We start from the raw sequence: 71,472 nt of genomic DNA, 5'->3' as shown, positions 1-71,472 counted from the left end.
GTGGGTGTGTGAGAGAGGAGGGAGATGTGTGTGTACGTGTGTGTGTTTGAAAGTGTGAGTTTTTGCATATATGTGAGGACAACTTTGAGAGTGCAGAAGGGGGAAAGAGCCATGGCAGTGTGAATGGTAGAACCCCCCCAGCTGCCTTCTCCACACCATTCACAGCCTGATCCATTTTCCTCAGTGAACAATAGCCAGCCCGGTTTCTTCATTTCACAGCTGGTCTACTGCTTCCACAGCAGGAACACCACAGCAGCCAACTCCCCTCACGGCCCCAAAGTCACTCTGCATCGCACACTGAGTAGAGACAGACAGAGAAACTCAAACCTTGCTACTCTGCATTTTCTCAAAAAAGCAATAATCCAATCATTCCTGGTTAGACCCAGAGCTCAGCAGACACCTTGATCAAATAATATCCCAAGGACCACATGGAAATGTTGCTATTAATATGTATGACAAATAAATGTGTGTATTTGTTAGTATAATGAGAGTTCCCTGTCAGTTTAGCTGGCAAAAGAGGATTTCAATATACAAAGGCTATCATTTTACATTAATTCGAATAGACTGTGTAGTAAATTAGTTAGGCTCGTACTGACTAGAGATATGCTAATAGCAGAATTTGAATGTACTTTTGAACGGTCTTAAAATCAAAGGGAGATGTGTCCCTGACCTCCCACACTGTCTGGCAGCAGTTCAACGATAGGTCCGCTTGAGTTTCTTAATTGGACACCAGTTGACGTCCTAATTGGATGTCTACATCGCCCTTGTAACAAAAAGGAGCGGAACTCTGACCAAGTCCCTTGCCGATGCCACCATGGCACGATTATCAACAATAGAGAATGGGGGGGGGGGGGGCAACAACTCATATGTGGTAATTCAACAACATAAAATCTCGTCACGCTTTAGCAAATGAAAATAAAGCAGTCTTGGCATATTCGAGCAACCACACACGCAAGTACTTAATGATCCACATTTAAACTGAGATTTATGAAAGAATCTGAAAAGGCCATTAGCTGTGGCTTTGATTTATTTATCATAGACGCAGCCGCACAATAAATATGGAAATAGCTTGTGCCCTTTATGGATGGGAGCGCTGGGTCTTGTAACTCGCCATCAGAGCAGAATCCGATTATTATGTGTGTAGAAATTATCGATACAGTTCTCCTCTACTGCTTGTCTAGGTCATATAATGATGATGGCGGTTTGACGAACATAAACATAATAAGGGAGGAGGAGGCATGCTGGCTGTCATTCACCTCTCAGCATCAGCGCATTATGTATGCCTTTGGAGCCGGTGAATTGATAATGATGTTTTCCTCTGTCCGATCACCCAGATAGGATTCATGAATCTTGCAGGACCTGAGTTGAAGGTAAAAGATAAAATATGTTCATACATTCATTGGATTATTTAATCGATAGTTAGAAGATAAATAGATAGATACATAGAAACATAGACCTTAGACCATTGAAACAAATTATTCTATTATTCTTTTGTCAAATATGCTCACTCACAGCAGATCCTAGTTTATTATAGCATTGATAATTCTTTAGAGAGAACTCCATTTTGGATAGCCATGGTTCTAAATTAAAACCTTAAGAACATTTTTAATTTTTGTTTGGATTGATTTTCCCTCCATTCCACAGCTTTGCTTCAGCACCATGGACAGCTCACTGACTCTGTTGTCAAGGTCTTGTTCTTGGTACTGAACTAGACGTCTGTGTAACGGGCTTCAAATCTAAAAAATACAATTTAAGTTAACCTACTCCCAATCAGTTCTGATTTAAAACCCTTTTTACAAGGATAGATCTATTTTCAAAATGAATTGTGCAGATCAACCCACAGCAGATGATGTAACTTCGGCGCGTCCATGAGGGACATTGTCATTCCAGGCAAATGTTGACATTCACTGTCACCAATCACTATGTTCACACACTAATGCTGGCTGTCAAGCTTAGCTCAGTTTCTTTTTTCCAAGTCTTTGATACCACAATAGTTTTAAAGTTTGAAAGGTAGGTTTTTTTTCATAATAGGATGGAAGTCAGCGAGATGATGATGAAAGTTTTCACACAGGTTGAGTGATGATTAAAACTTAAGGTTCAAAGCAGCAAACTTTCCAAGAAAGCTCATGTGACTTTGAGAAATGTCTTCTCTCTCTCTCTCTCTCTCTCTCTCTCTCTCTCTCTCTCTCTCTCTCTCTCTCTCTCTCTCTCTCTCTCTCTCTCTCTCTCTCTCTCTCTCTCTCTCTCTCTCTCTCTCTCTCTAACACACACACACACACGCACACACGCACACACGCACGCACGCACGCACACACACGCACACACACCAGTGGGATGTAAATCAATGCGAGAAAAGGTGCTGTGAAAAGCTGTGGCTAACAAGGAAATGTGAAAGATTCCATCTGCCAGAAACTCCCAGGTCCCTTCTAGGAGGTGGAACAGTATGGTGGCTCCCTGGTAGCTCACTGCTGGTAAGAGCTGTACTAATAAGGCTAACGCAGGGGCCTCGGTTTGACTGAGGCCCTTTCCTGCACATCTTCCCTCCTCTCTCTCTCCCTGTCAATACATTTTGCAGCTTTTTTTTAAAGCTGCAAAATATAGAAATAAAAGTATACAAAATATGGCTGAAGTTGTGTGTATCTTCGTGTCTGGTAGTTGTATATAAAACCAACTAAAGAGAGTTTCAATTCACGTAGTCCTTCAATAAATGTGTCTCGGGTTGAGATGGTAAATTCACGTCTCAGCAGGACAACACAGATGCAGATGGGGATCACATTGTATCCTCGGTGGCTTGGAGAGGTGTTTCAGTGAGTGAAACACAAGAACTGATTCAGATCCTGCAAGATATTCCAGACATTCAGCAGAAACACTCGCCGCTGAAGATCACAACACGATACAACCCAATAATTGTCACAAACTGCAATGGCATCACTGAGACCGGAGTCGACCAAACACGTGTGATGCAACCACGTGCAAGCAGACAGCTGGTATGGGTACGTATGGTATGTTACTGTCAGCCTCCTGGTACACTCTGCAGCACAGCAAGTCCCCCAGTGGGTAAGCAGACTTCAATCATTGGTCTCCATTAAGGCTGGGGGCTTTGATCAGGCACAGCTGACATCGCTCTCCACTGAGGTCATCTGCATGGTAAAGAATGTATGATGACTGAGTTCAATAATACAGAAGGCAACTTTTTTTTTTGCAATCTCATTAGTAGTAAACTTCAATGTCTTTAATTACCGAGGCATGCTACAGTATAATACACTAGAGGTACTACATGCTGTACTTTGGACACTTCAATACTTCCTTAGTGTATGGACACTCAATACGTAACTTTCAAGTTCTTGACTGTGTTACGGGTAAAGTGAAAAAACGATTGATTGACAAAGATTATAGCTACCTATAGGAGGAGGTTGTACGTTTTTATATGTGTGTCCTCAAGCCTAAATTACCATTTCAGGAATGCGTGATTGACTTTCCTAAATACTGTATACACATTTTGTATCCCATGGTGCTTTATGGCTGCCAGGGGGTGTACAACTGAAAGACTTGGTCCCTTTATGGGCTTTAAATAAACATATCTGTTTATACATACTGTAGGCGATGCAGATAGATGGGAATGGTATGACTTGCAGCGCAGCATGAACAAGACACTCATTTCCCCAACCTCTCTCTGTCTCTCACTAAATTACAGGTATTGTTTGCGTTTGCTTTTGGTTGGCTATTGCATTTCCCCCATAGGCAAAGCAACTTGAGCAGAAAGACAAACAGTGCTTTTTGCTGGTGATTTCTGCCTGTTGAATAACTGTGACTAATTTACAGCATATGAATGGTTTATGTTTGGCCTCAAGGGACTCTTTACTCAATATTCAAACATGAGAGTCCTTAAGATATTATGTAAGCCCAGTGGTTTCATGTTCCGCTCTCCATCATTCTGTTATTTGTGCCACGTTAACCCAACAACCCTTATAAGTACTACACTGGTCGTCCAGCATGCAGACTTAACACACACAGCACAACTGCTCACCAATACTTACCACAGACAGGCACGTGCCTAGCTGTGTGCGAACAGGGTGTCTAATGCAATCCAAGTACGTCCTGTACCTTCCAGCGTCTTCTCCAGATGACAACTCGTGATCAGATTCATCTGACTGAGTTCAACCCTGTTGGATGCACACATATAGCACCATCTGGGTTCACGTTATGTAACGTTCATATGTACAACGCTGGCTAGCTGGGCTTCTATGTCTGTCTTTAATGCTCCAGGAAGGCCGTTTGGTCCCTGTGGACCATGATGTTCGGGCTCCGCTGTGGATTGACACTACTGGCACAATTACACACAGAATTTATATCACCCTGCTGAGAGCCCCCGTGTGTGCGTGTGTGTGCGCTGGCATGAATGCTTCCAAGAATGTGTGTGTAAAGCACATTTTAACAGTAAAATCTGGAGATAATCCTCCCTCTGTTAACCACTCCTTTGTCGTTTGGGATGAAAAAGTCATTTACCCTCCCGGACAGACAGCCACACAGGGACGATGTGGATTGATTTTATACCGAGCAGACGGCCATTCAGACGGCCATTCAAACGGCCTTTTGTTACACACATCTACCAGCTCGGTTGTTTATGAGCTAGTCTCACAAGCCTCATATCTACTTTATAGTCACATAGATCTCACACACATGTGAGTGATGAGTCATTTACAAACTTTATCAGTGGCATCAGTGATGAAGCGCTCTGGTGAGAAAGTGTTAAAAGCGTTATCGTGTGTGTGTGTGTATGTGACTTATGTGCTGGTACATTTGTGTTCCAATGTGTAATAGCCTACATGACTGTAGTATTTTGGTCAAAGTACTGTACAGTGACTAGAAATATAGTTTGTATTATGGTGTGCCACTCTGCATACAATTCTTGAGAGGATTCATCAATGTAGTTGTTGTTTTCACAGTCCAGAGCCAAACTGCTTGTAATTCGTTAATTTGTTTAAGAAGCAGTGTACTGAAAAATAAAATAATCATCTGTCACTTTGCAGCTACAACAGTTACGATGCAAAGCCGGAACGCTCGAGAAGATTTACGGCCATTTATAGAGTAACAGCATGTAAAGTGCATAAAGAGCTGGAATATTGCCACTAATAACGAAAGGCGTAATCCTGTCCTTATTAGCCATCATGTGTTAGACGGAAACAGTGTGGAAAGAAGCGCGATAATCCTCTATTTTACTCCTTCTGAGTGATGTCGGCATAATTTGGCAGAGCTACATCATGAATCTGTGACGAGCTGCAGATTACACCGGCTCAGTGCGATCAAACTGAGGGCAAGCATAGCAACTGGAGAGAGTTGTGTTAATAACATTGTTATAAAAATGTTCATTAGGTTTTTTTAATCAGTTAATCAATCGACACGTGTAAGTTTGGGTGAAGTGCTTTCCGTATATATCCATCGGACAATATTTATCCTAAACTCTGAACTAGACACGGACCTGAGGCCATACTGCTGATCTGGGCGCCCAGATCAGCAGTATGGCCTCAGGTCCGTGTCCCTCAGGTCCCTTAGGTCCGTGGACTCTTCATCCATACACGTCATACATTGTATCCCACAACAAGTAATGAGAGTTTGTGAGACTAGTTGTGGAGGACTACACAACTCTCTGTCCTTTAAGTCTCCCCATCAACCACTACTGCCAGAGTACTGGAACCTGGCCCAGACTCCACAGGGAGCACTGCTGTGTGCGCGCACGTGCGTCTGTGCTGTGAAACAAGGAACGATAACGACGGTAATGATATCGCATAATGATGCTGATTTGTTTCCAACTCCCCATGGGACCTAACAGCCAAGGTAGCGGCCAACGGGAACAATGAGTGAAGCAAAACGTGTTAAAAATTACGCGGCAATGGACATCCTTAAATGACACTGCTACTTTAACTACCATTTGATTTCTCTCTTATATAACCGCTTCAATTAAGTGCTCGTCTCTGTTCCCTTAATATCGGGTTAGTTGGTCTATCTGATTGAGTGTTTAAACTAGGGAGCAGACGGGCAGGGAGAGAGTAGTATTTTGGAGCTCATTATCATGGAGTCCCAACTTCACCCCCCAGGCTACCATAAATCCTATTAAAACAGGTCGGGAGAGGAATTTGAGTTTTACATCCTCGTTCGAGATTTGACTCCTGAAAATATGTCTCCAACTGTGTATGTGTATCAGCTGCGACGCTACTGGCATATAAATGTATGTTCTGACCAGTCTTGGTCCTCAATATTTATTTGTCCCCCCCCTTTCTCTGAGACAGCATTGTTTTAGTTATGGCTTTGTGTCTGGGCCTAAAGGCTGTAGTAGATTCCATTACATAACTACAGTATATTACTATTATTACATGCCCATTGCATTATTATTAGAGCACATTACAAGCTTATCCTAACATCTGGGTTAATTGAATTCAGTAGTTAGACTGCAGTAAACTTTTTTGTTTTATCTTCCTCTCTTCCTCTCTGCACCTGAAGAAATGTATCTGTTTTGTCTTTCTATGAGTTACAACTTTAAATTGGATGTTAAAATATTCTGCAGAAGAGGAGGCAGACTGCATGTGTGAGATTGCTCTGTATTACCACGGCAACATTGTACAGCCTTTGGCATACATTTAATAAGTCGGCGCTCCAATGCCACACAGAGGAGTATTAGCCCCTACCCATTATAGTGCCCTTGAAATAATGTACTGGGGTGGTTATCTGCTTAAAGATAAATGTGCATGTGAGATACATTTGCGGTTTGTTTCCTGCCTGTAACTTAGAGAGGGGTAAACAGAGGAAAAAAGAGAAAGAGAGAGAGTGAGGGAACCTCACATTGTTGCACAGATGTCTAATATACAGCTTCAGGGTGATTGGTGATGTGTGTGTGCGCGCGCGTTTGCTCCTGCGTGTATGTGTGTGTAGATGCATGCGTTTCGAATTGTCTTCTCCATTAAGCGCTGAGTCTCAGTGGGATGACTCTTGATTATCTCTTTATCTCCCGGATGAGCCTCCGCTTTAGACACACACACACACACACACACATATGAACATGCACGCATGCACATATCGGTGTGTCGAAAAAGAGAAGGGGCTGTACATTTAGCCTATGGACCTATTAACCCTTGAGAAGTCACAGTTAAAGGAGTGGGCTGCCCTGAGTGTCTGATCCTGGGGGTTTAGGGGGAAGAGGGCCCCCTCTGTAGTCTGCCCTCCATCACATATCTACATCTCCCAGGGCTTAGTGGAGATAACAGGTCTTACCTGGCATTTAAATTTCCAAAGACTCACTCTGAATTTCAATTAAGATGAAGATCTAATTTCCTTGTGAACACAGCCTGATGTGGAGAGAGAGAGAGAGAGATAGTGAGAAAAAGTGAGTGAGAGAGATAGTGGGTGAGTGAGATGCTAAACAAATACAGCACCCAGGGGATTTTCTGAAAGTTTCCATCGAGTCCTAAGCTTTGTTCTTATGAGTACTTTTCCTCTGTCTCTTGAGCTAGGTGGGGTCTATTAAGTTATTGGATGGCACACCCTGGAGCTTAAATCCATCTCTACAGACATAACATACAATCTCTCTCTTTCTCTCATTTCCTGAAAAACACTTACACTTGGATGATATAGACTCAAAAGACACATAGACATGTCTATTCGAAGTGTCAAGTGTCAAGTTAAAGATCTTTGGCCTTAAACAAAACTTTCATTATAAATCTGGTGATTAAATTATTAATTACTGTATTGCCGGAAAGGAGCCCTTCAACAGAACCATTGGTTTGCTCCAACCACATTCAGAGGAAACGCTCAACTTAATTATTGCTTGGTTTAATCAATTACCACACTGTAAGGGTTCAAAATCTTTTGAAACAACTGAAATTATTTTAAGACCCATATCCATATAGCAGGTGTTACACGTAATCTGAAAGACGTCTAGAAGATTTGAAGATAAAAAATACACAGTACAACAGTACAGTTCATTAAACATTAGAGGACATTTTCTTCTCAGACATAATAAATGTATTACCAGACCTCATAACACTATAGTTGGGTGGGATAGATGTATTTTACCCAGTACAAGGAACCAATGGATCTGTCCTATAAGAGACATCTGTGAGACAAATCAAATATAACTTTGTCACTTTCAAATACTTTCAAGTAATTGGGTGTGCTCAAGCCTTCGGCGAGAGCACAACCTTTGTTCTCTCACATATATATTTATTATTATTATTTATTTTTGCCCCCCTAAATCTTTGTCAATATTTGGCCTACATAGACAACCTAGGTGTCAAAAGTTTCGTCTTGGTAGCGATTGAGTTGCTTGTATTTTTATTTACGTTCCGTTGCATGGTTTAGGCTGAAGTTAAGTTTTTGTGGCGAAAAGTGAAGCTAACGGTGGCTAATTTGCTAGCCACAGTCACTGACGTTACTAACGTCACTACGTCACTAACGTCACGAAAACACGCGTGACTACCTGTAGCAGAACATTCGTTTCGCATCTGTTAACTTGGGGGATAGCTAGGCTAACTATAGCTTTACTGCAAGGCAGCTGCAGAAACGCCACAAGCAAAGAGGCCAGGGTGATAACTATTTACTAATTGGGTGTGCTTTGCCTTCGGCAAGGGCACAACCTTTGTTCTCTCACATATATATTATTATTATTTCTTTTTGCCCCCCTAAAACTCAGTCAATATTTGGCCTACATAGACAACCTAGGTGTCAAAAGTTTCGTCTTGGTAGCGATTGAGTTGCTTCTATTGGGATTTACGTTCCGTTGCATGGTTTAAGTGGAAATTATGTTTTTGTGGCGAAAAGTGAAGCTAACGGTGGCTAGCCACAGTCAATGACGCTACTTACGTCACTAACGTCACGAAAACTCGCGTGACTACCTCTAGCAGAACATTAGTTTAGCAGCTCGTTAACTTCTGGGAGATAGCTAAGCTAACTGCTTTACTGCAAGGGAGCTGCAGAAACGCCACAAGCAAAGAGGCCAGGGTGATAACTATTTACTAATTTTACTTTGTGATATGACACACAATTGTGACGTGTAATGTACAATATAAGCTGATTTTATTAAGGAAATACATCTACTTTCGGAAACAGTAGTCTACTATTATATGTCACTGAAGTATTAGCATCATGACATTAGCCTCTGTTGGCCGGGCAACACATACTACAGTAGTCTATGATGCATCTGTTTTCAATCGTTAAAATAAACATTCCTCACAAATACATTTTCGTTGTAGGATTTATTATGACATTACATTACAAGTAAACGATTTGTGGGTGAAATTATCATTACCTGTGGTTTCAAACCAGTGTTGCTCACTGCAACGCTGTAGCCTACGCGAGACACTACAAAAACATCTACACAGCTGTAGGAAGTCAAACGGCGACAGAACATGTTCGGCACTCCCCTTACTTAAATCAAAAGTATATCTAACTACTAACCTTAACTTCATTGCCACAGCCTAAACTTTGTCAATCTGTTCATGAAAATAATTAATTTCAGGCTAAACCGTACAACGGAACGTTAAATCGAATTCAACCAACGCAATCGCTACCAAGACGAACACAGCAGTAGTGTACTGTACTGTACAATTTACCGGGGCAGCTTCTCCACACAGGGCTATATCGCACTTGGCGTTGTTACTGACAATGATCGCTACCAGTGAGCTTTTTATGAAAGCGATTTTCCACTAAATAAATGTCAAGCTTATTTACGTTTTTGGGGGCATATTTTCAGTTAGCAGATGGTACTGTTTGAATCGCGATTCCATCTTCTACTGCCGGTAACGTCGTAGAATAATCTTCAAAGGGGGTTCTTTATTCATGAATGAATGCAATATGAGTAGGCTAAATGCCTTAAAATATCACTAGAAGAGAAAAACTTAAAAGGACGTTTAAGTCATAGAGATTAGGTCAATTTTTACACCGGTCTGCCAAATGTATTTGTTTTGATTCAACGATGAGGCTGCCTCTTGCAGGGGAAATGAGAAGACATCTATTTCATTCTACACTTCACTCGTATTTTCAGTTGTAAATGAGCAGCAAAAAAAATCTTTTAAATCTATGTAATCTTTATGAATAATAAGTATGCATTTTTATATAAAATATACAGAAATATCAGTTGTAAAAATGTCATCCAAAAACGGACCCCTGTGCAACCGACGCAAGCAAGCACACCCTACAATTTCCCCAGAAATTGTACCCTCTCTAGTTTTACTTTGTGATGTGAAACACAATTGTGAAATGTACAATATTAGGTGATATTATTAACCTTTTAAGGAGTGAGTTCTAAATATTACCGACGCTTCCACCAGTTATTTTTCCAAAACGGAAGCTAGCTAGTTTTAGTTAGCTTCCGTTACCTAGCATAATACTCGTAGCAATGCTACTACCTGCTAGTGTTACTTGTTAGCCTCCTAATTGTAAATTTTGAAGCCATACTATAGCGTTTGTCATATAGTTTTTGTCTATCAGAAAATAGTCGGTTGGAATGTTCAGAATCACACGTGTGACGGTATTCTGTGGGGCCTGCTTTCGAACGATCACATATGTGTGACGCTACTCCTTAACGGGTTAAGGAAGTAGGTCCACATCTACTTTCGGAAACGGTAGTCTACTATTTCACTGAAGCATTAGCATGACATTAGCCTCTGTTGCCCGGGCAACACACACTACAGTGGTCTATGATGCATCTGTTTTCAATCGTTAAAATAAAAATTTCTCACAAATACATTTTTGTTGTAGTATTTATTATGACATTACAAGTAAACGATTTGTTGGTGAAATTATCATTACCTGTGGTTTCAAACCAGTGTTGCTCACTGCAACGCTGTAGCCTACGCGAGACACACTACAAAAACATCTACACAGCTGTAGGAAGTCAAACGGCGACAGAACATGTTCGGCACTCCCCTTACTTAAATCAAAAGTCTTTCAATAGGTGAAACTATCTGACTACTAACTTGAACTTCATTGCCACAGCCTAAACTTTGTCAATCTGTTCATGAAAATAATTAATTTCAGCCTAAACCGTACAACGGAACGTTAAATCGAATTCAACCAACGCAATCGCTACCAAGACGAACACAGCAGTAGTCTAGTACTGTACTGTACAGTAGTAGTAGAATTTACCGGGGAAGCTTCTCCACACAGGGCTATATCGCATTTTTCGTTGTTACTGACAATGATCGCTACCAGTGACCTTTTTATGAATGAGCGATTTTCCACTAAATAAATGTCAAGCTTATTTTGGGGGCATATTCAGTTAGCAGATGGTACTGTTTGAATAGCGATTCCATCTTCTACTGCCGGGTAACGTCGTAGAATAATCTTTAAAGGGGGTTCTTTATTCATGAATGAATGCAATGAGTAGGCTACATGCCTGAAAATATCACGAGAAGGGAAAAACTTAAAATGACGTTTAAGTCATAGAGATTAGGTCAATTTTTACACCGGTCTGCCAAATGTATTCGTTTTGATTCAACGATGAGGCTGCCTCTTGCAGGGGAAATTAGAAGACATCTATTTCATTCTACACTTCACTCGTATTTTCAGTTGTAAATGAGCAGCAAAAAAAAAAAAAAATCCTTTAAATCTATTTAACCCTTGTGTTATCTTCGGGTCATTCTGACCCATCAGTCATTGTGACCCACCGTCGTATTGCGACATCTTTACCGCATACAAAAACAAAGTGAAGCATTTTCTTTTAACCGTTGGGCTGTCTCAGACCCCCCACATTGCAAATGTTAAAATAAAATTATTTTTATTTGTTTTTGTATTGGGTAAAATTGGGTAAACACAACGATGGTTCATTATGAACCTTTGGGTCATGTGACCCGAAGGCAGCACGAGGGTTAATCTTTATAAATAATAAGTATGCATTTTCATATAAAATATACAGAAATCAGTTGTAAAAATGTCATTCAAAAACGGACCCCTGTGCAACCGACGCAAGCAAGCACACCCTACAATTTCCCCAGAAATTGTACCCTCTCTAGTTAATCTATACATTTGACTCAGATCTATGAGCTACACATTGGATATATTGCACAGTATTATAATCAGGCGAGAAAGTAAATATGTTTCCTCCTCCAAGAGAGAAATAGATTGTATTAAACCATCAGAGGACAGCTTCTGTTGAACAGAGCGAGGGTGTTCTGGCAGCTTCTGTGTCTGAGATATATGATTGCACCTGACTCAATAGAATCTGCTGAGTAACTTTGTTTGTGGGATTTACTGTATATCGTAAAACGACGCCCACGCAAAGAAGCATTGGATATAAACAACACTGACATGTGGGAAAAATGAAACACATTGCTGATAGCTCCATTACTACCACAAAATTGTTCGTCTCTCTCCCTCTATCCTCTCTCTCTCTCTCTCTCTCTCTCTCTCTCTCTCTCTCTCTCTCTCTCTCTCTTTTCTCACTCACACACTCTCTCTTTCTTTATCTCCGTTCCTTGTATATATTTCATTACTTCCTTTTTTGCTCTTTCTCTTTTGTATTTCTTTCGATCTTTCTCTGCCCCCCCCCCCTTACTACCTACAGTTGTTGCCTTGGAAACAATACAAGAGAAATCTTCGCAGGCGGCACAAGTTCTGTCACCTTGGCAACGGCTGCCTTTCATCCAGGCATTGTTGGGTCTTGCCTTCCTTCTGGCTTACAAACCCATAAGACTGACCACCAGTTCTACACCAGCTCTAACCCCACACACTGACCAACACTACACCAGATCTAACTTTACACTCTGACCAGCATTACCTTGAAACTAAGACGGACCTATGACTTTGTGTTCACATAATGACAACGGCCTTTTCAGAACTTAACTGTCTTAACACATCCTTTACTTTCGATCCTAAGTAGCTTGTTTGCCAGACTCCTGCATGTCTCCCTCCTGGAGAATGAAGAATGACATGAAGAATAATGTGCGTGGCAAGGGTGCGCAGTGTGGCCATGAGTGTCTCCTCATACGTGTCGAGTGCCGGGCGCTCCCTGACAGGGTTAGCCCAGCGGGCACCTGGGTAGCCTTGTCTGGAGAGCCTGAATAAATGCTTCTGTCACCGTAGTGTGTGTGTGTGTGTGTGTGTGTGTGAGAGAGAGAGAGAGAGAGAGAGAGAGAGAGAGAGAGAAAGAGAGAGAGAGAGAGAGAGAGAGAGAGAGAGAGAGAGAGAGAGAGAGAGAGAGAGAGAGAGAGAGAGAGAGAGAGAGAGAGAGAGAGAGAGAGAGAGAGTAAGTAAATGGTGCTGTCACTGTGTCACAGCAGAGACCATGCAGGGGCACAGCAGTGGCTGCCACCCAAGGACCTCTCTCCCAGCCAGCCCAGTAATATATTCAACATGTCCTCAGAGAGTTTCTGCAAGGCAGGAAAGGTTGGCAGCTTGGTGGTAAAGATTTGCTGTAATAAAAATAATGTGTCTCAGAAGTTTGCGCAAGACTAGAGAACAGAGTATGTTGTGTGTGTGTGTGTGTTTGTGGGTGTACAGTCTGTGTGTACAAGTAGGCAATGTGTGTGTTTGTGAGTGTGTGTAAATGTGTGTGTGTCTATGCGTTTGTGGTGCACCTGGACACCAGATGGTCCATCAGTGGGTCTCTCTCCTTGTCCACCCTCTCAGGAAATAGGTCGCTGAGGGCAGGGCTCAAATGTAATTACTCAAATTCCATCCTGCTGAACACACACACTCAGCCACACACACACACACACACACACACACACACACAGTGTTTTCATGTGTAGAAGGTTAGAAGGTGAAGAGATGAACGAAATATCATTTTCTTACTGTGATTGTCAAGATGAGGAGGTGTTTATGTAGGCAAATACGACAATCTCCAGCAGAGGAATCAATAAATACAAGGAATAGAGAAAGTGGAGAAATTCAAAGAGATGTATAACCATGTGTACAGTATAACACAAGATCATTCTGGACAATGACATTCTTGTGACATGGCAAAAAAAATGTAGTGGCATAAAAGAGAAAGAATAACAAAATAATTCTAAAAGATATATTATAGAATAGCAAAAAAGCAAAAAAGCACAAAAGCAGTAATGGCAGTAAACACCAGCCTATGGGGCTAGAATAGCAGAACAAACAGTGAGACATTAAATTGCAGTGAGACATTTATCATGACAGTACTACTGAATACTACAATGCCACTGTATAGTACCACTGTAGCTAATTCTAGTTTTAGATTACTGAGTGATTGTCAAATCAGCCCCAGATTGTTTACATTGTTACTGGTTTGCAGTTTGGCTCTGACAAACAGGATATGAGGTCAATAGAGTCTGAGCAGGTCTCCTTTGTTCCAGGTGAAATGCATCTCCCGGCCAATAGGGTTGGCGCAAAAGAATATAATTAGTGTGCGTTCAGCCTAGATATCCAGCCCTTCTAGAGGTGAGGACGCACCACCTTTGTTTTCACATGAGGCGCAGGTTCATTTGAAGGTAAAAACAATGTTTATAACCAAACAGAGCGTTTGATTGCATCTGGCAGAGATGAGCTGTTTTAATTCCAAGGACACATTAATTTACTGGTAATCGGGCTGGCAGGGGACAAGAGAAGAGTGGCGGAGAGAAGAGCAGAGCAATGGAGAGGGGAGAGGAGAGGTAAAGCAAGGAGAAGAGAAAATATAACATTTAAGATTAAGAAAAGGCATAAAACAGCAAGGAGAAGTAGGGAGATACATTACATCTTATGTGGCACACAAGGAAACATAATCAATGGGGCAGAGGAAGTTGTTTACAGAAGTTTGTATTAATCTTTTATTGCCACGTAAGAAAGTTCAATATAGAACAGAGATGATATACTGCAAGATGGAAAATCAATATTCTCCAACGACAAATAAATAAAACCAAGTCAATTCCCCCATAACAGTAAAGAAGACAAATTCATAGCAACACCATGGTAGTTTGTATATTATCCAACAAAAACATAGTTTATATGTCTTTCATATCTATATTTGAGTAGTACAAAAAATACAGCTATTTCATAACTGAATTTGACAAATAAATAGTCAAAATAGGACCATGGGGCATCACTGTGAATTTACAGTAAATTTACTTTGAAAATCATAGTGGGGAACAAGATCTACAGTAAAATATGCTGTTACACCTACTCACTCATATGCAGTGGGTCATATATGCATAAATATACACATATGTATATAAATACAAATAACTCGGTAGGACATTGAAAATTGAAAATGAGATGTTATCTTTGCATGAAGGATCTGATCAAAGAGGCCTGATAAATAACAGGACCTATAAAAGGATATGGTTTCTCAGGATTACATTTATAGTATCTAGCGCTGAGTATCAACTCTCTTGACGGTAACTATAGAGCCCCTTGGCGTTTGACTGTTCAAAACCCAGAATATCTCACAGAAAACTGGACAGATGTTCTGGTATCAGTACATCCTTTTCAGACATCTCTTGTCTCATAGTGTGTCCACAGAGACACAGACAAGGCTGTTGAAATGAGGTCATAACAGGAACGATAAATGACATACAATGGCTGATGAATAGAACAAAACTATACCGATTCAGGATCGTTTTTCAGGAACCCCAAAAAGCCAGATTAAGCCCCTTTTTTATACCATACAATGTACTGTACATGTACATGTATGTATCTCCTTTTCATCAAAACGTCATCCTTCCCATCCTTCTCATTATCCATAGTATAATGAATAGAAAAATTGTGTAGATTCTTGTTTATGTAATGACAGATAACTGAGCACTTTACATTCCTTTGGAATGGTTATTTACAGATAACTGTGGGATTTTGTATCTGGTCATCATAACTAAGTCTTCATTATACTGTCGAGCACAACATATCCAAGCCACCTTCTCCATAACAATTGAGACTTGGGACTGATCTAACATGTTGTTCCACAATGAAACTGATCCATTTCTGCAGGAAAACATATCAAACATCATTCAAATTGGTTAATGTAAGCAGTATGGGAATCAATATGTACATTGAGTAATGGATTGGAAAGCTCCTGATAATTACAGGCCATATGAATAAATGATTCTGGTTTGTGTTATGACAACAAATCATTTATGGGAGCATATCTGGCAGAGATGACGAGAAAAGGAATTCATAATCAAATTCAGTGAATACTGTCTCCAGACTACCTAACACCCCCAGCTCAGTCCTGGCGCCTTAATTCATCCTCACTGTAGATAATCAAAACCAGTAGAAGGTAATGGAAATAAGTAGAATATATTGTCTCATTTAATATTATAACCTCCAGATGTTTTAGTCAGAGAAATGTCAGATGCAATAAGTGTCTGCGAGTAGGTTGTCAGGTACAGGATGATTAAAATAATTTATGTTTTATTTTCAAGTCATGCCACTTTGTAGCCACTCCCATATAGGATTGTATGACACATCAATAGTCAAACAAAATCAATACATACATGATGTGTCCATGTGTTTGTGTTACCTGGCTGCTGGTTCTGAAGTGGAGTGTCTCCCACATACAGCAAGCATAGGCCTACTTTCTAATTAAGTCTCTCTCAACTCTCGTGTTAATGTGCCACTTCTCCTCTCCTCTAATCTCCTTTCCTTTCTGTTCCCCCCTCTCCTCTCCTCGCTTCCACTCCTCTCTTCTCATTTTCTATCAGCCAGGAAGAACTTTGATTTCTGACCGCCTCCATTTCTGTACAAACGCTGATTAATTCCAGTCCCTTCCTCCAAGTTGATAGCTCTGGCCAGATTACAATGTGATTATCCTACTCATGAACACTCAACTTTCTCACTTTAAAGGGAGACAAAATCAATCCACCATTCATCAAGAGAGCATTCTTGTTCTCTAGTTAGACAGGGGAAGGAGTAACGTATCTGAACGACTTTCCATGTGATGATTGCAGCGGCCCATAAGGCCACAAGAGTTTCCTGGAATTGTTACCTCAATCAGAGTGGTCAAAGCCCTATCGGCTGCCTTTGGGGGATAACAGCCTGTGATGTCGGTATTAACATTAAACACACTACTAAATCATATTCAGCAGCAGGGTCGCTAATACGAGACTTGGAGCGCCGTGAATGGCCGCCCTGATTGGATCGACCACCCTGCTCCTGAGATCAATGAGGCCCGGTGAGCAGGGCTGAGCTGGGCTGGCAGCAGCCAGAGAGAGGGCCCGGTTCTGCTGCTAATTAGACCTCTCTCTAACTCTCTCACCTTCCTTCCCTAATCTGGACCGCTTTCAGCCAGGCAGGAATGTCTGATTTCTGGCAGAGCATGCTGGGCAATCATGAACCACCACCAGGCTGTGTGGGAGGTGGGGTGTGGTTGTAGTGTGTGTGTGTGTGTGTGTGTGTGTGTGTATGCGTATGTGTACGTGGGTCTGTTATGTGTGCATGCTTGTGGGCGCACACGTGAGAAGAGAGAGCAGAACCAGGAACTAGGATGCCGTATTCTAACCCTGGCTGAGGCGGAGATGAAGGAGATTAGGGAGCAGGTGTTCCAGAATTGGATTACTTTGACTTGATTTGACTGGACTGATGAAGTGACACGGTAGCTCAAGTTGAGTGGCCCAATCAAGCGGTCAGGCACTGCAGAGACGAAGGTCTGGATCAACAGAGAAGGTGACTGGAGGATGAGCCACTAGGCTCTGCTGGAATTTGGAGGACAGGAATGATTGTTTTGGGTCACAAAACATGTCTTTAAGTCAATTCCTTAAAGAAATTTGATTTGGTTAGATTAAGAAAGGTCTTCCTTCAGAGTCCTCTGCTACATTACCACCATCTGGTTTCTCTGTTGAAGAGACTTTAGGGTGAGTGGGGCTGGCTAACTGGCAGGTATCTTTTTCAAACTATGAAGCTGAGCTGAATTGAACTAAGCTGGCTAAGCACTAAACTGGTGGAACCATCTGGTTCCAGAAGCTCCATGTGGATGGAGGTGGACAGAGTGTGCTTTTGGGTTGAGCAGTGGGGGGGGGGGGGGGGATGGAGAGAGAGGGCAGGAGAGGGGGAGAGGGGCGGGAGAGGGGGGGGGGGGCAAAATCCCAGCTAGTGCCTGCACAACCTGCAGCAAAACAAAACAAACAGCAGGAAACCAACCCAATACATGCAGCATAGAGCCTAACCCTGTTATGCCTGCCTGCCTGCCTTCTGCCTGCTGCTTCTGAGAGCTGGGTGAACTGTTGCCAAGCGGAATGGGCTTTTGCAGGTTCACATTTCAAGATTTCCGTCGTGGTGGATTAAGTCAATTGAGTCCGATGATGCACATCCTGAAAACATTGACCTGTTTTTCAACTTTGCTGTCACAGTGAAGACACTAGCTAACTTGTAGGGAAATATAAACTAAAACAAGAAATATATGCTCAGAGAGAACATTTAAAAGGCTTCTACATACACCGTCAGCAGACCATAAATTCAGGAGGGATCAATTATATAGCTCTCATTGCTCAGGGGTTGCCTTATTTTTTGACAAATATTACAGGTTATTGTTTCGAACTCATTACAACTGTATTTTCACAAAGAAGAATCCAGAGTCCAAATGACACGCAGTAGTACAAAAATATACAAACAGACAACCTTTTTTTTTGGCACAAGTGTATAAATCACATAATATGTAGAATTGTAACAATAATACACAGGCATTCTCACTGCTCAACCATTGCTGTGAGAAAACCCCCACGGTTAGAGTTCTCTGATAAAGAGGAACCTTGCTATAACAACTCTGAGTATTTAGAACCACACCCACGGTGGCTGTGTCTCAGATCATCCAGACCTGAAAGATCTCTTCTCTGAGAGGGTGGGAGCCAGGGAAGGAGAAAAGGATGGACAGTGGCAGTACAGGACAGAGAAAAGGGGGGAAATATAAAAAGCACATGATATGGATGTCGCTACAAAGGGCCATGATCTGTCGTTACATCTCCAAACACGTACCCAATCCAAGGCCGGGTTCTCTGCAGCATCACCGATGAGTGCTGTCTGTTTTGCTCCCCTTGCTTTTCAGTGTTGCTGCAAGATCTGCTTCTGGACAGACAGACAGACTGACTGCAGGAAACAGCTCCATAAGCAGAAGAAAGGCACAGCCTATACTGTATGTCCAGACCAGCCCATAGGGAGTTTGTACATTTGTCCAGTGTGTGCACTGTGTCTGTGTGTGTGTGTGTGTGTGTACATGAGTGCCTGAAAAGCATTCACAGCCAGGAGTCCCAGAGTTTCAGTGTTCTCCAGCTGACACCTTCACCTCCAGTCCACCCCTGCTGGCAAGACCAAGCAGACTTGGACCAGTAAAGAAGCATGTCAGAGAATCCACCTCCATGAATAGGATCTGTAGCACAGGGTCTGTAGCACAGGGTCTGTAGCACAGGGTCTGTAGCGCAGGGTCTGTAGCACAGGGTCTGTAGCACAGGGTCTGTAGCGCAGGGTCTGTAGCACAGGGTCTGTAGCGCAGGGTCTGTAGCACAGGGTCTGTAGCACAGGGTCTGTAGCACAGGGTCTGTAGCGTGGGGTCTGTAGCACACGATCTGTAGGACAGTAGAGGTCTGAGGGTTGGTCCAAGCCAGACTCTACTGCAGCAGAACACAGCCCAGTCCGACAACAAGTCCAGACCCCAGTTTTGGATAACAGTTTTAAAAACAGAGCCCCTTTAGGGGTCTCAATACTGTATTGTGTCCCCTTTAGTGCTTCATCTGGATACGATGTGCTGCATTGTGTTTGACTGCTGTACTTCCAACACATACTCACCACTGGGTGGTTTGAGTCACAGAAACACTTTGCAGTGAATGCAATTATTGTATTTAAATCCCACAGTTGTCAATTCTGTTTTTTAATCTGGTATATTGCTTGTCAGATATTATAGGATTCCATCCATGGAAATGTCAGTCCCATGGTCTTCGCTGTTTGTCAGCTGTGTTTATGATTCCCCTGGAGATATCAGCCATAGAATGGCACTCAATATCATGACACGAGCATGGGCAATGCATTAAATATTTTGATCGACGCTGACAGTTTTTCAATCACTACCCTATTCATTCAGGTCCTGACATGACATGTACAGTGTTGTGACCACTGTCTCTATGACAACATGTAGTAACACCTCCACATCATTTCCAATCTGTCCCTGGCCCAAGACCCAAGAACTGGTGTTTTTACAAATATACTATATATATGTATAGTATACTAAATATATATACCTCTGCATTGTAAAAGCTACTCTCTTGACATCAAGGTTGATTTGGATCACCACACGCACCTCCAGTACTCCTCTCCCCCTCTCCTCTCACTAGGGTAGAATTGATAAACACCAACAAACGTCCCTCTGTTCCTACCCCCTTTACTTCTCTTTGTTCTCATGAGAGTAAGACTGTTTTGGACCACCTCGCGTTCCTACCTCTCCCCCTGCCATCCACCTTCTTCTCTCACACAGTCACCTCAGTCTTGCTGTTGGTGACAAAGTAGGGCTGAGTGGGCAGAAAGTGCTGACTGTGGCTATGGTTTCGTGAGGCCCCCAGCTCGTTCACCTGCTCCACCGTGCAAGGGCCCCCCCTCCGGGGCCCATAGGCCTTCCTCCGCCCCACTGTCTCTGTCCCATCCCAGCCCTTCAGACCCAGAACCAGTCCCTGACCATGACCATGACCATGACCCGGCCCACCCAAGGTGTTGGAGCTATAAGAAACCCGATGGTGGTGGCTTCCAGCACCAGACCCATCGGCCATCCTCCCTGTCATAGCACCAGATAATGTGCCAGACATGGCATTGGACATGGCACTGGACATGGCTCCGGACATGGCACCAGACATGGTACCAGACATGGCACCAGACATGGCACCAGACATGGTACCAGACATGGTTCCTGGCCCAGTCATGCCTATGAAGACTGGCCCTCTACTGTGTCCTCCATGGCCTCCTCCTTTGGGCTTCTGTCCGTTCGGCTTGGGGTTGGAGGAGGAGGAGTGCATGGAGGGCAGGGTGGATGAGATGATGGTGGCAGAGGGCATCTCTGTCACATAGGTGGCCACAGGCTCTGGGCTCAGAGGTCCATGGGAAGTCATAGCAGAGCTCATGTTAGAGCCCATGTTAGAGCCCATGTTAGAGCCCATGTTAGAGCCCATGTTAGAGCCCATGTTAGAGCCCATGTTAGAGCCCATGTTAGAGCCCATGTTAGAGGTCATGTTGGAGCCCATGTTAGAGCCCATGTTGGAACCCATGTTAGACCCCATGTTGGAGCCCATGTTGGAGCCCATGTTAGAGCCCATGTTGGAACCCATGTTAGACCCCATGTTGGAGCCCATGTTGGAGCCCATGTTGGAGCCCATGTTGGAGCCCATGTTGGAGCCCATGTTAGAGCCCATGTTGGAGCCCATGTTAGAGCCCATGTTGGAGCCCATGTTAGAGCCCATGTTGGAGCCCATGTTAGAGCCCATGTTAGAGCCCATGTTAGAGCCCATGTTAGAGGCCATGTTAGAGCTCATGGTACTGTTCATGGTTCTCATTGTCTGCAGAGGCTGAAGAGGAAGTCCCTTAGACGGGAGTTCCACCATCAACCGCCTCTTGCTGTAGTAGTCACCATTAGCCTTGGCAGCTGGAATAGAAAGAGAAACAAAGAGACAGATGTTATTAATGGCAGAAGGCGAGAAAGAGACAGAAAGGTCACTTCCGAGAGAGGGGCAGAAACGAGGGTGCTGCTGTGGTTCTGGGATTCAGTCTCTGAGTCCTTTATAGATCGTTCATGTTCAGTTCGTCCCATCAATCCCTACGTCTCCTTCTCTTATCACTGACAAAGGCAGCCTTTTTATCAAGTGATTGACGCTTTCAGGCTTGCCATTACTCTGTGGCCTGTGGTACAGGCATCCTTGTGTGACTGTCAGACTATGTTTGATGGGCCTTGCTTGCACGTCCTTGAAGATAAAGTTAACACACTAGGACAGTTTGCTTTGCCGTTGTAACTATAAATCTGGTTTATCGCTCTTGTTCACGCGCGCAAGAGGGAAAACAAGCGATGCGTTGTGAACGGGTGAGCTCGCCTCGCTTCACCTCATCTGGCGCCTGCCGGTAGACCGCCTCGGGGATCAAACTTGTTCAGGCGAAAGGTAAATCAATCCAACGGCAGTCAGCTTGGCGGCAGGGGCAGCGGCACACATTCGAGGGAACGTGATTAGAAACAGCCAAGTGAGACCGCTCTGACGACTGCCAACACCAGAAGCAAATCAGATGTGGTCCCGAAGAGGCGAAACTATGGGGACTTATTTGTGTGATCCTTCCCTAATTACTGTCGATTCACCATCTGAGAAATGCCATATCAGAGCCAGGTGACAGGTCCTTCACTGGTGGACGGAAAAGTGGGGGACGATAGAGCACTTGACTTGACATATAATTGGTCGTTTGTGGCTCACCAATTTAGGCCTATGGACAAGTACAGTACATTATCATTCCTACACAGCCTACAGATGGTGTTGAGGGTTGAGGTCCAGGGCTGTGTCTCATTATTAGTTCACTCTCTCCATTTCTGCTGTTGGAATCCAATAGTGTGACCTTATGGATGCGATGGGGGACAATGGAGAGATAGGTATTGATTAGTAGACCTGAGCCTTATCAGCCGGCCAGCCTGTGGACTCTGCACCGAGGGAATGTGACAGGGAGGCAATTAAAGAACAAATAAGAGTGGGGGGAAAAAGAGTGCTTCTCTACCTCCTCAGGAGAAGAAAGAGAGAGGAAACATGGAAAGAAAGAGTGAAGTGGAGGAAGAGAGAAAACTGAGTTATTTTCAGACAAGTGGAGAGTGTCCAGAACTTAAATGATAAGCTGGCCCTTAAACTCACACCAACTCAGTTATGTAAGCAAACACATCGCATCAAGGGAGATCTTTACCTTCTGGAGGCAAGTTAAACATCTTCCTGTCTTAGGTTTCAACTTTGTGTCTTTCTATAGACCCTCAAATGATACTGGATGTTTGTTTATGACAAAACTGATGGGTTGCTATGAATGATCTTTGAATGGATCCTGAATCTGAGAATATTCCCACCATGTTGGCAGTCTGATTAGGGAATCATGCGGAGACCTGTCTGTTAAAGAACAGCAGGGTAGTACACCTTCATTTGAGGGCTGGAATCAGATATGAGACAGAAGGAGGTTATAAACTCCTCTCTCTGAGATAAGGCCAGAGGAAGAAGGAGGAGGAGGTAGAACAAGATCAAAGTAAAAAAGAGAGGAAGAGAGAGGTGGAAGAGTTGTGAGAGGAGAAATAAACTTTGGACGAGTGAAGCGGAGACAGGAGGAAAGAGGGAAGAACTGGCTGAGCAGGATCAGATGGCTGAGCGGTTATGGAATCGGGCTATTAATCAGAAGGTTGCCGGTTCGATTCCTGACCGTGAAAAAAGGATGTTGTGTCCTTGGGCAAGGCACGTCACCCTACTTGCCTCGGGGGGGGGGGGTGTTACTGTAAGTTGCACTGGATAAGAGCGTCTGCTAAATGTAAAGGTAAGAAATGAGCAGAAAGTGAGAGAAGATGAGAGATAACCAGGAGGAGAGAGGAGAAGGGGAGGGAAAGAGGAATATGCAGACAATGGTGTTCCTCTAAACTGGCTGGGTAATCTCACAGCATCTCTGGCCCTGGTACAGACAGTCCAGCTAGTGTTCTGAACAGCTAAATGAACAAACCTGGCTCACTTCAGTCCCACAGCGGAGCTATGAGCCAAATCAATCACCGCTCTCTGCTTCCAGTTTACCTCAAATTGCATTGTTAGCGGTTACATAAACAGAACAGTACAAAACACTAAGCAGCCCCCACCTCCCTCCCTCTCCCTCTCTCTCTCTCTCTCTCTCTCTCTCTCTCTCTCTCTCTCTCTCTCTCTCTCTCTCTCTCTCTCTCTCTCTCTCTCTCCCTATCTCTCTATTTTTCTCTATCTCTCCTTACATTCTCTCTCTTTGTCTTTCTCTATTCATCTGTCTATCTCTCTTTTTGTATTTGTCTCGAATTGCTGAGCCATAATGGAGCTGTATCTGTGTAAACAAGCCCAACAATCTGTTCACAAGCTGAGGATGAGTCAGGCACAACCGTGGAGAAGGATTGGGAATAGCGTTCTCTTACATCTACAGTAACCATCTGAATAAAGATGTAATAGGGTTTGGCATGCAGGCAAGTGTATGTGCCTGTGTGTGTGTGTGTGTGTGTGTGTGTGTGAGGCAAAGCCAGTGATGATATAATGCTGGTTTGAGCCAGAGGAATATTAGAAAACAGGTGTCTGTGTGTAACATACTGAATACGCACATCTAGTTCCAGCACTAACACAGAATACACAAACAGGTTCATCTAACTTACCATCAGACCATACTAATCAATCCCACACCAAACCATTTCAGAACACACTTTCATCTTTAACAAGACTATGGTAATATATTCCAGACACAGAAAACCTAGAGTTGCAGACGTACATATCCCTGGCTACATTTACAGTACTCACCTACAACCAGACTAAAATCAACCCCCGAACTTAGCTACTAAAAGTCGATACTAATCAATCCCAGTTCTCGCAATCCCAGGTACTCACCTACAGCCTTGAGTGAGGCGTACTTGCTGAGCTCCTTGCCCTGCTGTTTCTGTTCATAGACGTGTGCCAACTGGGCCAAGGCAGGGTAGGGGTGCACCCCCCCAAGGGTGGATCCTGGAGCCACATTGTTGTTGATCTGACCTCCCTCTGTGGAAAGGCAAAGATAGGAGGGGGTTAAAGACTTGAACAGGAGCTGGTTTTATATCCAGACCTACAAGGGGTATAATGGGACTGGACTAAGTAAAGAAGCATGTAGACACGGGTTAGAAAGGTACTGGCTTGGCAGCTACATTGTAATTACATTGAAGCTGTTGAACAGGTTAATGGCTGTTCATGTAGCTTGGTACATGTCAGAGGATGGTGAGTTCAGAGCTACTTTTTGGCTCTACTCCTTTGCTGCTCTGAAGTCCACATTTAATTGAAAATTGCTGTTACCCAAGGCTGTAAAAGAATACATTATTTTAAAAGCCCCCAAAATCCACTTGATATTTTGAGTAGGTTAACTTTGAGTGAAGTAGTGAGAGAGAGAAAGAGAGAAAGAGAGAGAGAGAGAGAGAGAGGGAGAGAGGGAGAGAGAGAGAGGGAGAGAGGGAGAGAGGGAGAGAGGGAGAGAGGGAGAGAGAGACGGAGAGAGTGTATCAAAAAACTGCGAGAGGTACAGGCTCACACGCACAGAGACCCAGACGAGGCAGAGTGGAAAAGACAGTGTCAGAGAGAGGACAACACATCTTTTTTTATGTTGGACGGAGGCCAGGATTTTGCTCCCTTTCATAGCTGGGAGTGTGTGGATCTCCTCTCCACGCGGCCTACCTGCCTACCAGCCCTACCAGCCTAGCTGTCCACTTCCTTGAGGGTCTGGCTCGCATGACGGCTGTCTTATCTATTCCTGATGGAGGCCTTTTGTCTCTCATTGGTGACAAAGAGACAGGCAGGGGAAGGCAACGCATGTCGCCACGAGTGGTTCTATTGATTCTGTGGTTTCCTCCTGTTTCGTCTGCCAGCATTCTCAACAAAGAGCAGGGATCAAAGAGGTGTAACCTGCCGTCGTACCTGTCAGCCAGACAGCAGGGGACAGGGCTAATTAATCACTTAGCCTGTATGCTGGAGCTCTGACACGCAAGAGGGAAGGAGAGAGAGAGAGAGAGGTAGAAGGATGGAGCGACAGAACTGGTGAGTGAGAGAGAGGGATGTGAAAGGGACATGGAAGGTGACAGGGATGTGAGCAAGGGGCTGGTGAAGGGAGAGAGGAGGGGAGGAAATGCGGGAGGGCAAGAGATAAAAAGGAAGCGTGCAGGAAAGATGGATGAAGGGAAGCAGCAGCAGGTAGCTAACTGCAGTGAGTCACCACTCTCCCCCCAAACCCACTGGCCGTCTTTACTTTAAATGACAGAAGGACCCACAGAAAAACACACTGTTGATATCCACCGAGGGGATTCTGAACACACCAGCCTCCAGATTCCATTCTCCTCTCCTCAGCCTAAAACAACATGCCAACACAATTTACAGTCAACAATGTTCTTGAACATTGTCTCATGACCATCTGCTGTATTTACAGTTTGAAATAATCATTACAATATGACTTGCTAGCTAAACTTATTTATTTTTACCACAGTGGCTATGGCACTAACAACAAACAGCATAACAATTTTGAAGTTCCATCTGCAGATCCTCAGAATACCCTTGCAACATTCCGCTACGCACAACCTTCAAATAATTCCTTCTTTAAGGTTCTCATCCACAACCTTATCCAGTCTCCTCCTCCCTTGGCTCTGTATGGTTCACATCCATTGTGTGGGTGTTTGGATGGATGACAGACAGCTGTCAGCCTGCACGTCAGAATGAATGTGAATGTGGTGACAAGCTGGGTTCAAGGCCAGTGGCAGCAGAGCTGCTTTGAGCACACAGTCCATTAGCTGGTCTTCTATCCAGGGACATGCTGAAGAGCCAGTCAGCAGAATCCAATTGACTAGAGTGGTTAAGAAACACTTCAAGCACTGCACTGTACTGTACCTCACCCCAGGAAGACTAATCAATTCCAGGTACAAGACATTATTTAGCTTTTTAGCACTTGGTTGCTGTTACGTGTGTGTGTGTCTGTATGTGTGTGTGTGTGCATGTGTTTGTAAGACACAGGCAATGTGTGTCACCAGGGGAGGCCGAACAGGACAGTCAACATGTCTTCAGTCGCGTCCCAAGCAAACTCGATGAACCCTAAAAACATTGTTAGTAGACATAAAGACTGAAGTATTCCTTCGTTCTGATGTTGTAAGAGTGGTGCAGTAAACCGTTTTTTATTTAACACAATATGTTGCTGTTTTAACTTTGACCTAAAAACCAACAAAGATGTGTCCTGCTTCAAGATTGGCTGTGTGCAACCAATGGTCAGGTCAAACCTAACTGAATTCCCATTTAGTTTGACTCACCACAAGTGCTGCCTCTGAACTAAATGCAAGCCACTTTGTCATGGCAACAGACCTAGTTGTGGTGCATGCAGTGGGCTCTCTCTCTCACTTACTCCCTCTCTCTATCTGGTTTTGTATGCTGCCTCGCCCACATCACCAACAGGCTACTGTAGATAGACTGTAATGTTATGCAACTGAGACTATCTCCAGCAAACTCTCTATGCTGCATACTACAAGTTTGTTTGTGCGCTGAGACAACTGTGGGCATATGGACTCAGTACACCAAGACCTGCATTGCCAGGAATCCCAGTATATGGACAGCATCCATTTAATATGGACTGATGTTACCACTTGCTCAGCCGCTAGTATAATTTAATATAAACAAACATTTGCCTGCTTTTCAGATTTAATTTCAGGACGAATGTCAGGACCATAGATTTATTTTCCCTGCACGGAGATGCTGAGTTTGTGTATGTGTGTGTATGTACGCACGCGTGTGTGTGTTTGCTCTGTATTGTGATTCAATGTGAAGGCATGGTTAGGCGACTGAAGGTCAGTACTGTGTAAGTCGAGTGTACATTTCAAATCTCTATTTGCCGTCTGACATGCCGGGGTAAGCAACAGCATGTGTCCTACATCACATATTCTGCTTCTGTTTGCAAGGCAGGCGAGAGAGATGGGGGGGGCAAAGAGAGAAAGACAAAAAAAGGAACAAGTGCTTTGGCCAGAGAGGAGCGGAGAGGAACAGAGCCATAGAGAGGAGAGGAGGAGGAGAGGAGGAGAGGAGGAGGAGAGGAGGAGGAGAGGAGGAGGAGAACAGATGTGGTCTGCTGTGTGCTCTCTCTGCCTGCTGCTTCTATCAACACTAGGAGGAGGCCAGGCGAGGAGGTCAGAAGGTGGAGATTAATTAACTACACATGGACCAGTGTTAACTACTGTAGAAATGGACCAGTGTTATCTACTATATATAAGGATCCGTGTTGGCTACTGAGTGTTCTACTGAGTTACATACAGTGAAAGATCTTCTGCCTGGACACTACATCCAAAATGGTAGCAGGAAATGTTTGTAAAAATATAACAGCATCACCCTTAAAGGGGATGTAATTCAATTCACTCGATTGATCCTACAGTATTATTAATAATACTGATAATGATTCTGCCAGTCAGCGTGTACCTAACACAGACATGCTGTCATAGTTCGAGCCATCAACACAGCTCCTGTCCTCTCAACATGCCTGCTTGTTATCCTCAGCCATATGTTCCTATGACGACCCCACTGCTTATTAACAGGACAATGTGTTGATGTTTAGGTGAAACAAGGCACCGCTAAGCATGTTGAGAGGGCTTAGGACATTGCATATGGAGCCCAGTTACGATGATCCCAAAGCATATTCAACACAGTTACCCCGGGTTATGCTCATGAGAATCTCTATCTGGCGATTATTACGTAATACATGGTTGTTTTTTTCTGTGGAAATGACCAAACAGAGCTTGCATTGCTTTCATGTTCCTGTCCTTGTCTGTGAAGTGATGAAGATGAGGATGCCATGTAATGGGATCCTCGTATGAATACCAATTGTCTTCCCTTTTCTGAAGAGCTCTTTACAGTAATAGGTTTCCATTGTTCTCTCTCGTTCGTTCCTTCACAATGGAACCTGGCCAGCATGCAAGCTCCTCCACTGACAGGCTGCTGTCTGGTCCCTAGACAATGCAGGAATCAAAGTCCTCTGGGAGATCATCTCCAGTAATTGTTTAGAAGGATGAAGCGCACTTCCGTTCCTAAATATAACGTTGATATTAAAATGACATGCCACAAACGGGATGGATAATACGTTGTCACTCGCCAGTGTGAATACTATCTATAGAGTCTGGTGACATGGAAATATCACAAGCTGTCTTTTTCCTCACCTCTGCATTGTCAGTGATTTCCTTTTTTTATTTTGTGCATGTGTCATGATTGCTGTCTGGAAGTCTAGTCTAACCCTCGCCTCTCCTTCCCTCCCTTTCTCCTTCTCCCAGAGTTCTCATGTGAATGAGGTGTCTCCTTGGACAGTGCTGCATGTTACAAGCAGGGCCTCTGTCCCCCCCTCCCCCCTTTACCGTGTCGCTCTCTCCGTCTCCGCTTGAGTGGCCCTTTCCCTAACCTTCTCTTCATCACCTCCACTCTCTGTCGGAGTTCTCGTCTCCTCTCTCTGTCTCCTCTCTCCTTCTCTTCTTCTTCTGTCGATCTGTCTATTAGATACAGTGTTCTGAGCTCTATTCCTGTCCTGCCAGGGCTGTGTGAGTCAGCAGAGCCTTGTCATTCTAACAACTTCCTTCTCTCAGACAGGCAGAGACAGAGATTGTGCGTGTGTCTGTGTGTGTGTGTGTGACTGTGCATGTGTGTGTGTATGACAAAGACGATGTGTGTCACCAGGGGAGGCCTGACAGGACTGTCAACATGTCTCCTGTCGCGTCCCAGTTAGAGTGAAGACTGCAGTAAAGGGACAGTGGGTTTCATTTGTAAACAAGTTCACCCTGACTTCTGTGGATGACATACATAAAAGCCTGTAAATGAGGGGAGAGGAGAGGATAGGAACGGAGAGGAGAGGACAGGAAAGGAAGGGAGAGGAGTAGAGATGCAGGAGGGAGAGAAGATAATTCAAGGTTTTACAGGTTCTAAAGATCCGGGGGAGGTTCTTGTTCTGAGATGAAAACATGGTTGCCAGACATTCAGAGTCTCATCCCCCCTAGCAGCACCAAAAAGGGGCACAGGGAAGCACTGGTAATTACAGCTGAGTTGAGGTTCACCAGGAGTAATCACCCACCCTCAGTCCTCCATTATTGCTGCAACTCTTTACAAACGAATCAATCACCCCAGCAATACGTGCTGTTTATTTGGTAAAGAAGAAGAAACACTCTTAGATGCAGTGTGATAGTGTGCAAGTGATATCTCGGTACACATGGCTGCTGATAACCCTTTTTAAAGTAATCTCTGAATAAACACACATTCCTTTTTCATCCAGACAGTCATTCGTTTATCAACAGGCTGCCGACAGGTCAGAATGGTAATGATTATCCAAACACCAGTCTCTGGCAGTCTCTCACAAATGCACAAATACACACACACACACATGCACACACTCTACCAGTCCTCCTGACTTCTCTGGTCCACAACCTGAGAGAAAATGCAAAAACTGAAAGGAGTCAAAGACAGAACAACCCTCATCCTTTCATCCATCTGTCCAGCTCTTAAATAATTAGTTGTTTCTCTTCTCCTGCTACAGCTCTGCAGTTTCTTCGGTGTGCTGTACCAGGTCGTTTGATGGGATGTAGCTATACTAAGGTTTTTTTAGATCTGTCTGGGGTACAGTAGGGAATTCTCACCAGTGAAACTCTGCAGTGAAACCATAATGTCCCTAAATTGAACTAAATGAGCTCCTCTCTTTTAGATTCATGTTTCTCAGCATTCATTGAGAAATGGCATAATGAGCGATACTTTACCACATGGCTGGATCTCTCACATCACTTCTTCTCTCTCCTCCCTTTGTGTCGTGATCTTCCCTTCTTCTGTGAAACCTGTTTTTGACCTCACAGCTGCCCCTTCCCTCTGCCTGCTACGCTTCATTGTTCTTACTCGCTATTTTATCGCAATTTCACTTTCTCTCTCTCAATCTCTGATTCCTTTTGTTCAAAGGTAGGCCTCAGACTGCCCTGCTGGGCTCTCAGTTGCTTGCAGGTTTTATATGCGTAGAGCCTCTACGGTCACAGTGAGGAGTTCTGTATACCAACGCCTCTCCTCTCCTCTGCTCTGCTCTGCTCTCCTCTGCTCTCCTCTGCTCTCCTCTGCTCTGCTCTCCTCTGCTCTGCTCTGCTCTGCTCTCCTCTGCTCTCCTCTCCTCTGCTCTGCTCTCCTCTGCTCTGCTCTCCTCTGCTCTCCTCTGCTCTGCTCTCCTCTCCTCTCCTCTCCTCTCCTCTCGTCTCCTCTGCTCTGCTCTGCTCTCCTCTGCTCTCCTCTGCTCTGCTCTCCTCTCCTCTCCTCTCCTCTCCTCTGCTCTGCTCTGCTCTCCTCTGCTCTCCTCTGCTCTCCTTTCCTCTGCTCTCCTCTCCTCTGCTCTGCTCTCCTCTCCTCTGCTCTCCTCTCCTCTGCTCTGCTCTGCTCTGCTCTCCTCTGCTCTCCTCTCCTCTCCTCTCCTCTCCTCTGCTCTACTGTCCTCTCCTCTCCTCTGCTCTGCTCTGCTGTCCTCTCCTCTCCTCTCCTCTCCTCTCCTCTCCTCTCCTCTCCTCTCCTCTCCTCTGCTCTGCTCTGCTCTGCTGTCCTCTGCTCGGCTCTCCTACCCTCCCATCCTCTCCAGCTCATAAAAGATGCAGAGGTAATATCATGCAGGGGCGTGTGGTCACTCATAAATTGAGGGCGTCCCAGAGGAACAAAACAGTGAGACGATTACCTCACAAGTGATTTCTGCGATCCCACCACCTTCCTCCGCCCTTTCCCCTCGTCTATCAGAGACGGAATCATTTCCGTCCATCCACATGGATGCTCATGCTTTCCTATTATTAGGAAAGACTAAACATGGCATTTATTGACAATCTGAGAGAGCGGAGGAAAATCAATTCTGGGAAGACATCTATACTCCCTCAGTGGAGAGACACTAGCAAAGAGAGAAAGAGAAAGAAGGTGAGAGCTGGAGAGGAAAAGAGAAAAAGAAAGAAAGCAGTGAGTGAGTGAGAGACAAAGGTTTAGGGAGGGTGAGAGTGGGAGAAAGAGAGGGGAGAAAAGAGAGAGGGGAAAGATTGAATGAGAGTAAGAAAGAGAGAGGGATGGAGAAAGGGAGGGACAGTGAAAGAGAAAGCAAGCGAGGGAGTGAAAGTAGGTTGGTGAGGATGACAAAAGGCCTGCTTGGCTCTGTGTGTGTATGTGAGAGGGAGACTAAGAGAGAGGGAGACAGAAAGAGAGAGAGACAGAAAGAGAGATAGATAGAGAAAAGGAAAGAGACAGAGAGAGAGAGACATAGCTGTTAGACAAAGGATCCTCCTGCCTGCTAGATGGAGCGGGGCCAGGGCTGGGTGTTACCCAAGGATAAGTGGGTCAAAAGGAATCCCCCTATGGAACCCCCCATAGGCCCCCAGCACACACAGTACCTAGGTCCATGGCACGCTCACACACACAGCACACACACAGGCATGTGACGCATACATACACACATGCACCCACAAAGAAACACATGCACACATAAAGCACACACCCCATCCTCGCTACCCATGCACTCTCCCTCTCCCACAGACGCACAGACACGCATGCAAACACACTTCAAATGAACTAGACTGAAAATGACATAATTAGGAGATCCCTCTCAGTTAACACCTGTTTGGTAATTAATGCCAATCGTGTGTGAGGAGAGAAGGAGCCTGCGGCAGTCGTCCGGTCTGGAGACAGACCTACAAGCAGCTCAGCACACTGTGCTCATTACCATCATCAACCTGGCAGCCCCCCCCCACCCCCACCGCCTGCTGGGAAATCAATTTAGAAGATAAACAGAAAATAAATAAACATGGGAAGAGGTGGAGGAGAAGGAAGAGGAGGAGGTGGAAGGGAGGAGGAAGAGGAGCGGAAAGAGGAGGAAGAGGTGGAGGTGAAGGAGGAGGGATGGGTGCAGTAGTATTGACTCAGTCAGGGACTAAACACCTGTGTGCCAGACTGTTAGTGTGTACATGGTATATTGCCAACCACAAACACATACCTGTCAACAAGCACGACAACAGTAATCATATTCTCACAATGACTATAATTAATAGCACAGGTTAATGCTTTTAAGATACAAAATCCAGCTGGTGTGTAATTCCTCTGGCATTTAGAGACATTACTATTTTACAACTTGTTGCTTAATTCCAGAAGAAGATCAAGGATGACCAGAGATGTTTTACAATCCAGGAAAGCCTCACTACATATTTCATGTTTGAGGGATAAGCAGCCATACATGAATCAGATGTATTGCAAAGTGCAGCACAAGATGAATTTTTCATAGTTGCATGTATAACATGTTGACCAAATGGCCGCATGTCTGTAAATTTGACAATACAAACAATCATGTCTTACATTTACATTTATTCATTTAGCAGACGCTTTTATCCAAAGCGACTTCCAAGAGAGAACTTTACAAAGTGCATAGGTCACTGATCATAACAACAAGATAGCCACAAAAACATTGCGAGTATAGCCAAAACATGAAGCACACATTGTGAACAACCAAAGTAAGTGCCAAAGGGAAAAACCATAAGAGCATGTAGTTAAACAAGTTACAATTAAACAACATGAACCACTATAAGTACAAGTGTACCTGTGGAAAAAACAAGCAACAATAATAAAAACTATATCACAGCAAGTACAAAATTTAAAATCAGTTACCACTAACCACAAGAGCAACAAGTCTCTAAGCAAGAGTCATTGTGATCCTTGAGGAAACTAACATCGGGTCAAGCGAACCATTCCTAAGTACCGTTGTACTCCCGTCTTGAGTCAGTGTATGTGTGTGTGTGTGTATGTGTGTCGGTGTTGGAGTGTGTGTGTTGACAGATAGACCCAGAAAGAACCACAGGTTCTGATTTAAATCAATACAAACACATGTCTGGTCTAAGTGACAGAAGTTGGAATGGATTCAATTCAATATGATGCTAAAATAACTGCAGTGGAGATGCATTCATGCTCTCACACACCACACACACACACACACACACACACACACACACACACACACACTCTCTCTCACACACACACACACACACACACACACACACACACACACATGCATACACGCACACACACACAGTTGGCACCTTAACAAGGCTTCTACTAATTGATTGTCCATTGTCCAGTGTGTCTACAAGACTTCAGCCACCGGGCCCAGTGGGAATCCTAGATCAATGCAGCTCTGCCAGTTAAATACCACATTCTGAGGCACCAGTCACAATCAACTCATCCATTCTGATACTGACTGTGGTAGGGGGGCACAGATTCAGCAAGCAGGGGCAGAATCACCACTTTGGAAGAGAGAATGCCATATTGTATCTTGCAACAGCCGTCATGTCAGGTGTGTGTGTGTGTTGGGGGGGGGGGGGGGTAGTGCAGAGAATTTCTCCGTTCTAGGTGGATTCTGAGTCTCTGAATCTCTCTTTCTCGCCTTTCTCTTTCCTCTCACCGTTAGAAATCTATCTGTCTTTCCCCACCCTTTCCCCATCCTTCTTTTTCTCCTCCCAGTAACTGAGGGAAGGAGCTATGCAGTAGCTTCGAGGGATGCTGTCAAATCACTCCCGAATAACACAGAAAAGAAAAGATTCTTTCATGTCCCTCTTTCTCCCAGAGGTTCCTGAGGGTTGAATCTAGTATCTGCTGGGAGACTGACAGGGACAGAAGAGGTGGTCTCCCCTCAGGGGGTCTCTCTCCCTTTGACTTTTACCTCCATGAAAAGATACGTTGCCATTGCTATTCCACTGATTCGAGCAATCAGATCACTTTGTCTAATGATTTAGAGCTTTTGTTCATGAAGACAGGCAAAGTATGTGTATTATACCACTACAGAAGTAAAACAACTCCACAGAGGAGAGGAGGGGGAAGGAGAGGAGATGCTGGAGTTTTGTGGCCAATCTCCGCTTTCCACGCAGTTGTTTTTGTGTGAAACTGTGCATGTTTCAAGGCCAAGATTCCAGAACTAAGCTCAGAATAAGATGCTGCTGTACAGTATGCCTGAAAGTGGATTTTGTTTTGAGCCTTAAAGGCATTCTCCGTCTATTCTATTTTCACAAAAGCACACCTGTACTTTTCCAGTAACCAGCCCCTCCTGTTTCCCCCTCCTCTTTGATATCCTAAAAACTCATTAAGGTGTGTTTTGCATAATCCCAGACCAAGCTGCGTGTTGCATGAGATCTACAAAGATACTGAAATGGTGCAGTTTGCATATATGCATGAGGCTGATCACAACGTCAGAGAGAAGGGCAGAGTGCGACCTGCATCTCCATACTGTTCTCTGGGTTCACTTATTTAGTCTGGGCCGCAGGCATTCTAATAGATCACAGGTGAGATTTGACGATGGATGGGTAGGGTATGCAAATTCATGAAAGCATAAAACTCTCAAACAACTTTCACCAACGAGGTGAAACCGATTTGCTTTTTTATGAAAGGTCAATTGCGGACCTTTGTTACACTTGCAGTGTTCAAATAGTATGCGTTGAACACGGAAAGGTAAAGAAGGGCTGGGGTCTGCGTGGCCGCTGTGTGCTTGTCTCAGCGATGGTGTCTGATTCAAGATGGCAGGTGTCAGGGACCCTGCAGGACCATACTGACCTTGTCTGGGAGACGCAACCCTCAGATTAACAATGCCGTGGCTTTCTTTTCTAAACCCAACAGGCAAAGATCATCCGGCTTATAACCAGGGGCCGTCATGACTCAAAGGTGATCTTGATAACGGCAAGCGACAGAGACTACAGATAACAAACAGAGAACAACAACAACAGTCTAACAGCCCCACGACGTCCTAGTTTCAGTCCCAGTTTGACATTGCTGGTGGGTGGTGGAGCAGAGTTGCAGACTTGAGCTTCTATTACTGTAGTGCTTGGTGGCTGATGCCTGCGCCCAGCATCGTGACGCACTTCACAAGTCCACACATGTCCCTGTTCCATGGGCCAGCGCCCAGGGAAGGAGAAGCATGCCAGGCTGTCCCCAGGCAGTGGGAGAAGGAGCCAGGCTGGTAGTCCCCGGGTGGGCAGGGGGAGAGTCAGCCAGGCTGGCCATGGGTGGGCAAGGGGAGATAGGGAGATGGAGGCTGGCCGTCCCCTTGTTCTGTGGACTGGGATGTGGGCAGAGTGAGAAGCAGCCAGGCTGGTCATGGGTGTGTTGGGAGAGTGGAAGGGTGGCTGCCCCTGGTCTGTGGCTGGGGTATGAGCAGGGAGGCAGGCCAATGGGTGGCTGGAGCCAACCTGTCTCTTGGTCTGTAGGCAGGAGAGCAGAATAGATCTTGTTCCCCGCACATCAGCCCTGAGGTGGGTGGTATTTGTATGTGTGTGTGTATGTATAGGTGTGTTTGTGTATGTGTGTGTATGTGTGTGTGTGGGTCAACACATTCACAAATGTGCCGACAGCAGGGGGTCGCTCTGCCTGTGACATGACATGGCTGCTGGCGTCAGTCGGTTAGCCAAGAGAATCTGCTGCCTGCCCTCGGGCACATGCACCATGATAGGCCTGCGCTGAGGGACAGTGTGTGTGTGTGTGTGTGTGTGTGTTTGTGTGTAGCAGAGCCTTGGGACAGAACTGATCTGTTGCTTGGCTGTCCTAGACAACACAGGCTGTCCTTAAAGTCAGCCAAAGCCCTCAGCATACAGAGACTGAGGAGACGCGAAGCCCAGCTCAGCAACACAACTTAGAAACCACTGACACAACCAGCTCCCGCCTTCTAAGGATATCCTACACATCCTGTGAACGCTGGAAGTGTACAGACTTTTATATGGTTACTGTCATGTGAAATAGTAGATTACCACTGATTTATACATCACTGTGTAGTCACTGAAAGCTGAGCTGTGTAACAACAATTGAGGATTACAACGGATTTCTCCTAGCATGATATTGCTACATGTAAGAGAGCCTTAATGATCTGGTTAATGCCCATGTGAGATTTAGCTTAGTTTACTGTAGTCCTAAATGATGGGGGATTGTTTGTTTGAAAGTATGTTCTCTGTAGCCTCGCTACTGAAAATGGGAATGGATGAAAAAACAGGATTGATAGGACAAGAATGGAATGACTGAATTGTAAGTAATTGGAATCTGTAATAGATATTAGACTTAAGACTTGAAGAAATGATGACTTCACTGCTTAGCTGTTCATACCATTCAGGGAATAAATATTTGCTGTGATGCCAGGGTTCGTTAATTCACAGGGTTATTAGAAGCATTCACTGCAGAAATTACAAATCATGTAATTCTACAGTGCACTTCTTTTAACATTCAGAGCAAAGATTTCACGTCTCGTCATTTCTGCGAGAGTCAGAGATGGATCCACTGTAGAGGAGGGTAATGCCACTGATGTTTGAGCATGTTTAATTTTTTAGAGCACTGGACACACACGCACACACGGACACACGCACACACGCGCACACACATAATTACCTGTCAAAACTGGGATGTGACTTCCTGGCAGTAAATTAACTGATTAATATTCCCTGGGAAGGGAGAGGAGTGAAGGCAGTTCGTTGATTAGAGGTAAAGATATTCACCAACCCTATAGCTTCTTCTATTATAACAGCACAATGACTTGATGGAAAATTACAGAATTACACACAGGGCTGGATTCAGACACCAATGACACAGGCAGATGGAGAATACAGTTTATATTAAACCTAATCTAAAAGGACCACAGTCAAATCGGTACACTTAAAAAACACTTGATTTCAATCAGCCTGTGTACTATCACCCTGTTTAATACTGTACATCGCTCCATACATTGCAGACCAAAACCCACCAAACCTGGCATGCCAGGTCAATTAAAGAAAGTAATACACATAAAATCCCACTCTAACTCTGTTCCAAGTTGGCCCGCAACTGTAGCCCATTACATTTTCCACCTCTACTGTGGCCTATCTGCCTCTCTCTCCCCCTTTTTACCCCCAGCACCCTACCCTCTCCTCCTTCCCCACTCTGTCCTCCTCCTTTCCCTATAGCCTCCCAGTTTGAGCTGATTCTGAGACCTGGGTCTGGTTCATGGCTGCCGTTTGTAGGATTTCTGTGTGTGACCACAGATCCCTAATAAACAGCAGCTCAGCCAGCTAATGGCTCCCTGAACTGCCCTGGAGATTTTTCAAATGGGTCATTAAGTCCAGGACCAGGACCAGCCTGTGTCTGGCCTTGCGACCAGTCTTCAGGAAAAAAAACCTAGTTTCCTACTCACTAAGTCTGAGGCCATACATGTGAAAGCCTGGCTCTAAAGTGCCATTGTTACATCTTGGCCTTCCTAGTTCCTGCTAGTTCACCTTGGTTGTCAGGTTTGAGGGTTCTGGAAGGAAATCTGGGGATCAGGCCACACAGATGTTTCACTCCATGGCTGAGGTAGGCTGACAGATCCATAATGACAGTACTGGCAGCAATATTTACACACACACACACACCCACACACATACAAACACACACATTTCTCACAAATTTAGAGCTAGGATACTTCATAGACAGTAGGTGATGAAGTATGTGAGGTTCAGCAAATGCTTTGCAAACTGGATATTTACTCAAGCCTGTATTTTTTACAAGCAATTGGCTATTAAGATCCACAACTTCCAGTGTGGACATGTTTAAGGAGAGATTAGAACTGCTGGGGAGGTGATTATAAACGTCTGTGAACGTGAGCTGTGAATACAGATCACAGCCTTAGTCAACAGTCTCCTCTCCTTTCTCTCTCTCTTTCTCGCTAACTCTATCCCTCTGTCGGTAGCTCTCCCTCTCCTTTTCTCTCTCTCCCTTTCCTTCTCTCTTGTTCTCTCTCTCTACCTCTCTTGAGCTAATGCTCTATAATCATGGTGCCTTGACACAAACTGTAGACATTTTAGGTTTGTTGGGATGTATTTCCCAATGACTTCTTAAAAGTTCGGTTTTCAGGAACAGTCCGTCTGAATGACTGACAGTCTGAAGCTCCTGAGGTTCAGGAGGGCTGTTCACAGTACGTGGTTGAGGATACAGTACATGTCACAGAGGTTACCATCTGTCAGCCTCTTCTGCTTGTCACCCCAGAGATCATCTGACTGGTGACACTGCACTGATCCTCTCTCTGACAGTTACCACCCAGCCATGCCCATGTCCTCCCTCTCTCTCTCTCTCTCTCTCTCTCTCTCTCTCTCTCTCTCCCTCTCTCTCTCTCTCTCTCTCTCTCTCTCTCTATCTCTCTCTCACTCTCTGCCTCTCATCTCTCACCTACACTCCCTGCCTCTCTCTCACTTTGTGTCTCGGCCGCCACCTTTTTCTCTCTCCACGTTTTCACTTCTCAGTGTCTTCGCTTCTTGTCACACTTTCTTTCTCTTTCTCTCCCTCTCCTTCAATCTGTCCCTCTCTCCGTCTCTCCTGTCTGAGCTCTTTGATGCTGAAAGCTTAGAGACAAGGGATTTTCAGCTTTTTAGGAATGAAAAGAAACTCCACTGCCATTTTGAAAAGGCATGAACGTCTGGTAACCAGGCCACAGGGGAACAGAGACGGCCAATTGGTTGGTTGGCTGACTGGGGGGCTGGTTCAGGGCTGTATGGAGAGCCGAGGCTTAACTGTCCATTTTTTATGTGTAGTGGAGTACTGAGGCCCTCCATAGTCCCAGGCAACAAAATATGGAGAGCTGTGGACTCTGATGTTTCAATAACCAATGCTGTTTGCGAAACATAGAGTACAGTAGTACTTTGTGAACCATATGTGTGTCTAAGTTTATGTGTGTGTCTGTGTGTCTGCTTGTGTATGAGAGGGAGGGAGAGAGAGCATTTCAATAAATGGTTCTAGGGTTTCTAAAGTGCTAACATTCCATGACATTCTAGAATGCTGATATTTACCACCTAACTGATGAAAGTGTGATTCTTTATTTCTCCTCATGAACATGCCTGGGAAGAGGTGTATTGTTGGAAAGCTGCACAAAACTGGAAATAACTGCAGAATCTGATAATCCAACATTCATCCAGTGACAGAGGACCCAGTAGCACCATCTATATATATATATTGATGATGTCAGTAATAAAGCAATCTAGTCATGATTTATAATCAATACATAGTTTGCAAAATTGAAAATTGATTATTTTGACCTTGTTTTTTTTACCTTGAATATTTGAGCTGGTACACACCAGAAGAGCCTGCTATGGCTTTCTATTGCCCCAGCTGGCATTTCACATCCTGATTGTCTTTCATTGATTTTTAATAATGTACTGTAACACATCTACTCTTATCACCCTCCTTCCCTATCCTCCATTCCTTCTACACATTCATCCCTATTCGTTCTCTTCCCATCCCTCCTTCTATCCGTCTTTCTTGCAGATAAATGTGCTCCCGTACCCCTAGGACGCTGAAAACCAATAAGACTGTGTATCTGGGGAGATCCAGGGGATCACTGAGGTTAATAACATTCCACATGATCACCCAAAAGCTCCCAGGATTAGTGTGTTCTGGGAAAAGTAAGCACTAATAATCACATATCCATACCAGGGGTCAGAGTCACTTTTCACAGGTGATTGTGCAGGTTATCTCTTTTTCCTCAGAGGAGAATTAGAACCAGGAAACACACCGTTCCATCTTTTTGTCCATGTCCATTAGCAGAGGTTTTTCCTCTCTCTACACACTGTTAGCAATCTTGTGCTATTAAGTTTAAATAACTTAATAGCACACATAACTTCTATTAATAACATTTCCTTCCCAGAAAAATAATCCCCAAATTGTAAAAAGCTGTGAGAGTTCCCTGCAGTACAGGCAAAACACTGACACACAATGCCATTCAGATTGGAGTTGGACTTGACAGTAAAATCTAGAAAACAGAGATTTTCATCCACAGTCTGCACACAACGTCTCCAAACACTTTCAGGAAGAAAGCTCGGATGATAAGAAAGAGCAGTGAAGTTTACTATCAATCCTGGCAGTGAAATCCAATGAATGGCTTAGATGGGTGTAAATTCATTTGACGAATCCCCGTTCTCTCTCATCTTTCTGTGCAATTCTCTTTCTCTCTCTATCTCACGCACACACACACAGTCTCTCCATTTTGCCATTTTCTTAACTGCTCATTCTCTGGTCTGTGTTTTGGGGGTTGTTTGATCCCTGTGTTAAACACAAAGCACACAGAGATGTGGCTGTATGCAGAGGCAGCCCACGGGACGCAACAGAAATAGATGGCATTCATGGCTCTGTTGTCTCTCTCTCCATTTCTCTCTCTCTTTCTCCCTACTGTCCCACCACCCCCATCTCCATACACATCTTGCATCATGTGGGCACGGACAAAAATAAAACTGTGAATAACCACTGCATCTGAGCACTCAGCCTCATCAAAATAAGAAGGCAGATTGTCTATATGGTGTGAATGTCTGGATTTTGTGATTGAACAGAGCAGCCTGTGCCTACACATGCCATTTGAAACATAAAACATATCAGCTACTAACTCTGGATGCAGACAGAGTCCATTTAAATTGCTTGAGGGTCTTTACATTCCTCTTGGCAGAGAGAAATAATTGGGTTTTGTTTTGCTTGAACACACCTGGTCTGGCCTGTGGCCTATACAGGATATGGCCTGTGATCAAATCTTTCAAAGCATCATCTTATCTCCAACCCTAAATGATTCCGACCCCTTGAAGAGTTTCCCTGAAACTTACGGTTGTTGGCCCTGGCGTCATAGTGCTGCGCGTGCATACCGAGGGCGTCCTCCCCCTGAAACTGACCTCCTGGACATCCACCCTGGAGCACGCTAGCAACAGCCCTGTGCGTACGGGAGAAAGAAAGAGACAGTGTGGTTTAAGAAATTACGGAGTGTGTTTACCAATGGATCTGTCAAATAGAATCACCCCGCACATTTCGTTTTGCCTAAATCGAAAGTTCCTGGTCAAACATAGGGTTACCGTACATCAGCCCTTAGTATGGAATAAATACCATGATTGGAGTGTAGAACACTTCACTGTACATATTTTCCTCTATTACGACTAGAGTGTGTTCCAAACAAGCACAGTATGCGCAGGTTGAGCATGTGGCCCTCTCACTCTCTGCACAAAGACATGCGCCCCCGCTATTAGTTAAGTGGTCCTCACGCTAAGCCTTTAGTGGACAGGTAGAATATTTGCAAAGCTATTTGGGCTATTACAGAATTTGTATTGTGTTGAGTATTACACATTATGGAAACGGAAACGAGTAAAAGAAAATGAGGCAAACAAAGACAGTGCTGTGCGCGCCAATCTAAACAGCCACCGGAACAAAGCTGGCCGCGCGCAGTAGCTACCGTGGAACAACACCAAGCAAAACGCACCTGGACATATTCTCTCTCTGCGGACGATGCGCCTTCTCTAGGCCCAGTTTTGTGAATATCCCAACAAGAGCCATAATGGCCACTACTCCACAGATGACGTACACAACCATGTTCGTTTTATCTTTGGTGGGGTCGTGTAGAGGGTCTTTCTTTTTCTTTGGAGTGTTCATTGTTTTCATCCACTCCATGGTGCGGTTGTTTTTACAAGTGCTCTGATCCAGTCGCGATCTCCTGTACATGCAGCAATAACGGAAGCCACAAGTGCCGCAGCAGTACAGATAATCACCCGTGCTGCAAGTAAACGGTGGATCCCACTGACCCATGACATCGTAATAGCCCATACACTCGTCCTCTGTGTGCGGAGTGTCAGGTGTCACAATCTCGTCCTCTCTGGATCCGTTGGACGTCGCTATCATGATGAAACCTCCGGGTTGACCAGGCTCTCCGTCCGCTTTGCAAACAAGCACCATAAGTTTGACCAACAAGTAACCAAGGAGAAAGTATTTCCCCGTCATTGTGCTTTCACCCCTCTCTCAACTGTGTTTGCACATAAAAATGTATTGTAGGAAGAAGGTCTTTTATTATAAAAAGTCCAGAGACACACCTCCAAATGGCAGAACGCCACCCTCCGCTTCAAAAAACATGTTCAGCAATGTGTCACCACCCCAAAAAATAGATCAAAACCTTCGATTCGTATTTGTCCTCTGATGAAAATGTTACATCTATCCTGAATTAGTCCTCCGTGAATTGTTTACGCACATTCCCCCCATGCGTCTACAGGTGCTCTCGAAAATTGATTTCTGTTCCTTTTATAACTATACCAAAACGATTCTACTCTTTACATCCGTCAAGGAACCTTTGCGCACGAGAATCGACGGACACACTAACTGCAACAGCAATGTGAGCGCGAGTGAACGAATAAAAAGAGTCGATGGTGGAAGAGTCTGGTGCGCAAAGGGAGAGGAGGAGTGGAGAGGAGGAGTGGAGCGGGATGAAAAGGGGGAGGGAATGAACGAAGGATTGCCAGGAAAAAGAGATCCCTCTAGCTTATTGTAAGACCGACGCTGGCCCAAAACACACATTACTGGATGTGGGTTGAGCTGTGCTGTCGATTAAAACTCGTGAGTTGTGTCTATCATCCTTGGTGCAGGAAAAGTAGGCTAACATCTAAACACACACGCTCACACACACACACACACACAAACTTGCCTATAGCCTAATAAAGTATTGGCCGGAAAAGACTACTTCACAGCTTCTAATTTTCCAGCCCAAGTTCCTGCTGGGGTTTTAACAGTTAAGGAGATACTTAAAGTGCTTTTTTGTGCCGTTCTGTACGCATTAATGCGCATTTGTTAATTCGTGAATGGGTCACATAATTTGGCAAGCGGTGGAATGTCCCTGTCCATGGTGCTAAAATTTAAACCGGCATCAAGTCCCTGTCCGTGGTACTGATTGGGCGATGACAGCCTGAAGAGGGGCGTCCAATGAATTAGAAATCGTTTCTGATCCTACGGAAGAACGGTCTAAATTAAGTTTAACAGTGTGGTGTATTCTCATAATGCTTTTTTGTTCTTATAGTCAACAAGTGGACAAAGTCCGGTTACAACTCGTCCTCACAGCCACACGGGGTTGCTACTGTTGAGGAAAAGTTATGCAGGCAAAGTTAAATCATTACCGATGTCGTCGAACTACAGTCTCAAAGACTGAGGGCTGAAGTCTTGACACTAACGGCTTCTCACTATCAGCCTATAGCAATCTGATAAATTGATATTTAACAAATAATTAGGTCGGATTTGACAATGACTGAGAACGTGGACATGTTTTTGAGGGCAAAACATCGGACCTTCATCGGATTGACTGAAGGTAGAAGTAGACTGTAGCGGACGCGTAGTTTACGACCAGACAGCTAGCTAGGCAGCTACAGTAGCTACTAGCATGCCTTACATGATACTTCGTAGCTAGTTGGAGCAATCTCGTCATTTGAACTTTCGTTTTAATGAAGTAAGCAAGTTTAGTCGTGCTTACAGTTTGCGGTGGTTCAATAGTTAATGGTCGTGATAGCTAAAGTTATGCTACAGCTAGCTACGTAGGCTAGCTAAAGGAATAACAACGCAACTTTCTATCGTGCTACTAGCAAGCGAAATGGTTCATATGTAACATGTTGTCATTTACAAGGTGAAAGACTTGTCACGTGCTTAAATATGTGTTTTAAAGGAGTATTGTTGAAATGACAATTGTGGAAGATACCGTTGTTTCCTATAAGCGTGCCAGCAGCTAGTAAACTGGTTAACGCGTTAATCAGGGGATTAACTAGGTAAATCCTGGAATAGGTTTGAATGGTCACGGCCAGGTATCTTTGACTCTGTGAACCTTATAAACAACGATACAAAGCAAGTCGTTCCTAGTTATTGCAGCATATGGCAGATCTCACTTGTATAGTGTGGACTATTTGGTTTAATCAGTGACACCTTAAGGTGGAATAGATCATCTGTGATGCAACACCTCTTTTTCATTGATTCATCTCCTCCCTCGAATCCTGTTAGTTTACCATCACCATAACGCAGACGGTGACATTAACACTTCTCTTCAAGAGAGAAATAAACACTAAAAAGGTAGTTCATTATTTACACCCCTCTTTTGATATTTTCAAGATGTATTATGATAACCATTGTCTGAAGGCACCATATGCCACCTGAGTAATGTCTCAGATTTATTTTAGAAGTGTGGCAGGCATCCTTGTAGAAGCGCAACCGACACTAAGCTGCCTGCTCTTATCCGCTGTCACGGGAGCTTTGACTGTTCCTTTTACAGTCATGTTTGTTCCAAAAGTTGTTATTTCACACACAAACACACACACACACACACACACACACACACATGGTCCCGGGAGACACACTGCTGTGATGTTTGTTTAGTGTAACAAAAGCCTAGGGTTTCTCCAGACAGAATGTCAAGGCTTGTATTAATCTTTGCAGATCATGCTTCAGGCAATATCAAAGAAAGCTGGTAATGATATTTCTCAGTAGGGGACATAAATAGTGTGGAGGTTGAATAGGCACATCACCACAGAAGTGGGGTAAACTTAAAATTGCATAGAATTAGGCTAAAGCTTACTACCGGATGAATTTCATCAACTATTATTAGTTAACTTGCAGGATCTCGGTGTTAGTTAGAGAACTTTTGAAGGAATTTTGTAGCCAGCCTGGTGTCACTTAGTTTGATTACAGACAAAAATACCCTTTCACACAATTGACGTGCAGTCTGTCATGTAGTGAAATCAAGCCAAGTTTGATGTGAAGGCACAAAAAAATCACACAAATCAAACCTACAGAAGTTGAAAAGTTCTGCCTCCAATTTTTTAAACGATGGTACAAAGAGATTGGAGTTGCGCTTCTGCTCAGTAGCCCAGCCCCTTTGCCTGTTTGTCTGCCTACGTTTTTCTGGAGGAGGAGGGAATTACCATAAACTCATTTGGGAAAGAGATACATGGAGAGCATGTAAAACTTGAACAAGGAAGCCCTGCTGTGGAAGTGTGTGTGTGTGTGTGTCTTCTTGTGTGTTTATGCGCCCACACACAACCAAACAAAATACACAAGGCAGGAGAAGACTGACTGGACCTTCTAACAAAAGCCAGGCCTTTCACTGAGGTCTGACTGCCTGCTGCTGCTTCTAGCTGCTCGGACCTGAACTATGGAACCCCCTTTCATTTTATCCATACTCATCTTCTCCTTCCTGACACATCGATCTAGTTATTCGTCTCTCCATTCCTCTGTCTCTGTATCTTTCCATAAGTAAGAAATCCCAAGTTTTCTTTTATTCAAATAATATTTGAAGGTCAAAGAGAGAAGGCCAGGAAGGTTATGCAATGTCAGGATTATGTAAAACACTTTGTCATGCACGCATTGACATCTATTGCCGTGTGAATTATTTAGTTTCCGCTTGTTGACAATGAGAGAACATGTCTTCCATGACCGTCATTCCCCCAATCCTGGGGGTGGTGGTGGGGGGGGGGGGGGGTTCATGGGGGGAGGGAGACAGATTGTTCTAGTCTTCTCAGTAGCCTCCTTTCCACTAAGGAGGCCAAGCATTCTAATCTGGACTTGACTTTAAGGTCTCTTGAATCTTTCTGAATGATCGTTTTTGCTACTATTAGGACATACCTGTTATGTTTTAGTTTTTTTATCGTCTGTAAATTCCATTTTGTTTTTGTACTCCCCACCAAACTAGGCTAAACTACACCTTTGTCCCCGACTCTGTTGTTCCAGAGAAGGAGAGGGAGTGGAGGGGTCCGTTCTTCTTCATCCAGGCTGCGGACCCCCAGCTGGGGCTTATGAAGGCCTGGAGGGACGGGGACTGTGACGGAGGCGGGGACGAGTGGGACGAGGAGGTCCAGCTCACCAGGCAGACTGTGGAGGCTATCAACAAAATGAGCCCCAGACCCCGGTTCATGGTGCTGTGTGGAGACCTGGTACATGCCATGCCAGGTAGGATTAAGACACACACACACACACATTTTACAGATGTCCCCACACACAAGTAGACCCACACCTTTAATGTTGGATCATGTAAACCTAGTATGTAAGCACAGACAAGCAACTACAGCAGCTATGAACTATATGCGACAGGTCGTTTGACTCCCTACCTCAATACTGCCACATAGTGTCATGTCCTAGCAGTGATTATCGACTGTAGATCCAGCCCTGTGTTCCTCTGCTGACCTCTGTAGCGCTGTCAGTGTGAGGAGTCAGGCCGGCTTAGAGTGCCTCGCCTCTTTAAAGGGAATAGGATATGTATGGAACATAACGATTCATATATTCTGTCCTCCCCTGTGAAATTGTTCCGAGTTAATTTATGCATTCTGAGCAACGTTTTCATTGGAACGGTTTCAGCATGATCCCTATGAAGTACGCATGAGGTTTGCACTGTTGCAGCTAAAGGAGGAATGATGCGTTTGTTGTGGTAGCTAAGCATCCCACATGTTTCCAAATGGAGGACATGGAGCAATGGGATTGGAGTCCTCTGAACCTGTCTGCCAGACCGTCCCTGAGCACAGATGCTGGTGCTGAAGCTAGTTGAATGAGCCGCCTATAGATGTGTGTGTTGGAGGGCCAGAAGTCCAGCTGTCTAATGTGATAGTGGGGCTGGGAGAGTGGGGCGCGCCAGCCCTTCTGCTGTGAGGATGTGGTCGAGGAGAGCCAGGAGCCTCTAACCAGGGAGACTACCTCCTCCTGACACCACGGCATGGGGGGTGAGGAGGAGAGATGGAGCAAAGAGGATAGGGTAGGGGGACGTCAGCTGGCTTGTCTAGTTCTTTCTTTGTTACTGTAAGGCCGGGGACAAGGCCACTTCAGGTCCCCGACTGGGGGATTGTTTGATAAGATGGCAACAGGAAATCATTGCCAAAACTGTACACAGAGTGCACATTAAGACCACAGTGCGCTGGTTAATGACTTCAGGGCTGACTCCTAACTCCAGGCATAAGCACATTTGTTCAGCCCACGACAGGCATATTGTTCCAGAGAGATTGGAACAACCTCTGCCCTCTCGCTCTCTCATTTTTGCCTGGAACGACCTCTCTCAGCTGTTCATGAACAACCACCATGCATTGCAGGCCTCCACAACATCCCCTCAGAGAGCTTAGTAGGAGGTCCTAAGGATCTCATCTTCTCCGTGACTGTGACCTTTAAGCCGGGCCTCTCACCCCTCATCCCTCCCTCCTCTCTCTCTCCTCTCATTCTCTCTTGATCAGTAGTGTTTATGCTTCAGCCTCGCTGTCGCCGCACAGCCATACTCTGACCGTAGGGGTTCCGGGCCCTTCCATTGGCCCCGCCGTCATGCCTTGTTACCGTCAGGAGCGCCGCGGCAGGTTGTGTATGCCAACCACATTACACACCACGTCCGTCACTAGCCTGTGTTTCCGGGGGCTGGGTGTGGGGTTTAATGCCAGCGCACCCCATCCATGTTTTGATATTTTCCCTTAAACGATTTTATTTACCAAATGAGACTTTGGATGCCGGTGCCGGCCAGGGAAGTTGACTGTCGACCGCCTCGTCAACAAGGCTGCCTGTTGGGGACAGGAAATTGGCACCCATCTCTGACTAGATATGTCATTCTAGTTCTCTCTCTCTTTTTCTCTCTTTGTTCTCTTCAGTAAACACACCACCACGACACATCCCTTATGGGTTTTTTTTCTGCCAACCCTCTATTGTAGTCCAGACATGGTCAAACAAATCGTAACTCACACTGTCTGCATTTTCACAAAGGCTGTCAGTGTGTTTCAGCTGCGGTACCCCATCAGGGCAGATGGAACACCCAGATGGGTGGACATTAAACCTTTGTAAAACCCCAGACTGCAACTCAGGCTTCTGCTCTGTCTACTCTGAGAAGGACATGACAGATTGTACACAGTATGAATATGTATCCACCTGTGCGGTAGGCCTGAGAAGGCCTAGTACGTGATGTAAATGTGTCTGAAGAATTGTTTCTATCCATTAGCCTCCCCTCTGCCCCCTACAACACCCCTGCCATCACACAGTATCACCTTCGGATCAATAGCACCAGAAGGCCTTGAAGGACCCCACTGATGCCACTTTGATCAACCAATCAACTCCCTTATCCTGTTGTGGTTATGCCCCCCAAGCAGGCTCCCTGTTGCTGCAGCCAATCAGCTCCCACCAGGCTTCCTGCTGGGCCAATCACATCTTTCCCTGACCAGACCCCCTCCTATCAGAATCCACAGGTCCTCTTCCCTAACGAGGGCTATCAGGAGGTGCTAAAAGGCTGCCCATTTCCCACCATCATTGAAGCGGTTGCTGTGATCCAGCTTCCTGCTCCGCTCCGAGCGAAGCCCCTAGGGCCTTCATCTCAAGGACTTCCCTCTCACTGAGCTGAACAGGATAAGAGACTCACAGTAGAGAAGGTTTGTGTGTGAGAGAGGGGGGAAGAGAGAGATGATTAGATTACAGTAACATGCTGGACTTACCACAGCTCTAATAAGGACTACAAAAGGATGTCATCAGGGATGGAGGGATGGGGGACGATAGGGGGGATAAAGGAGGAAAGAGAAGAAGAGAATAAAGGGAAGTGGAGGCGGGAAGGTGAGGGGGAGGTTATCCTCTGACTCCCAGTCCCCTCTCTAGCTGGGAGGAAGCCCTTAATTGCAGTTGAAGGCAGATAAAGTGGAATCCTCAAAGGAGCACTGCTGGGTAGGGGAGAGAAGGAGAAGAGGGGAAAGGAAAGGAGGAGAGAGGAGAGCGGAGAGAAGAACACGCAGGGGAAATTATTTTTGAGTGATGTGTGTGTGTGTGCGCACACGCGTGTGTAGACCTGTTTAGGAGAGTTGGATGGATGGATGAACGAATATACGTTTTCATATTCAGCAGGAATATCTGGTTTCAAACAAAACAGGCATACCTGGACATGGTCACCGTCCGTACCCAGCGAGGGTGAGACTTGGCTACCGCAGCTCATCTGGTGCTCATGATCTCCTTTTGTGTGTCTTTCTGAGCTTATTGTCTCAATCTCAATGGCTTTTGTCTTTGTTTGCATACAATTATTAAGCATTGTAATTAGATCAATCACTCCAGATGGCTGCTGGGAAGCTTTTGACTTTACTAGACATGTGTCCCCCCCCCCCCCCCAGCCATCCACACAGATCCCCAAAAAGGTCGTACAAAACGATAGAAAGACACAGCATATATTGATTGAGACACAGTGTAAAGGATTTACTCAACTGAAGAAGCAGAGTTGGTGTGTGGGTCTGTGTGTGTTTGCTTTTAAAGACTCGTCAGCGTGTCACCGAAGAGGTTCCCAATGAAGAGTCCTTCATCTGGTTCCTGTTTTAGACAAATGTTGTTTTCTCTCCTTCAAACAAATGCTCTCATCTTCAGCAACCATCCTGTCCAAACTTCTAAGGAAATTCTAAGTAAAAGTAGGCCAGTGAAAATAATTACCAGAGAGAAGGAAGAATCACTTTGCTCTGCATTGATGGGTTTGTTTGATACACACTCTAAATTATAAATAGATTTCCTTTACCCATTCTCTCTTTACTTTATCCACAGAGGGACTATGATTAACTTTACACCAAATTATAGTTCTCCTCTTGTCTTCTTGTCCTGAATTTAAACTCAACTTGCTGTGAACAGCGAGTGAGATGTTTTTGCCGGATTACCTTGTGTGTGTGAGCCACAGAGGACCACCACCACTTTACCCCTCCTTCCTCTCTCCATTTCTGCCTTCCTTCCTCATCACCGCGCCTCTACCCCCACCTCCAGGTACCCCATTCAGGGCTGGCCAGGAGAGGGACCTGAAGGGCGCTCTGGGGGGCACAGACCCCTCCATCCCCTTAGTGTTCGTCAGTGGGAACCACGACCTGGGGAACATCCCCACCCCAGACACCGTGGAGCAGTACTGCCAGGCCTGGGGGGATGACTACTTCAGCTTCTGGGTGAGGCAGAGGGAAAGGGAGGGAGGGAGGCTGTTCAATTTGGGTCAACGTGATTGGAAAAGTTGGCGTCGTTGTGTGAATGAACTCCCCTCCCCTCCCCCAGGTAGGAGGAGTACAGTGTCTCGTGTTGAACTCCCAGCTGTTCTACGATGCCTCGGCGTGTCCCAGCCAGAGGGAGGCCCAGGACCGGTGGCTGGGGGAGCAGCTCCAGGCGGCCTCCTCCTCCTCTCCTGCCCGGCGCCTGCTGGTGTTCCAGCACATTCCCCTGTACCTGAAGACCCCTGACGAGGAGGACGACTACTTCAACCTTCAGACCGCCGTCAGACACAGCCTGCTGGACCGCTTTAAACAAGCAGGTATGACGTCTCCATGCGCAGCCAATGAACAGAGAAACAAGGTTTAACCAATCAGGCGTACTGAGGAACAAGGTTTAACCAATCAGGTGTACTGAGGAACAAGGTTTAACCAATCAGGCATAGCCAGGGACAAGGAACGGTTAATCAGGGCCCAGATTAAAGAACTCTTGTTACTTTAAGGTGCATCTGTAATTTTAAGCATCACTAGGTTTGGATTTTCTGGAAATGAAAGACTTACTGGCATCATTATAGTAATGATAAAGATTAATACACACATTGCTTTGCTGTTCCCTAGTCCTCAGAGCTTTGGAACAGGATAAAGGGGAGGAGTTAACCTATCACAGAGCCTGCAGCATATACCCTACCTTATGGAGCCAAGGGAGCCACTGCATCACTAATTAACATAATCATTGCCCTTGCTTGCTTTAGGCAGCCACACACCCATCAGCGGCTATTGTTATCAGGCTTATAGATCCCTCGTCCGAGGGTAAGTCCTGGAAGGGGAGACTGTCTTTGGTTCCTTCCCCACACACGTCCCCCATGGCTGGCCTCCAGCAGAGGCAGGAGGGATGGGAGAGGCGTGCCCAGCCGCGTGGCTGTCAGACCACGCTTCCCAAACACGCCTCAAGGTTGACAACATGTGAACCTGCCTCGCTGTCACCACCCGTGTGGCGGAAGCAGCTTAAAGCGTCAGGTCTGGGACACGGCGACAGGTGTGTTACGTGAAGGGGAACATCTCTCCCATCCCATCGACTCGCTCGTTTAGACGTGGTCTGGTCTCACTCAGGAATTCACTTTACATACATATATGTACATTTTGGTTCATTATTGATGACTTCCTGCTCATAGGGGTATCGGTGTACGTGTGTGTGTGTGTCAGGATGGAAACATTTAGAAATGGGGATTTGATACGGTGCTGATGGTGTTTTATTTATCAGTAGCTCGGACAGCCGTAGCTTTGTACAGGCTGCATCTCTCCATCCCATCCCGTCTTCCTCCCCATGAATAAGCCGACCTGTCATCTGTAAAGAGCAGGCCTGGGAGGTTCCATCCCCCTCAGCTCAGAGAAAGATGGAGGACTGAGGGGTGGGTGGTGGGGTGGGGGGGGGGGGTTAGACTGACGGGTGGAGGAAAAGTTAGTTCTGTTTAAAAGTTCCCTTCAGGATTGGAGTTTAAAGGAGTGAAGAGGGGGACATTTTTGGTATGGCTAGCCTGCGTGTCTGAACTGACTTGCTACACGATCTATCTATCTAACTCTGTTTGAAAAGCCGGCATTGGTCTTATGACCAAATGGCCTTATATGGTCTTGTAGTGTGTGTTGAGTTTAATCTCAGTCCATCTTCTAAAGAGCTGGAGGCATGGGCCATCTTCAGTGCGTGTAACCAGGGTCAGAGATCAGGGTCTCTAATCTGCTAGATATGGTTGTCTAAATCTCTGTATTAGCACTCAAGTTGCTGTTCCAGTATATTCTGGGAACACACCAAAGCAAAGAATAATTCAGAGTTGCCGTCTTGTCCTCTTGTGTTTGGAGATTGTTGAAGTGTGTGTGTTGTACAATAAATGTGTTTTCACTGCGGGGCACAAAGGCGCTGGGTAAAAATACCCAGACCCATCGACTGAGACAATGCACAATTTTGGCATCCCAGAGACAACAACAAAGAAATGAATATATATAAACATCAATTTCAAAACAAAGGATGTGTGTGTACCCTTGTACCCCCCGTCCATTCTCTCATAATGCGTGGTTAACCCTTTCGTGGCCATGTGGCCATTTGATTTTCCATGCCTTTTTGACCCTTTAGTGATCCTGTACTGCAAGTCAGTTTTCTACCCTAATCAATTCCTAATTCTTCCAACATGAACCACATATAGACAATACTTCCATATTTGTATACATTGAATTGGATGTTATGTGTACAATATTTTCTGTTTTTGTTTATTGCTTCTAACACCACTAACCAAGAAATGTTTTGAAACATAATAACAGTTTTAATGACATGTTTATATTCTCCACAAAACAGAACTGTGGTTGAGGATATGTGATCTACATATGGATAATGATCCATGATAGGCCCTTTGTAGTTAAACAGTGCCATACCTGAGTTGTGACAGCATTTCTGGATGAGGTGAAGAGGGCCATCAGGGGATTAGTAGCACTGAGGATTGAAGCACCCACCTCAGAAGCACTTCTCCAACATGCAACCTTCTAAGAATGGAAAATATACAAGCCCTGCAGACACATAATTAAATTCAATTGAATTTCCGTCACCAAGGTATTTTTCATGTGCGTGCGGGGGGGTGTGCGGTAGCTAAGTGAAATATTCCCAGTGTGTATGTTATCAAGGCTCTACAGCTGTGCATGGAAGGCTGAAACAATAATTAGGTGCCTACACCCTGCAAGAACATGTTCTCATCACATTTACACTATGTAAATGATCAGTATTGGACGTTCAAGGAATTGTATTTTTCAAGTGTGTGTGTGTTCCCAACAGTAGCATCCAGACCCCCTCCTCAGCACTCCTCCTGTTGGTAGCTACACGGTTAGAAAGATTCCATCTACCTACTCAGGGTACTACACACATACACTTCTCAGACAATGGGACCCAGCCCCAGAATCCAGAATCCTACCATACAGCCCCAGCATCCAGCATCCCTACCATACAGCCCCAGCATCCAGCATCCCTACCATACAGCCCCAGAATCCAGCATCCTACCATACAGCCCCAGAATCCAGCATCCTACCATACAGCCCCAGCATCCAGCATCCCTACCATACAGCCCCAGCATCCAGCATCCCTACCATACAGCCCCAGAATCCAGCATCCTACCATACAGCCCCAGAATCCAGCATCCCTACCATACAGCCCCAGCATCCAGCATCCCTACCATACAGCCCCAGAATCCAGCATCCTACCATACAGCCCCAGAATCCAGCATCCTACCATACAGCCCCAGCATCCAGCATCCCTACCATACAGCCCCAGCATCCAGCATCCCTACCATACAGCCCCAGAATCCAGCATCCTACCATACAGCCCCAGAATCCAGCATCCCTACCATACAGCCCCAGCATCCAGCATCCCTACCATACAGCCCCAGAATCCAGCATCCTACCATACAGCCCCAGAATCCAGCATCCTACCATACAGCCCCAGCATCCAGCATCCCTACCATACAGCCCCAGCATCCAGCATCCCTACCATACAGCCCCAGAATCCAGCATCCTACCATACAGCCCCAGCATCCAGCATCCCTACCATACAGCCCCAGCATCCAGCATCCCTACCATACAGCCCCAGAATCCAGCATCCTACCATACAGCCCCAGAATCCAGCATCCTACCATACAGCCCCAGCATCCAGCATCCTACCTTACAGCCCCAGCATCCAGCATCCTACCATACAGCCCCATCATCCAGCATCCTACCATACAGCCCCAGCATCCAGCATCCCTACCTTACAGCCCCAGAATCCAGCATCCTACCATACAGCCCCAGCATCCAGCATCCCTACCTTACAGCCCCATCATCCAGCATCCCTACCATACAGCCCCAGCATCCAGCATCCCTACCTTACAGCCCCAGAATCCAGCATCCTACCATACAGCCCCAGCATCCAGCATCCCTACCTTACAGCCCCATCATCCAGCATCCTACCATACAGCCCCAGCATCCAGCATCCCTACCTTACAGCCCCATCATCCAGCATCCCTACCATACAGCCCCAGAATCCAGCATCCTACCATACAGCCCCAGCATCCAGCATCCCTACCTTACAGCCCCATCATCCAGCATCCCTACCATACAGCCCCAGCATCCAGCATCCCTACCATACAGCCCCAGCATCCAGCATCCCTACCATACAGCCCCAGCATCCAGCATCCCTACCATACAGCCCCATCATCCAACATCCCTACCTTACAGCCCCAGCATCCAGCATCCCTACCTTACAGCCCCATCATCCAGCATCCCTACCATACAGCCCCAGAATCCAGCATCCTACCATACAGCCCCAGCATCCAGCATCCCTACCTTACAGCCCCATCATCCAGCATCCCTACCATACAGCCCCAGCATCCAGCATCCCTACCATACAGCCCCAGCATCCAGCATCCCTACCATACAGCCCCAGCATCCAGCATCCCTACCATACAGCCCCATCATCCAACATCCCTACCTTACAGCCCCATCATCCAGCATCCCTACCATACAGCCCCATCATCCAGCATCCCTACCTTACAGCCCCATCATCCAGCATCCCTACCATACAGCCCCATCACCCAGCATCCCTACCTTACAGCCCCATCATCCAGCATCCCTACCATACAGCCCCATCACCCAGCATCCCTACCTTACAGCCCCAGCATCTAGGCCCAATCCTTACGGAGATAAAAACACATGTTGGGAGTTTCCATTGCAGCTCGTGGATACAGAGCACCTCACACTACACCTAATACCCTTTTCCCCCCCTCATCCCTCTCCTAGGAGAGTATTGGATAAGAGGCACTTAAAGCTGATCTAGCTCATTGTTTCACAGCAGAGAGCCAGGGTGATGGGGGCATGGGTGCAGGAGGGAGTGGAGATGGAGGATTGTGATATCCTTAATAGGATGCTGGGTGTAGATGTAACAGGACCCGCCTCAGGACCTGGCAGACGTGGAACTAGCGAGGCTGTCGGTGGCTGTGCGGGGGACGCAAACACGTGATGACGAAACGTCCTCCCGACCCTCCACTTTGGAACAGGCTCGATGGATGGCTTGTGATGGCATGGTGCTTGTTTGTTTGTGGGCCACAATGGAGCTGAGGCAGTGTTCTTCATGTCGCGGAGGAAGTCATTTCTAATTGAACGAGCATCAATAGATTGATGAATGTTGCTCTGTCTTGTTCTCTCTCAATATGATATATTTAACACGTAACACTGCATAACTGTGATGTAAGATTTCTGTCGCCGTTCTTTGGGGAGGTGGGGAACACACACAGTACAGTCACAGTAATCAGTCATTCTGTGTGCATGCGTGCGTGTGCATGTGTGTGTGTGTGTGTGTGTGTGTGTGTGTGGAGGACAAGAGAAGGGGATTGTGGGGTTTGAGTGATGGATGAGAGTGATTTGTAGCAGGTAGGGTGATGAAAGGCCTTGCTCTGGTACATCATTCCCTCGCTTTCTCTGTCATGCAAATTACCCACTGGCATGCTCGCCTGATGAATTATTTCCAGCCCAGTACTTTAATGACACCCAACCTTCGTGCACACGCAAACATGCGTGCGCACACACGCGCGCACGTGTGAGCACATTGTCACACACACATTGTCACGAGAGAGAGAGAGAGAGAGAGAGAGAGAGAGAGAGAGAGAGAGAGAGAGAGAGAGAGAGAGAGAGAGAGAGAGAGGTAGGCCTAATCTCTAATATGAAGAGGCAGGATGAGTGACAGCGCCAAGGAGACAACTGCTGTGACCTATCCAGTCATTTACACATCAGTGATTACTGAGAGTGTCGGGGGAGTGAATGTAGAAGGGAAGGACGGACGATAAGAAGAAGACGGACGAAGCAGGAAAGAAACGTCCTCGCCTCGTCGAACGAGTCTTGTTTTCTTAACCTTCGCAAACACCAAGCTTGAGAGAAGAGATACATGAAGGTCAATCCAGAGATATCCATATCCATTATTCAGCCAACTCAGCCCACCTGCAGAATAGCCCGACACATCCCAACACCCAGCTGTGTGTGCAGCGGTTCAGCCAGACCAGCTAAGCCTCTCCCCGCTACCGCGCCTCAGCTTTGACTGTCATCTACCTCTGCTGGCGTTCAAGACGTCTCCATCTGCCTGCCTGCTTACTGCAGGGGTTTTCGGGGGAATTCTTCTCCGCTCTGTCAAAACACTTCAGATAGTCCTCTCTCTATCACCCGGAGCAGGAGCCAGACTGAGAGCCCTGCGTCTGACAGCTAAATTGGAGTCACACAGAGACACAGAATGGATGTGGAATTATTAGCGGTGGCAAGAAAGTGCATGTTTTGGTGGAGCAGGGCACAAACACCCACTCTGCTGAACACACACTGGCAGTGAGGAGAGAGAAGTGTAAAAACAAGCTGTCAGTGCTCCACCAACTAATTAAGATCAAGAACTTATGAATGCATGACGGGACAAGGGGTCTAAGACTGTGCCTTGCTCCTGTACCTGTCTGCTGTCTGAAAACAGAATGGCCAACGGAATCAGGGATGGGGGAAAGATATAGGATGGAGGAGAGAAGAATGGAGAGAAGGATATAGAAGGATGAACAGGTGGAATGGGAGGGGGGGAGGAGGTAGGGAAGAATAGAGGGAGATTTGTGGATGACCCAGACAGGCTAGGGTCTGACTCTGCTGCCATCAGCAGCCCCTTTAGTGCCTGATTAATGATGCTCTCTGAAAATGTCTGTGGCTTCAACAGTGAGGGTCTGAAGAGTCAAGACAAGATTTTTCCAAAATGTAAATGACTTTTGCTGCTGGTTCACTCCCTCTGATCCTTTTTCTGAATAAATGCAGCTTAGTTGTCTCTCTCTCTCTTTATCTCTCTCTCTTTCTGTCCCTCTCACCCCCCCCCCCCCCCCCCTCAAGATAGGAGAGTGTTGCTGCGGTAGCACTTTGTGGTGGTGGGGTGGTGGAAAGGTTGGGGTGCGTGTTGGTAGTGTATGTCATTAAAGCCAAATTGAGAACAGCTCCTCTGCAGTTACAGTATAGATGACTCATCTCTATGATTAGAGAAAACATTTCCCTCTGTTCTCGTTTTTGTTGTTATTGTTGATGTTGTAGTTCTGGGTTTGTTTTTTGTGTTTGTAAGCTAATTGAAATGCTGCTGAGTTGTGTGAATCCTCCCAGTGTAGAGGGCTGTACAGGATTAACAGTTTATAGGTGCACACATAAATACATACATACATACATACAGATATCACCATGACAACAAACCCCAAAACACAGACACAATCTACCTCAGTTGTACACACACTCTCACTCTTTCAATATTGCTCTCTGTTTACACACATATACACACGCATCTACCAACAAGCGCTGTCATACACACAAACACACACGACACAACTATCAAATCAACCCCTGCATCGCCAGACCCTCACCCCCCAATGGTTGGGTGAGTGTGTGAAGGGAGGTGTGGAGCTCTTGTAAACGACATTGCCCAGGGCCACCAGCAAGCTCCTGCTGTGCTGCACAGTCGTAACCAAGTAATGCTAGAACCATCCCCTCCAGTCCTGCCTGCTAACGAATTTAGCCTGGGAAAAGCGCACAGTTTGCATCATCAATTTCCATCTACGTTTAGATAGATTAATTATGCAGTGGTCCGATATGGGCTGCTTCTGCAACTGCGTTGTTTTGGCTATTCATATAATTTCCAGAAGATCTGTGTTCTAGCGATGGGTGGAAGAGCCTGATGCGGAGGTTCTTGATTATACGGACTGGAGTGGAAAACAGCTAAAAATATATTTTTTTGAATTGTGCAGACTGGTGTCTTACAGTGTTATTAAGGTGTTAACATGGTCTTTGTTGCCAGGTTTGGCTAAGGAACAGGTTATGTGCTGCCAGGTTTGGTTGAGGTTTAAGCTCTTTGTTGCCAGGGTTGGCTGAGGCATCCCTCCAAGGTGCGGCAGCGGGCGAACATCTCTCACTGCAGCATCACTGTTAGAAGCTCAGCGTCTTCTCTTCCTCTATTAAAACCTGGCAAATTACTGAAGAATGCCTAACAGTGTGTTGCATGCTCTGCTTCTCTCGCCACTGTCACATGCGCAAACCCCCCCACACACACACACTCCCCTTACGAAAGGAGAGAACTCATTTGCTCCTTTAATTAGGGGTAGTAAGGCTGTGTGACTGTGTTCCATCAGTCCGCTACTTGTTCTATTCGCGAGAGGAGCGACGTGGCAGCAGTGCTGCAGGGCATCACACACACACACAAAAACACCCCATCTCAATAATGACGACGACGGGACAGGAAAATAATTTGAAAACGCCTGAGTAAAAGTTTTAGGTCGCAAAATATTTTGAAAAGGGAGACTCGCAAACACTCTCTTTCTGTTGCTTTATCTTGTTTTCTTCCAGACTCTCTCCATATATTATAACCCCCCCTCTCTCTGGCGTTCTCGCCTGCCTCCCATCAGGCTTTATGAAGACAGTGTGCAGACGATTTGACAGATAAGGCAATGATCTCATTATACTGCTAAATGGAGCTAATTTGAATGTATTGCCATAATATGCCACGCAGAAACCTTATCAAGGGCAATTTGCATATGTTACAATGTGTGTTGCATATGCATTGCGACAGGAAGTGGACCGAAGTGTAATAGATCGGCAGCGGTTTCTGCCGTAACACCGACACAGCGCAGCCTAAGGAACTAAACCAGACAGACCCCCTGCTGGTAACATGCCACTTCTAGTTAGTCAGAACATGCTGCTCCACTTCCTGGTGTTCGGCTGCTTGGATTGGACAACACATCTCGGGTTGTAATGGGGAAATAGGACTTGAGTTCAGGGACACAGCTTTTTAATCCAGTATAATGTCTTCATACATATGAAGTATAGATAACAAGACACATGGCTCTAACATAGCCATGTAATTGTAATCACACAACTACACACATTCCCATTATACAAAAAAGACATTCACACTTATTTTTCTCAAGTGTATTTGATTCAAATGGGGCAGAACTGATTTCAATTACTGTTCTCCTTTTCCCCTCTCTTCCCCTCTCCTCCTTTCTCGTCCTTCTACAACATCCAACTCCTTTCCTCTTCACCCTCCCGCCTCTGTTTTTTTTCATCATCTCTTCCCTTCTCTCCTCTTCTTGGGTTCTCCACATCTCCTCCCCATGCGCCTTCACTTCCCAGGTGTGAAGGCGGTGTTCTCGGGCCACTACCATCGTAACGCGGGGGGGTTCTGCGGAGGACTGGACATGGTGGTGAGCTCTGCTATTGGCTGCCAGCTGGGCAATGACACCCATGGGGTCAGGGTGGTGGTTGTGACAGCTGACGACATCATCCACCGCTATTACAGCCTGGAGCAGCTGGCTGGGCGGGGCATGGACGATGACCTGAGGAAGTTACTGCAGGCCTGACCAAGAGGAGAAAATTCCACTTTGAGCCTGACCTATACAAGTAGTCAACTATGCAAGCCCGACCAATGATGAGGTGCAGGAGGCGGTCTAAGCAATGTTTCTCTTCCCTGTTGCTATCCAGGCAGGGCATTGATTTGTTTCTATTGTAGCCTATTGAATGTATTTTTGAATTCATACACTCTGCCTTGGAGACAGCGGAAACAAACACTACATGGTGAGAAGGACTTTGGCCGCGGAGAGCTCGCTGTGAAAAACATCCCCCCAATGTACAACTCCAGACATCTCTACCTGGAGCACAATGACCGGCATTAGCCCATGTCAGCCTACTATTACAGACCATCAGAACGTGTTGAGGTTCCAGGCAAGATCACAGATTGTGTCTCGATACTCTGTATACGATAGTGTGTATCAACTAGGCCTGTCTGTACACTACAGTTTCATTCTAAAAAAGTAAGCAAACCATTATAGAGGTAACTGTGTATTGAGTTTGATGTTTGTATTCTTGTGCAGTTTTTGTATAGCCTGTTCTTGTGTTCACATGCCTGTTTTAACTGTCTAGCAGCACTGAATGTCTTAAACAAACAGTGTGGGATGGATGGATAGGGAGAAAAGGAGGGAGGTAGAAAGGGTAGGTGTTTGTGTGGGTTGGTCGATGTGTGACTGTGGCCCAGAATGACTCGGCTCGCACCCCCACTCACCCAGCCCACTGTCAACGTAACACGTTGCCATGGCAGCCTGAGAGGCACGGCTGTGGCCCTACGATGACCATTTCCTGTGTGCGAGTGTGTGTGAGATGGGCGGTGGATTTCCACAAACGGCTGACCCTATTTTATACATCAGACGTGTTTGTCTACATATGTGTAGAAAAACAAACAATGGACTATCTTCAGTTAATAAACCATTTCCTGGTCACTGTGTTCTTAATATCATCCCCTTAGCCCATACTGGGATCATTAAGAAAACTGTTTTCAATGTCATTTGACAAATTTTTATGAGATGACCTGGCCATTTTCATAATGTCTGTGATGTAATATCAGTTCATATGCATACTTTACCCTTTCACTCTTTCTGTCTCTCTCTCTTCCACACTCAGGCTGTCTCTGACCCCTCTGGTGTCTGATGGTCCCAGGGATTCACCCTGTGCTGGCTGTTGAAAGCTAGCTGCTGTTTATCGATCCAACCTGCCATGTGTCAGTGTCCCCTGGCCTGCCGTACACACACACACACACAAACACTCCACTCACGCACCTCACTGTTACTGCTGCCTCTGAAGTAACCAGACTTCATGGACCGCTCATCTGGTGAAGCAAAACACACTTCCTCCATAACCATGTGACCGTATGCACGTTTATATTTGCTCCTTTATGGAGCACAGAAGCGTTCTAGAGTCATTCTAAAACACGAGCCTAAGACCTTGGGGCTGATAGGGGCTTTGTCATAAGCCATTCCAAAAGCATAATGAAAATCTGTTGGAATGACAGTTATCAAAATGGAAAACGGAACAGTTAAATGACATGGTCTGTGAGCCAGGGCCGACATAACAGACTGGAACGGGGAAAGTTATTTCTTTATTATGGATGTAACATTTCCTTCTTATGGTTGACTGCTCTCATTCATTCAAAATGGTTCCTCCAAATCACAATTATGTGTCTTGGTGGCGAGACTTCCATTATATCAAGTGATTTATTACAATGTGGTTAACAACCCTGTATTATTATTACCTGTTCAAAGGCTAATAGGGTTGAGGATTATTTACTTTTCAAATAACCCATTTTGAGGGTTTCCAAGACTTCAGTGGAACATTCTCCATTGAAAGGGCCACAGTAGTTTGCACTTGTGAGGTGGTGTTTCACAATAGACTGCTACTACCAGCATGACCACTCCCAGTGTTCACTTATAGAAGCCTCAGCATGCAGTGTGTGGGTAGCCAGCGTGGTGATGACGCAAGCGAATACCCCTCTCAATCTTGGAAACACCGACAAGTCTGCCGTCAGTCTGTCGATTTGACACTCTCTGCTGGGGCCAGATTGAGTGTGACTCACTCTCCGGAACCATAAAACCCTGCATGTAAATACACGCTTTTTTCTTCTTTTTTTGGTTTCATTTGTGTTCAAGGGTCCACAGGTGTTGGCTGAGGAAATGACTCCCAGTGTGTTCTATCTAGGCCTGGCATTGGGATGCCACGCTCCTGGCAGCGCGCCCGAGAGAGGGGACCATCTGGGGACCAGAGAGGCATCAAGCACCCCTCCTCCTGCGGGGTGGTGAACGTGCCATATTCACATAGAGTGAATGTAAACAGTTTACCATGGCTACCTCTTGTCATTTCCTCACAATCACTCTCTAACAGTGTACAGGCACCTACTGTCAGAGTCAACAAGACATACCTTTCTTACAGAGTTTGGGTGCATTGTACTAGCCTACAGTGTGGGTACGTTGTCTTAGTTCCTCCTAAATCCTCCTGTAGAGCAGTCAGACCTCGGGGGTCTCTGCTTACTCAGGTCCTTTAACAGCTTCCTTAACTAGTAGAGCTCTCGATGTGAGGATGTTGTGTGACTGAGGGCTGAGGCTAATACAATTTCCCCCTCCCTCGTTCTTTCTGGCTCCTTCTCAGCCGTGACTGTGTAGCCTGGGTACTTCTTGGTCTGATGGAAGCCTGTGAGTGTCAGCATGGTTCCTGACAGCCAGCTAAGGTGCATGACTGACCGGAATGGCTTCAGGTGTAGAGGAGCTTGATGTGAGTGATGTGAAGCAATGGGTCTCCTGCCTGTGATGATGGAAATGGAAACTCCTTAAATCCAGTGACCCATTCCTCCTGCTCCCGCTGTGTCCTGTAATTGGCTGTCTCTCTAGAGGTACCCTAGGGGGGGGGAGGGGGGGGGAAACTAATTTAGTCAAAGTAAGGTTCTGTCTGGAATCATTTCACCAATAGGTTGTCACAAGAATTAAAAGGGTTCTCCCACAGGGAAGACCTAAGATCTCTTCAGGAATCTCTTATTCCAGGCGTGTAGAATGTGGTCATGAGAACATTCTGAGCCATGCAATCCAAGTCTCTAGTTGTGCTGTTTATTCTCAAGGTGTCAGAGAACTAGAACTTTCTAGGTTGTGCTCTTCTTAGTCAGAGTGAAGAACAGAAGGCTCTCTCTGACATTTACCAACGATGCTGTTCTTCACACCACCGACTGGACTCCCACTCTCCCTAACTCAGTGCCGAAAGTCTCTAACAGGTTTAACAACATGCAACAAACAGCCACCTTACTTTCTAACCAGCCACCTGCTTGTGTTTCGCAATATATTAGTTCCATTACGTAGAAATAGAAACAGGTCTAATAGGCTACCGTATGCCGTAAATTTACTAACTTTCCCAAAGTCATCAATCTGTTTGTTTTAGAGAAATGTGGTAGCCTACCCACTTCTAATATTATGTTCTCCCATGGGAGAGGCCAAACACGGAGCACAAGAGGCAGGTATGACTCCCCGTGCTGTCAATCAAACGTGCCTCACAACTTGGACAGCTTGCTTAGTCGACAGCCCATCTGCATGCCATTACCTCGGGCCTCGACACTAATGGAGCCATTTCAGAAAGCAATAAAGTGTGGGGAACATTAGCTGGAAACGCGGGGAGAGAAGAACAGGCTGAAATGACGGTCGGTAGAGAGTACGACGTGCAGCGCATCGCTAAAGATGTCTCGGGCGCCTCCTGGGTCTAAAACATCCCTCCAAATATGAATATGATCCCCGGCATCTCTAGGCAGCGGGGTACAGTGCCGTGTAGAATGGATAAACATCACGAACACAGCTCTGGGGATGTGCAGCCTGCGTGGTTTGGAGCTATGCTCTCGCTATGAGGCAAATACTAACTCAGTTTGAGTTGAAACGTCAGTTCTGAGATCAGTTAGCCTTGTACCAAGACAATGTCCTAGGGCTCTAATGGAAGAGTAACTTGTCACGCAGTAAGCCTAAACTTGGGTCCACCAAGGTACATCTGAGTAATAATGCTGATCAGGCTATCTGTCAGTCCCACCTGTGCCCTGTCATACTGCCGTGTTCCTGCCTCCGGACTCGATCTCCTCCGTGGTGTTTACTCAAGTTATTGCGTGTGCTTAGCATGCTGACAGCAACTATAATCCCCCTGTGTAGCTAATTAATTGAGCTCTGTCCGTAAAATATAAGTGTTATTAGAAAGGGGTAAATCCGATCTCGCATGCTTCTAAACCGCCTGTTCGCTGATGAGGTGGCGGTGACATCTACACTAACAATTATCCCTCAAAACACCGTCTAATCAAACCCGCCTCGTTACAATGTTTATTAATCTTACCTGTCTTTTTCCACACTGGATATCCTTTGCATCCGTCCCCTCCTCTGCTCGATGTTAACTGCATACTGTAATGTTGTTGTTTGGATTAAGTGGTATTAAGAAGGAATACTAATGTTTTAAATCCTCCTTAGCCTTTGACTGACTGTATCAGCCACTTGACAGCTATCGGGGATTTAATGTGTCATGTTTGTAAGTCTGTGTGTGTGCCTTGTCTCCCCTTGTGTGTCTATTTTTTGTTCAAATTTATTTAATTGATTTGAAAGTAACATAAAAAGCTGAATTTGCAGGCCTACTTGAAGGGTCAGACCTCGTCTGAAATCATTACTGTGTCGCTTGCAGAAACACGCCTGAATGTTCTGTAGCTTCTGCATCAGAGGATCCTTCCGCTTCCATTGAATCTGTCTGACATATCAGAAACAAAGAGTGAGGAGGCAGAAGCGAAGAGAGAAGGCAGTTAGGGTAGAGAATGAGACTGCGTGGAGAGGGATTGAGGAAGGAGGTGGATGATCGGCTAATTGTTCTTTACTCTCTCCATTATCCTCATCCTCTCCATGCCATGGTTCTCAAAACCAGCCTGCTTCGAAATCAGAATCCCAAAGACAGGCCTAATCCTTAGAAATGAACAAGTAGGTTATCACAATACAAGTCTGAACATGAACACACACAGAGGAGACACACTCTTCTTCCTGTTCTGTTCCCTGCACCAGAATTTTTTTTCGCCAGTTTTGCTGCTCACTGCTCCTACATGGGATTTTTCTTCAATCAATAATAATCAATCTTATCAGAATGTAAAAGCTCTTGTTCTGATTCCGTTCCCTCCTCTCTGCTAGGCTCCTTCACTGAAGGAAGGATGTCAAGAGAGCTTATATTGCTCTGTGAAGTGTGCTTTGGTGGACTAGGAGACTAGGAGAGGATCCAAGGGAACATGAAGAGATGCAACCTTGTTCTTAGGCACAACTTTATCCTTCGGTAAAAAAACACTCAAAGTTTCATCAGTTCTGTCTGAGTCATGAGTGACTGTGTGACGATATGTTAATGTTTCTCAGAGCCAGTCCCTAAGTCCAGTGTCTCTCATACCCTCCTACTAATGATTCACTGACATCTACTCTAGCCTGCACTCCCCTGTCACCTACTGTCACCCTCTTCCAACCCCTAAGCTGTCTGTGTGTGCGTGTGTGTGTGCGTGAGCGTGTATGTGAGTTTGTCTGTCTATGCTGCCAGGCCTGAAATATTCATCTAATATGCTTTCTAACAAACCACGTCAATGCAGCATCTCTTCACCGCTACGAAGATGATTCTTTGTCTCTGTCTCTCTCTCTTTCTCTCTTTCAATATATCTTTCTCAGTCTTTCTTTATCTCTCTTTCTTTATCTCTGTCACCCTCCCTCCTTTTCTCTCCTTTACCTCCAAACTCCACATTTATCTCTGCTTTATTGCCATTCAGCATCACAGTGATTTGCTAAACTGGATCTGACAGGCAGTCAGGCTTGTTCATGGCTCTTATAAAAGCCATACATTTGCTTTAATGGAATTTTCTCCCCTCCTTTCTATTTTCCTCTGCTTTTTGTGTTTTGTCCTGACCATGTGGATGTTGCTATGATGTATGTGTGCTTTGCTTTTTCAGTTTGTCTTAGGGAAATATGCAAATGGGGCCATGGAAAAGTAGGTCTCTTCCTTTTTGGTAATCAGCTTCCTATTACGTAAACAAAGTAATTAACATTGAATGTATCATTAGCGTTCAGCTCTGTGAGGCGGCTTGACTTGTCTGAGCCTACAGTTAGTCTATGTGCCTTCTCTTCTCCTGGGTTCTTCACTAACGACCAAGTAACAATCAAGGCCCAAACAAGAAAACGTGTTTGTGTGAATAGTTGATTCTCAGATTTTGTCATCATTTTTTGTTTTGTTTACCTGTTCTGTGCCCTTGTTAGTAAGATACATTATGTTTTAATATATTTGTTGGGAGCAGCTGTCTCTCTCACTCTCTCTTTCTCCATAGATTTTTCTCTCTTTGTGTTTCTCCTTCTCCCTACCTTTTCACAAAACATCTATAATTAGTGTTGTCTATAAATATGAATAGCACTTTCGTCTTGACTTTCGGCTGTTCTATTTGGGGCCCACACACACCAAATCAATTTTTCGTCTCTCTCATACAGAGGAAACTAACCGGAGTGTGTAGAGTGTGAAGACGAAGAAGAAGACCACAAAATCACTACTGTAAGCCAAGACATCTGTAGTATATGAGCCCCCCCCCTCCCTCCCTCCCCGTGTCTGGCTCCTAATGATGGTTGGAGAGAGGGGAGTCTTTGCTTCCATCTTTCGGGTTGACTCCCAGGCTCGGCACTCAGCTTTAACTAACTCATCTTATTTCACCCTCAAGCCTGCTATCAATCTCAAGCTGTTCTCATGTCATTGGCAGAGGCACGCGGACTGTAATGCTGTCAGGAAACTGCACACGGCACAAACCACCACTGTGCTGGGCTCGTCTTTACAGTTGTGAGGGGGAGAGGTGCGTGAGGAAATTAGACCATGTGGGGTTGCATGCTCACGTCCTGCACTCTCCCACTCATGCCCTTTTGGACTGGTTTGAGTTTCATGGACAGAAGCAATGACATCATCAATTTGTGTCAGGTACTGAGACTGAGATAGCTTTAGGGAGTTGTGCAAGTAATTTTCACGAGGGCAGCACAGACAACACAAACAACATCTAGAGCAGGATGGTAGATCAAATACTCAACAAATGAACACAACAATATTATACTGCCCCCTAAAGGCCCATCCGTGACAGTGAAGCACATCTCCCCAGAAGTTTGTGGATGTTCAACAAAGTGAGATGTTATTGGGATTTATTGTCATCCTTGATGACTTTAGTGAAGTTCTTGCCGATTTTACATACAGTAGCTAGATTATTCTAATACTAAGTTCAGGGTTAGGTTTAATGTGCCACTGGTTAACCTCCTTAGTCATGACAGGCTGTTTAGGGGGTTGACTTCAGGGGTTGACATGAGTATAGTCCTGTTCGTGAGGGAGAAGAATCGAGTGGTAGAACAGATGGTTCAATGGCCTAGATGTAACTTCTTTTAGGCTGATCTCTGGGTTTGTTTACATCACAGCCTCACTAACTGGGTGGATGGGCTTGTTGGAGACACGTCTTTTGAAACATTCATGTCTAGGCTACACCGAGGTGCTCCAACAGCCCTGCCTGAAGCACAGGATCCAGGCCAAGTCATTGTGGGTCACACCATACTGACATCACTTATTCATCGCTCAGCAGTTTGACAGGGAACACTTCCTTGTCTGCTGTACTCCAAGGGCCTCCCCAAAACCTCCCTCACTCTCATGGCAGGAGATGCTGAGAAGGAACTCCCTTTGTTAATGTGTTTGTTTCTCAAATGTTTCAACTTGATTAATCTTTTGCTTGAATTCCTATGAGCAGCGGCAAAATATCTTCACATAAAAAGTGAAATACTGTGAGCTGCAGTAGTAATGGAATAACTAGTGTGTAAACACTGTGGCATGTAATTTCAGGCCCAAAGCCAAAAGTCACAACAGCTGTGAGTCATGTTGTTAACATCTTTGTGTGACAGAGCCTGGGCTGTAGAGGAAGGTGGGCAGAGTTGTGTGCGTGTATGTATGTGTGCATGTGTGTGTATGTGTATATGTGTGTTTTAGAGGCAGTTTCCTCCTCAACTACCATTCACACGGCTGCTCTATTCTGGATGCTGATTACACTGCCTGCCTCTTCACAGTGATGGAGGAACTGTTCTAAAAAGCCCAGCTGGGCAGGATTCACACACACACACACACACACACACACACACACACACACAAAGAATCCTATACATATACACACATGGTTAGAAACCAAACATGGTTGGCCCACTGAAAAATATCAAATGTGTTAAATTTTTAACATGTTCAACTAATTACCTCAGTCAGGTCAATAGTTCAACATTAACAGATGTGCTAGCTAATGAAAACCGATGAAACATGAGAAATGTTTCATACCCACTCCACAGAGTATGAATGTGATGCTTTCAAGATATTATCAAGAGCTATCAAATTTGATTCAATGGATAATGGATAACTGTTATGATCTAGCTGGATAGAGGGACTTGAAGTATATCTAGTCTGGTAATTTCATTCTCAGTCTCTTGTCAGTATTTACTACTGTTTGAAAGTATGAAAGACACAGGGTTGGGTCAGATTACTTTGAAATGTAGTCTGTTACTGAATACAAATTACATGGTTATTTTTGTCACTAGTGATGTAATCAATTGCTTTGCTAAAACCTTACAAATCTCAAACATTTTGGGTAGAGTTTTTTTATTATAAAAAAATGGTATATCGATAGATGATGATGGTACATCCTCTACTTATTTTTTCTCCCCATGAAGAGGGATGCTGGGTTAGAACGGCTGGATGGTTGGATGAGTCTGTGTGGTGGGGGTGGTATCATTGGATGGTAGGGGGAGTGTGTGGTGAGGGATGGTCAAATGGTAGAGTTAATGAGAGTCTGTGTGACTGTGTGTGTGTCAATGTGTTTGTGTGTGTTTGTGTGTGTGTGTGTGTGTGTGGGGGGGGGGGGGTCCAGTCTTCATCCTAACTCTTTTTCTGCATCTTTCTCTCCATCTTTTTCCAAGCCTTTTTGACCAGAAACCTGCCAACGCATACAGCATTGATGGTCTGTATCTGAAAGACAAGAAAACCAATACTTGCACACTCCTAGACTGGTGGACACAGATCCATGTGACCCTATTGAAATACCTTAGATACATGGGCCAGAGCAAGGTGGAGATCTGTCTGAGCCTGCTTCTTCTCCTCCTCCAGCTGGCTCATCTGAATGTCCATGTCCTCAACCTTCCTCCTCCAATCCCTGTCCTTCACCTCCAAGGCTTTGTCACTTGACACCTGCCACTGCAGACACAGGGCATGAAGGCTCTCTGTGTCGAAAGCATTGATCGCTTCCATTTTCTCAACCATGAGTCCCAACCAGCTTTTCTCAGCCTTTAGGCTGCCCTGTTTCATCCCTAGGAGAGAGGCCTGAGCCTGGGTCAGGGACTCTTCAGCCCTCCCCTGGGCTTCCAGAGCCTGGGTCTTCTTATCCACCAAGACCTTGCTCTCCTCCTCTCTCATTGTCAGCAGGCCTCTTAGGTTGCCTGTGACTGACTCCATGTGTGCCTCCATGGCCGTCATGCTGGTCTGGGACAGTGCCAGAGCTCCTTCGGCTTGGGAGAACGCCTGGAGAGCCTTGGACAGTCTATCTTCAAGAGCCAGTTTGTTCACTGCATGATCTTTTATAGTGGCCACTAGGCTGGCCTTGACCCGGACCATCTCAGTCTCAGTCCGGGTCTTGGTCTCTGCTAACTCTCTCTCCAAGTTAGTGGACCTCTCCCTCTGCAGGCACATCCTCTGACGAAGGCACCTGGTCTTTTGTCCAGAACGTGCACTCTCTTTAGTCACGTTCTGCTTGAGCTGCTTGTTCTGTTGAAGGAGCCTGTGCATCTTCTTCTGCATCTGGGCAGTCTTCTCCTTCTCACGAAGCACCTCCTGCTCCTTCTCCATCCTGTACAGCAGCCTCTCTTCTGCTGCCCTCTGCTGCTTGTCCTCCATCTCAAGGCTGCTCCGTGTCATCTCCAGGAGAGAGGCCTGAGCCTGGGACAGAGACTCCTCAGCCCTCCCTTGGGTTTCCAGAGCCTGGGTCTTCTCATCCACCAAGACCTTGTTTTCCTCCTCTCTCTTTGTCCAGCAGGCCTTTTAGCTTTCCTGTGGCTGACTCCATTTGAGCCTTCATGGCCACCATGCTGGCTTTGGTCTGCTCCAAGAGGCCCGCCCTCCAAGCGAGAGCTGCTCTCTTCAGCTGACTGGGCCTTTGTAACTGCCTCAGTTAGCTTTTCCTGGAGAGATGTGGCCCTCTCTGCCTTTCTTCCTCAAGGCTCTGTTCCAATCGCTCCGTTTTGGCAGAAAATGCTGCAGCCAGAGTGTTGGTCTGATATTCTGAGTTCTTAATATATTGAAGCAGCCTGTGCACCTCTTTCTGTATCTGGCTAGTCTTTTTCAGCAGCTGCTGTTCTGCTGAAAAAATCCTGTTACGAGTTCAGTTTGTCACAAAGCGTTTCCACAACTGAAGGGCCGTCATCAATGACCTTTGGAATGTTTGGTGTCCATTCTATTCACACGCACGCACGCACGCACACACGCACACACACATGGCACAACAACGTGACACGCAACCTTGCAAAACTTGATCTGATCAAGATCTGATTTTTCTCCTTCAACCACAAATTGCCCTGTGTTCCTAATTGAAACAATAAAATAAACGCGTGAACTATTTCTGAATCGGTATAGAAAATATTTCAGTTTATCAATTATTCTTTAAATCCACTCCCTTTAGAACAGGTCATGTAATGATCTACATCCTCAATATAAGAAAAGTGGTTTATGACATTTGACGTTTAGGGCAAGGCATAATGGGGAAACTACTTGGCCTACGTTTTGGGGTGCAGTTCATTTTATCTAAGTTAACCAAGAGTCCCAATTTGAGACAGCTTTAGATGCCAAGCTCAGAAATCTGACAGCAACCTCAGCGTCTCAAAGATTTTCTTTGTCCAGTGCTCTCGAGAGTACTGTACTATATCCACTGGATTACAACTCCGTTCCAGTAGACCGCGCTACTTCTCAGTGTTGAAAGAGTATTTCTTCAATGTCATCATGTGACCGGATTCGGATGTGCTATTTCAAAACATTGATGGCGGCGGTGGGGATCTCTTTTAACAGCATAATGAAAATAAAACATAACATAATGCCATGATGGTATACTTACATCAGTTTTAATGAATAGTGTAAATTAATTTCTCCTCTTTTATTGTACTTATCTGGGTTGCTTTCATCAGTTGTAGTCCAACTACAATTGGAAGCTAGTTAGCTAATTCTTAGTTGTCAACTCACCGTGGCTAGTACGAATGGTCAACGCAAAAACAAACAAAAACGTTTTATTTTCCAAAACAAGCAGTTGACCAGCCATTTGTAGTTTAGTGGAGCACCAATATGGCAGGCCCACTGCTGGAGTTTGAAACGGAGATGTTCTTGAGTCTGTTCGGCACAGACGGGCTCCTGGTGACTGCTGAGGGGATGGGCATAGACCGCATCCTGCTGCAGTTTATGCGGGTTTACTCGGAAGAGGGGAGCCTGGTCCTGCTTCTGAACACCACCACACCCGAACAAGTGAGGGAAGGGTAGATACACTTTGTCAATAGCCAGCAGTAGTATCAACTAATCTGTTAGTTGAAGACATGGCTTTTACTGAAAAAACTCTCCCTCCCTCTCAGGAGTACTTTACAGAGCAGCTGCGAGCTGAAGGAGTTAGCCATCTCCCTAGGACAGTG

General features: G+C 45.4%; 4 protein-coding genes across 6 annotated transcripts in view; 2 read left to right on the top strand and 2 right to left on the bottom strand.

Annotated features, from left to right (window-relative positions):
* Positions 1-18,042: 18,042 nt before the first annotated feature.
* shisa9a (shisa family member 9a) lies at positions 18,043-42,808 on the bottom strand. Its single transcript, XM_062474871.1, has 4 exons — positions 41,884-42,808; positions 41,240-41,343; positions 24,504-24,650; positions 18,043-21,538 (listed from the first exon to the last, which is right to left on the bottom strand). The coding sequence occupies exons 1-4, from the start codon at positions 42,396-42,398 to the stop codon at positions 20,376-20,378; spliced, it is 1,929 nt and encodes a 642-aa protein (XP_062330855.1). The 5' UTR covers positions 42,399-42,808; the 3' UTR covers positions 18,043-20,375.
* Positions 42,809-43,533: 725 nt separating this feature from the next.
* On the top strand, positions 43,534-60,822 carry cpped1 (calcineurin-like phosphoesterase domain containing 1). 2 transcript variants are annotated; one of them, XM_062475196.1, is made up of 5 exons: positions 43,534-43,746; positions 46,149-46,367; positions 50,157-50,329; positions 50,433-50,726; positions 50,758-51,748. In XM_062475196.1, the coding sequence occupies exons 1-5, from the start codon at positions 43,683-43,685 to the stop codon at positions 50,761-50,763; spliced, it is 756 nt and encodes a 251-aa protein (XP_062331180.1). In that variant the 5' UTR covers positions 43,534-43,682; the 3' UTR covers positions 50,764-51,748. The 2 variants fall into 2 exon arrangements, with proteins under 2 accessions (XP_062331180.1, XP_062331179.1); XM_062475195.1 differs by lacking the exon at positions 50,758-51,748 and adding an exon at positions 59,549-60,822 and having other exon boundaries at positions 43,535-43,746; positions 50,433-50,685.
* Positions 60,823-68,658: 7,836 nt separating this feature from the next.
* On the bottom strand, positions 68,659-69,562 carry LOC134031858 (uncharacterized). The gene is made up of 2 exons (XM_062475597.1): positions 68,864-69,562; positions 68,659-68,779 (listed from the first exon to the last, which is right to left on the bottom strand). The coding sequence occupies exons 1-2, from the start codon at positions 69,494-69,496 to the stop codon at positions 68,690-68,692; spliced, it is 723 nt and encodes a 240-aa protein (XP_062331581.1). The 5' UTR covers positions 69,497-69,562; the 3' UTR covers positions 68,659-68,689.
* Positions 69,563-70,825: 1,263 nt separating this feature from the next.
* ercc4 (excision repair cross-complementation group 4) overlaps positions 70,826-71,472 on the top strand; it is a 4,706-nt gene continuing 4,059 nt past the window's right edge. For both annotated transcript variants that reach the window (XM_062475705.1, XM_062475704.1), the window contains exons 1-2: positions 70,826-71,311; positions 71,416-71,472. The exon at positions 71,416-71,472 is cut by the window's right edge and continues 124 nt beyond it. In XM_062475705.1, coding sequence (XP_062331689.1) covers positions 71,135-71,311; positions 71,416-71,472 — 234 coding nt within the window. In that variant the 5' untranslated portion in view covers positions 70,826-71,134. The remainder of the gene's footprint in view (positions 71,312-71,415) is intronic.

The sequence above is a fragment of the Osmerus eperlanus genome, chromosome 12 (assembly GCF_963692335.1).
Source record: "Osmerus eperlanus chromosome 12, fOsmEpe2.1, whole genome shotgun sequence".
NCBI classification, from domain to species: Eukaryota; Metazoa; Chordata; class Actinopteri; order Osmeriformes; family Osmeridae; genus Osmerus; species Osmerus eperlanus.
Note: the sequence above shows the minus strand (reverse complement) of the source record. Positions and strands in the feature narration are given on the sequence as shown.

Bases quoted from the DNA above. Each gene is read 5' to 3' on its own strand.
- shisa9a (XM_062474871.1), bottom strand. From the start codon at position 42,398: ATGACGGGGAAATACTTTCTCCTTGGTTACTTGTTGGTCAAACTTATG. The intron at 41,344-41,883 runs GTGCGTTTTGCT...CCGTACGCACAG, and splicing joins CAGAGAGAGAATATGTCCAG to GGCTGTTGCTAGCGTGCTCC. The intron at 24,651-41,239 runs GTAAGTTTCAGG...GCCTTTCCACAG, and splicing joins TGACGCCAGGGCCAACAACC to AGGGAGGTCAGATCAACAAC.
- cpped1 (XM_062475195.1), top strand. From the start codon at position 43,683: ATGACTGAGAACGTGGACATGTTTTTGAGGGCAAAACATCGGACCTTC. The intron at 46,368-50,156 runs GTAGGATTAAGA...CCCCACCTCCAG, and splicing joins CCTGGTACATGCCATGCCAG to GTACCCCATTCAGGGCTGGC. The intron at 50,686-59,548 runs GTATGACGTCTC...TTCACTTCCCAG, and splicing joins GGACCGCTTTAAACAAGCAG to GTGTGAAGGCGGTGTTCTCG.
- LOC134031858 (XM_062475597.1), bottom strand. From the start codon at position 69,496: ATGTGCCTGCAGAGGGAGAGGTCCACTAACTTGGAGAGAGAGTTAGCA. The intron at 68,780-68,863 runs GTATCTAAGGTA...CTTGTCTTTCAG, and splicing joins TCCACCTTGCTCTGGCCCAT to ATACAGACCATCAATGCTGT.